General features: G+C 37.4%; 1 protein-coding gene across 1 annotated transcript; it reads right to left on the bottom strand.

Moving 5' to 3' along the window:
• Nucleotides 1-11,498: 11,498 nt before the first annotated feature.
• Nucleotides 11,499-68,459, bottom strand: BMP5 (bone morphogenetic protein 5). The gene is made up of 7 exons (XM_030490855.1): nt 67,271-68,459; nt 42,101-42,293; nt 36,138-36,286; nt 23,694-23,891; nt 17,331-17,407; nt 15,272-15,382; nt 11,499-11,736 (listed from the first exon to the last, which is right to left on the bottom strand). The coding sequence occupies exons 1-7, from the start codon at nt 67,752-67,754 to the stop codon at nt 11,587-11,589; spliced, it is 1,362 nt and encodes a 453-aa protein (XP_030346715.1). The 5' UTR covers nt 67,755-68,459; the 3' UTR covers nt 11,499-11,586.
• Between the last annotated feature and the right edge of the window lie 3,473 nt (nt 68,460-71,932).

Here is a 71,932-nt window from a genome sequence, read left to right as displayed (position 1 = left end):
TGGCACCCAGTAATTAACTCAGGCTATGTTTGTGCATCAGCCTGTTGAACTAGCCAAGGAAACAGGTAGGGATTGCCTGGACTTTGCTGTAAGTTGCCTTTTTCCATCTTTCACCTGTCTTCCAGGGAATTCAGAAAGCTGAAAGCAAAATGAGAGCTTGGGACTATCACGTTGCATTCTAGCCTTTCCAACCAATTTGCTGCCCTCAACAGCACATTGCTTAGTTGAAATGGATTCAGTGAAAAAAAGGTTAACATGCTTTTCAAAGGCCTATCTGTAACCCAACAGAGGCATTTTCTTAATTTCTTTATTTATACATGCAAATAAAGAACACAATAAAAATCACATGGAAAACACACCGATATACAAATACTAAGAACATATGCTAAGGAATAGATATCTGTTGTGTTTTTTTAAAACCATTTTGCAATAATAGCCTGTGAAAAGGAAAAGGAAAGATGGCAGTGTAAATGGTGATTCTAGGAAGGGTAACATCAGTAAAAGGAGAATTATCATGGCTTAAAACTTGTACCAAATCTCATGGCTTAAAGTAACAGAAATACAGAAATAGGCTTTCATAAATGTTCTGGGGTATTTTATGACACTCTGATCTGAAAGAACAGGTGGTACTGCAGTGAAATGAATATCCGCATTGACACTCTGCATATAACAGAGGTGATGTTGCATTTCCTCTTCTCCATCTTGTCTTGAACTTTGTACTGCCCAACCACCACCAGTTTTGCCTTACCTCTTCTCTCTACAAAGGTAAGCTTGAAGAGCAATTTGAAGGAAATGGGGACAGATTTGTGGATCAGGTCATGGAGAACTGTGATTAGAAAAGTTACAGATATTCATAATAAAAGCGGACAATTGAACAAGGTTGCCTGCAAGACTGCCATCTTAATGGCTACCATGAGGAGAGGTGTGCTTAGAAACAAGAAGAGGCTAGTCAGACAAATAAAAGTTCAAATGGTCCTTAGGATGGAAGGTGGTGATTTTTGACCAACAGTTCAGTAAGAAAATGACCTAATGTGTGCTAGTACAACAGACAGAGGCACGGATGGAGACTTTGATGACAGTGGTGGTGGTGTTGCACTTCAAATGCTTAAATATCAAGGGGATATGCACAACAAAATCCTTAATGTATTGAATATACATTACAGTTCGCCAGTATAAACAGGGCAAGAGCATGGAAAGATAAGAAGAAAATTAAGTCAAAAATGTTTCTTGGGGCATTTATGTTCTTTCTTAAGGACTTTTGGTCCATCAAGATGTCCTGAGTCTACCATTTCTTGTGCAGAAGATGAAACAAACATGTATAACTAGAAACCAAAACAAGAACTAAACCCACCTGGGCATACCACCTCACCAGTGTTCTAATTTAATGCACAGTCTTCTTGATCCAAGCAATTTTAAGATAGTTCTTCTCTTTCTCATGACTTTTTAGATGAGGTCTACAGTTACTACAGTTACATCTACTTTTTTTTTTTTTTCCTTCAAAATAGATGGAGAAATTATAGCAGTGAGTATTCTGATCCAGCAAGTTCACCATGATTTTGGAGATATGCTTCCCAAGTGATTGTAGATGGCATTGAGTGTGCATAAGCCTTGAGCCCTTCAGTTTCTAGTGACACTCAACAAATATCCCAAAGGAGCTATACAGTAAAGAATATTACTATAACAACCTGTACTTCTGTCTGGCTTATTCACTCATAGATCAACGTCATCAGGGAAATAAAGATCAACACAACTGCAATGTATAGTTAGGCATTTATTTCAGTTCTCTAATGCCCTGCACCTTGCATTATTCACATGTAAACCCCTGTAAAGAGTTCTACAATGCAATGAATCATTCCACTATGTCACTAATTAGAGAAAATTCCTCTCAGTCCCAGTGAGCCATTAGCTCTGCACATTATGTTTCTCAGACTTTTTCAAAATATGTAGAAAATTCAGAGAACATTAATGTTTCAGAAACTGGAGGAAGTCACCTGAAAGGAAATAATAATAATTAAAAAAAAAAAATAAAATATAATAATAATAATAATAATAAAGATAGGCTGAGCAAATAACCTCCAACCTCCTTTGGTAATGACTAAAGGAGTTCTATAGGATGAGATAAACTATTACCTTGAATTCAAATAAGCATATTAGAAAAAAAATTGGAAAAGAAGAGCCCAAGTGAGTAACAGTTAAAATATCAGACAGCAGTTATATGCAAATAACATATATGTACTTACATGACTATGGACATATCTGAGTACTTCATTATTATTAAAGTATTTATCCTCCTAATCCTCCTGTGATATTGATAAATGTTATTATTGTTTTATATGTATTAAAAATGAGAGCTGAATAAGGTAGATACATATTTGAAAACTTTGGCCTATTGCAAAAAGAAGTGTATGGTAGACTAGTATGCGGAAAAAAAGCAACAACATCTAATACCAAAAATAGCACTGTTTCTGCTCTGCTCAACTGATTTGAATGTCAAAATGCCTCACAAAACCTAATTCATTTCACTTGTCCTTTATAAATACATGCAAAATACATGTAGATATGGAATATTTGTTTTCCAAAGTTTCATGAGTCTGTGACAGAAGCAGGGAAACAATCCAGAGTTTCTAAGCCCTTCGCTTTCTCTCGCACCAATGAATCACACTGCTCTGGTTTTATGTGCTTGAAACTGTACCTTAAGTTTTAATAATTTGTCTGAAATGAACTGGATATGTGACTTCAAATATTAATCCATGGCCTTTCCAAAATTAATTGACTAAATAGTTCTGATAGTCAGTTGCAAATCACTACTGTTTTTTCTTTACTGTCTCGATAAAAATGGGAAGAAAAGACCCATATGTACTAAAGCATAGCCAAGAGTTAAAGTAGATATGATACAAAAATTGTACAAATGGACTCCTCTAGGGAAAAAGCTCCAACCATTTTTGTTGATTTGAATACAGAATCATAGAATAGTTAGGGTTGGAAAGGACCTTAAGATCATCTAGTTCCGACCCCCCTGGCATGGGAAGGGGCACCTTGCACTAAACCATGTCACCCAAGACTCCATCCTACCTGGTCTTGAACACTGAATATCCACATCTTTGTGCATAAACAAAAGGTAAATAAGGTTAAAACTTTACTAGCTGGACTGTATTTACACTGTAGTATACTCTTCAAAACATCGGCATACAATCTTGATCTTGGAAGAGGTTAAGAAGACAAGTGCTGTCAGTGGTTCTTACACAAGGCTGAGCCAGCACCAAAAATGTTAGCAGAACGTTTTCTATTTCCATTTAATTCTCTCAGCTTATTCATTGGAAATGTACCTAAATTTCAATATCAGGCTGCCACAGTTAAGGAATACTAAACTCTACATAGGTGATTGTACTGCTCAGTATCTAGTATGGTTAACCACTTCATTGTGTCTTTGGAGCACTGCATGAAGCAGTGGAACAGCCACATAGGACCCTCAGAGATATAATGAACCAAAGATAAAGATACTCAGAAGTAGTCCTGACCGGACATTAGTCAGAAGATGCTGCTATTATAATAGAACTTCTAAAGCAGCTCTACAGGAGACCAAAGTATACAAGTCAGGCTCAAGAGAAAGTAAACCCCAAGTGTAAATTGCAGGTTGATTTCAACACAAGTTGACGCTCAGCGTTTCACTGAATACACCTTACAGAAATGTACTCACTGAAAGACCCTTTGATTCTACACCTTGTCTTGCTTGCACTGTTCACATCAAAGGAGAAATGCACAGAAAAACATACACTTTAAATTGCCATTCATGAGGCTTTGCAAAGTTGCTTGGATCTTTCCAGCTCACTGATAAGACCCTCTAATGATCAGCATCGTTTTTACATATGTTTACACCATATAGTGTACTTCCATGACAAGATACAGGTTCTGACTAATTTCTGCTGGTATTGCAGATGACCTGGAAATACGCAGTAATACAATTGCACTGCCTCTGGAGCACATTAGTTTAAGTATTTACATAGAACTACTGCTCTGTGTCACATAGAAGCAGTCTTAGAAACACTTCCTTTTTTCTTTCTAAGGGAAAAAAAGGAGGTTGCCCAACTTTTTGTAAACACAATATTAAATTTTCTGCAATGTAAAAACATTAAAGTGTGACTGTGAAGGAGAAAAAGCTGATCTTGAGCAAACAAGAATATAATTACCAATAAGGCCAGATTGGACAGGGCTTTGAGCAACCTGCTTTAGTGGAAGGTGTCCCTGCCCATGGTAAGGGGTTGGAACTAGATGATCTTTAACGTCTCTTCCATCCCAAAGTATTCTGTGATCCTGTGATTCTATGATTCTACAAAACGTCTGAATGCATGAAAATGAGCATGGTAATTACCCACATAGCAAATGGGTGATTAGAGGTGCATGACATTAGAGTAGTCCGCAGGAAAGCTAATTGCAGTAATAGATGTGATGAGTGAGATGGATTCTGCTGGCTTCGGGCAATAGCAGAAACTAGATTATAGAGACAAAGGAGGAACCATTAAGCAGAAAACACCACAGATGGGTTTTATTTTCTGACAGAATTCTGTTCCTTGCTAGAAAAACCATAGTGTCATTTTTAATATTTAGAATTTAAAGAATTACATTTACATAATGAATATCCAGCTGGGTACCAGTGTCCTTGTCATGATCTGGGATGTTAATGGAAGAGGTTACCATTCCTGGCTACACTTCAGTAGCCTTCTGAAGGATGTTACTGTACGGAGTAAACTTCTAGTGGAATAATCGGTTTGAAAAGTTGCAAAGATCATATTCTTGAGCTGAAACATCTTGATTAGCCTGAAATTGCTTAAATGCTCAAGCAGACCACTCTCCTGGAAGTCTGATGTGTCATAGTGCTTGGAGTCAGGGCAGTGCCTTATAACTAATGACTGTAAGGAGAGAGATATAATAGCTGTATTACATTGCTATCTAATTAAAAAAATGAAAATATATGCATGTCACCTGATTCCTGCCCTTAAAATTATTATTTAACTCATTTCTTGCAGCTTTTTCAACAGCAGAGGTCGGTTGAGGGGATGGATTCAGAGGAGTGAAAAGAAAACATTGTAGGAAGCATTTTGCAATGCTGCTTAGTTATTCGAGAGGAAATCCAGAGGAATGCTACTGCTTCTACTGCAGTGTGTATTTACATCATGGGAAAAACTAAAAGAATGGTAAAAGACTTAGAGACAGTCAGTGGAAATGGGGTGTAACATGATTGAAGAGAGGGGTCAAATTTTTTCCTGCCAAAAATGAGCAAGCCTCTGTGAAAATGTCAGTGAAGCTTCACTCAGAAATGTCAGGAGAAATTTTAGCCAGTGTGGGAATTTCACAATAAATACTTTCCTGTTATTGAAATGGAGCCATATCTTTAAGCACTTTTCTGATTAAATGCAGGCATTTTCAGTGGGGTCTGCCATGCACCGTTCCATGAGGCACCTTTACCGTCTCCCTGCCTTAGATACAAAGATGTACGAGACAGCTCAGCAACCAAGAAGATAGTTTTCCTAGCTTTTTTTTGCAATTAGATCAGTTTAGGGAGTTTGATATAAATGCCATATTTCTTCTCTACCATGCCTTGTCCAGCTTCTGGTCTCTGAGCAGTTGAGTAGCTCTGGGTATGAGCCTGGATTTCTCGTTTGTGGAAGAACTTATAAGGGGTAGATATGCCAGAAAGACCCCCTTCCAAATTTTCTCCTCACAGTTTAATTAAAGAGCTTTCTCATTTTTACAAATGTTTCTGCCCACAAGTCAGTTGGAAATTTAGAGGAGATTAAGACAATTTACACTTAGAAGATCCTGCTCCCATATCTCTGCTTCAGTATTATTGTCTGAGAGAGCTGTTCCCTAGAAAATATGTTGGTCTCATATGTCCAGCCAACATCTGCTCTGAGATCCCCTGCTACACAAACTTTAACACAGTCTCAGCCTTAATACATTGCTGAACTTCCCATTGAGCTGGAGGAAAATGTAAGGAAGAAAAGAGCGGGATGCATCACTGCCTTCAACTCCACTGGTGCAGATTTATGATGCTGTTGAAAAGGTGTCAAAGGTCTGCTTCAAGAAGATCTTGGTTGGTTCCCTAGAAGTAGCTTTAAAATATAACCAGCCCCATCTAGGAAAGGTGTGGTCTGCACCCTGCACGTGCCTCAGTTTTATCAGTCACTGCCCAGATTTCCACAAAAAATCATGAAACTAGAAAAGTACTTGGTAAATCCAAAGTATAAGTCCAGGTAACCCCCGAGATTGCCTGTCATCCATTAAAGTTATGAGCTGCAGGGATAGGAGTATCAAGTGCTTACATTGCTCCACAAAGAGTGTGGAACAGGGGTTAGAGCGCTGGGACACTGGAGATCTATACTACCTCTCACTTGCTCTTCTCTTAGTCAAGTCTCTCCACTTTCCTGTAAAATAGCAACATGAATAACACATTTTTTTTGTAAAGCATTAAAATATTCTAAAGTAATGAAAATATCTGTATTAATAACAATAAAAAACCTCAACAACACCAACAAGAATGACAACAATTGCGACAACAATTGCAACAACAACAACAACAAAACCAATAATAATAATAATAGATTGCACCTATCTGAAAGCAAAATGTTCAGGAACAGAACAGAAAGTGTTTAGCTGGAAATATAGCAGACAGAAGATTCTGTGTCATGTGCTGTGAATATGGAAAACAGAATACAAAAGGCCCATTTAACTCACAGGAGATTCCTGACCCCCATGTACCATGTTCAGTGTTGATTTATTTGAATTAAGATGGCAAGAAAACCTCCACTCACTGTTTTTAGTTGGATTTTTAGTTTAGTTTTCTTTTGGTTTTAATCAAGCTCTTGCTCAAGCCATGTGAGTAAGAATTCAGTAACACATTGTAAATCACAGTTTGCAAGTTCTGTGACTGCAGATGAGATGATAGTAAAAGATAATACTGTATAATTCACATGTGGCTGTTTCGTCATTCAGGCACCACATGTCAGATTTTCCCTATGCAGAGCTGAATGTGTGAGCAGAAAAACTGGTAGAGATTGTAAAGAACATAATTTTGAAATTCTGGTTATTAGAATCCTTTGGTTATTACTGGAACAATCCAGAATCTTATGCCTAAACCATTTTTTTAACCATTTTTGAGCAAAGTCAATTTAACCATGAAACTGTTCCAGAAGAGGTGTTGACAAAAAAAAAAAAAACAAAACAAAAAACAACAATAACAAAAAAAACCCACCAAAAACCCCCAAAACCAAAAACAAAACAAAAAAAACCAAAAAAAAAAAACCAAAAAAACAAACAAAAAAACTAAACCAAACCAAAACAGAAAACCCCAGGAGAAATACACAGTCAGCAATCCAACTTTTTCCAAGTAAATGGTAGAGAAAATTATATTCCAAAATGGAAGTGTCTGACATCCCATCATGATAACAAAAGATTTCTCAAAGCTTCACATCCTAATTAAACATCCCAGTAAAACTTTTCTAACAACATAACATTTTAAAGGTGTGAGGGATTGTCACTGACTACAGTTGGTCAGACAAGGTCTATAGCAGATCCATTGTCCTACATACACTTTGTAGCCTTTGGAGACAAACAGATGAATTGCAATCCAAAGAACAATTTCTGTGTTGTCACTAAAAAAATCTATTTGGGATACTATAGTATAGATGTAAGTCATAGCACTCATGTATATGCCATTTATTAAAATGAGGGCCTAAACTGTCTGACAATTGACTCATAATACAAAGACTGTCCTATAGTCCTATAGTCCTACAGGTGCCAGTGTGCAAAATAAACAAATTCTTTCTCCCGTGCAGCTATAAAGGACTGGTTTCTTATTCCTGAAAATACCTGAGCTCCTCATATGGCTCCATTTATATTACCTACCTATTCACTCAACACAAATGCATATTTACCTAAACAGACCACTGCAGGAGGAGTCCTGGAGTTGTAAAGGACATGTCAGTCAGGACAGTCCTTCAGACAGATACACAGCTGAGCAAGGAATGATCATCCTTTTTTGTTTGAAGACATCCACATCAATGTCTGCCCAAGATATCTCTAGCTGAGATTCGTGGTGATCAGATGAATCACTATCTTGTCAGCTACCTGACAGCTTTATATGAATTCAATTTTCAGCTTGATCTTATGTCAAAAAAAAGGTTAGTGCAATCCAAATAAGTACAGTTTTGACTATCAGCAAGCATCTCTCCACCCTGCTCCCTAATTAATGAATTTGAAACCTTTGGCCAAAATCAGAAAAACTTGACCCTATAAATACTTTGTGGAAATGGTCATCCAGATAAAGGAGAGATGCCCATCAAGTAATCTAACTGAAGGAAGACTGTTATACGTGTCACAGCTTAGCACATCAGAGAACTTATAAATGCTTCACACTTCAGTCAGTCAGAGCTCATCTTGCCTTGGACATCAAAATCACAATCAAAGAACAACGTGCTTCTAAAGGGAAATGAAATCACTCTTGCTATACTATTAACCTCTCAGCTCTGACTTACACTGGGTGAACACTCCTTAAGCCATAGAAGTAGCCACTAACAAAATCCTGTAAACATATGATTTTGGCCCAGAAGGCATAACAATGGTGTTAATATTATGAATAAGTTAAAGGTTAAGAAGCTCTGACCCATAATGTAACATTAATTCCTTATGCAGCTTCTTCTATTTTTCCGGTTTTCAGCCCTTTAGACTCTTTCCGGTTGTTAAAGTTGCAGAAAGCTTAAACAACTTTAAAAGAATGAAAGCTGTTGTGTCCTGAATGGTAATGGAATGATCTTCGTAACTATAATATATAGCTAGAGATATGGGTATATATTTAATATAATTACATACACATTTTATTAGATATGTGTGTGTATATTATGTATAAATATATATAAAATAACAGGTATTCAATAAAAGCAAGTAAAAGAATAAGTAGTACTGTGTTAGGTACTACTAAAGAAGGGCTTATCTGAAAAAGTTTACATGAAAACACATATATATACACTTATCTAGAGCATGCAGAAGGTGTGGTGCCACTATCCTTCCTTTCAGAGGAATGACCAGTTAGGAATTTATGGAGAATTTTAAAAATTATTTCTTCTTTCTAGTATATTTGGAGTAGAGTCTTAACATTTGGAGGAATCATTTGAAGGCAAGATTTTTATTAATAATGTAGATGATTCACCACCTGCAGTTTAAGAAGTAACAAAATAAAAGTAATTTTGCAAAATGTCTATACTAAAAAGTGAACTGTAACAAAATCCATCCATAGCCATTGGTGATCTCTTGCTTCTACTTTTAAAAGAATACATGAAGTTAGTCTCATTCTGTCATATGTCTCAGAGGCAAAATCACAGCAGAAGAAAATAGTATTACAGGTTTATTATGTCTCAAAATATAGAAATATATTCCAACAGCATATTTAAAGAATAATATAACAATAATCTTCAGTTCCTTATTCTCAAAATGGTACACCATTATTTAAAAATATATTACTTAATGTACCCAAAATGTAGACTCCATCAAATTCCATTTAGAATAAATTGAGTTCAAAAAGCATATCCACCTACCCAATTTGTACAGAAACCCGGACATTTTTTGAAGACAACCCAGTAACTTAACTGTTCCAAAATGGTAATTCAGCTGAAGACATTGTATTTTGCTATACACCCTTGTGCATGAACTGCAACTGCATGTAGATATTTAGCTAATGTCAGTATAAAATAGAGATGGAAGTATAAAATGGGACTGTTGTATTGAGGGAAAAGAGCTCCAAAGATTGAAATCAGAACTGTTAATTTTTTCAAACTGAGCGTATGCATAAAAGGTATTCATGTATTACTCCACTAGCAAGATAAAATAAATTAGTTTCTGCAAAAAAAGGCAGTTGTACATTCACATGCATACACACAATCACACGCACATGCAGATATTATCAGTCTGTAATAATCCGAGTTTTCTGAAATATGCTTTAAATAACCAGAGAAGTCAGAGTTTATATGCATAAACTGTCTAAGAATAAATTGATATGTCCTATTAATTTTTAACAACTCTCTGAGAACTCTTTAAATGCAGCATTTTTAATCAAGGCAATTTATGACAAAAACATTATAATTAGTCATGTACTAAGAGAAAGCAGAGTTTCTATTTTCTCATTTTCATAACACTAAAACAAAGCTGTGTCCAAAGATATTAAATGTGGTTAATTAAAAATAAGCATATGGGTAGTGGTGATGTAAATTATAATCTATAATTAGTTGTGCAAGTCACAACCACAGGATTTTATTTGAGGCCAAAAATTTAGGGAGATTAAAAATTGTTTGTGTTGATTTAAGAATTATCAAAGTTACAATAGTTAATGCCAAAAAAAAAAGGAAATATATCTTAAGTCTCATGATTTAAGCCAATCTCCACCTGTTAGAAAAGCAGATAAGTCAGAAAGAAGGCTACAAATTACCCAGTAGCTCATTTTGAACAGTTTTTCATCTTTGCCTGAAAATGGCCACCATTAAGGACAAGATTTTTGATTAAATAGTTGAGAACTGCTACATGCCCTGTACCTACTCTTGCATACTCAGAAAACATGTCCAAAAGTGGGATTGAAATGAAGTAAAGCCCTTCCATGCCTTGTGTTTTCTGTATATTTTGTGTACATAGTAACTTGTGCATATAATGGGAAGGCTTGTGTTGTTTTTGTGTTTATTTTTACCTTGTGCTGTTATTATAAAAGTATTTGCCAGAGCAGTGTAGTAGATAATAGACTGATATGATTTGAGGTAAGAATGTTGTAGTTCAATTTTTAGCGTTAACTTAGAAAGTCATAGATGAAGTTGAGAGTCCGTCTCCACAGAATTCCTGAAGCTTTGAGCCTTTTGTAAACTCTGCAGCTCACAAGCCAAGAAGTAACATACTCCTCCACTTACAGTAATTTTTTTAAAGAAAACAGTTATAACAATTATGTGCAATCTTTTCACTTCTATTTTCTATCTATTTATTTACTTAAGCACTGTTCAATATTTCATTTTTTCTAATGGAGCAGAACTTCTAAAAGAAAAAATATGTTCAGCCAAGCAGCTTTGTTTAGTTTGGGTTTTTTTGTGTGCCTTTTTCTAAATAAATACCCCGCCACAGTTTTCACTGGCAAAACATGACCAAATGTATTTTAGTTCCTTTAACAATATGAAGCAGTTACAGAAGTTTGGAGTTTCTAGCTTAAAAAAAAAAAAAAAAAAAAAAAGGCAAAAAAAAAAAAACTATACAAAGTCTTTACTTTAAAATGTTGAAATGGAATGAAACAGATCCCAGTATGATCAACTGAAAAATTAGTTTGTGAAGTTCTACTGCATAGTGAGGTGACCCATAAAATACATGGTTCTGAAATTTTGCTCATACAAAAGAAACTATATACTTCTAAATAAATAAAAGCTACTATATACATTATACTGTACATTTAAATGAGAGATGACATGAAATGGAATAAATTTAGGGCTGTCTTTTCATCCACAAGGTTCATATCTTGACTTTATTACAATTCTGAATAAAACCCTCTGCTTTAGATTATTTCTTATTCTAGTGGCAGCCACATGAACGCACCACCATATTCCTGTATTTTTTTAAAATAACATTGGAACTGTCATCAAAGTAGAGCACGGAGATTGCATTCAGTTTTGTTGGTGCACAGCATGGCTTTGGTACATGATCAGGGAACATCAAGTGAACCTGAAAGACAGATAAATACATAGGTTATATATCAAACAGAGAGGTACAAGGACAACGTCAGTGTAAAATATGTCTTTGCATTTCAGAGTGTGTTGTGATCACAGATTTTCCTTCGTTACCAACTTTTAAGCACAGCTTACCTCCAGAACATTGCTTATTTCAATTGCGTGGGCAGAGTTATACAATAATAGCAGATGGAGAGATAAATGTGGAGGAGCGGCCAAGATAGAAAGCTGGTTTTCAGATTAAATTTAGAAAAGAGTTGGAGTTAGGAGGCTGCTCAGGGAAAAAAAATTTTAAACATACCATCAGTACCATCTCTGCTGAGGACAGTGCTTAACATGAAGCTCAGGCTCAAGTCCTGGGTCTCACCAGGACCCCAGCACATGCTAAAATGCTTTCCTGTGTCAGGGTCTCAGCATGGAGGAAAGTCTGTTGCAGACAGCAAAGACCGTGCAGGCAAAAGCTCGTACTTCAACTGTTTTCAACCTATGAAATGGTAAAATGTGGCTTTTCAGAAAGCATGAGTGCATTTTAAGGTCTTATCTAGATATCGGTGGACCCAATTCTCCTTCAGCTGAAGTCGAATTCACTTCTTAAGGTTGGTGCCAGCTGGACAGAAGGTTTAGGGAAAGGGCTGAATCAGAAAAGACTATGTTCACTAGGCTAAAATATATCAATGGAAGGCTAAAGAGAAGCAAAAGAGTTTTGAACAGCGTCCCAGAACGAACGAGATCTAGTCGAAATATCTGAAAATGGGGGAAATACAAGTTCTTTGTACTTGAAAGAAGGTAATATTCTACACGTGCTAAAGACTTGGAAACTGGGGAGGCCAGAGGAAAGGGAGTTGTAATAGAGAGAGCAAGAGATTATTAAGGCATGAAGGAAGACTTCAGCAGTAATAGGTTTCATTCGTATGTTAAGTCTCTGTAAATCTGTTAGAGCCATCTGTCTTGCAGTGATATAAGCCCAGAGCTCTTGCCAGACAGCAAAGAACAGTCTATCAGGAAACGATTTTTACATAACTGTTACCATGAGAAGGTCTTTTGAAATGAGCAATAATAAATCCTGAAGTAGCAGTTTAGTAACGGTTTAGACATACATTTAAAACAGTTTACTAAATGAATAACAAAACACTGCAGAAGAAGATGATTGTGCCTTGCCTAGGCAGATGCTTGCCCTGCCATGACCCATCAGCCCCTGCGTCCCCAGATGGAAGCTCCATGGCTTTGCTAGCCCCGCATGACAGCAATGCTCACAGCCTTTTCAAGAGTGAGCCTGGTAGTCAGTGCAAGTCAACCTGCTGATCCCCTGGCTTGTATGGCCGGGAGGTCAATGCTACTGCAATTAAACAGTCTCCCTTGTATTTACATGCATTTATATAGTCTCTCTGCTTCAATTCAATCTCAGAAAAAGGATATAGAGGGAGAGGTACTGGCCCAACATTTTTCTTATTTTTGTTACAAAAGAAAAAAAAGTCAGTAAAGTTTGGAGGGGTACCAAGGAACAATCACTTCTCAAACCAAAGAGTGGGCTTTTTTAGAATGGTGTAATCAGTATGGCTGGGAGATGATTACATTTGGATTAGGGTGGGGTGTATGAATAATTGTTTCCCAAGCCATCCCCATATGCACACCTTGTGTAAATCTGAATTTTGTATAATTTAAACCAGAAAGCATTCAACTACTGTTATCTCATCTAATTTATGTGCAGCTAAAATTTAATTAGCCTCATGATTTTTTGGCTGCAAAATTGAATGCATGTACAGTACATGCAGAGGGAGACACACAATTCCAAAAAGGCCATAAAAAAGGGGAAAATTTAAGTATCCAATTTAAAAAATAGGACGAACTGCACAAATTTCTTAACAATGGAAAATTACCCATTTTTGGAAAGCATAGACACAAGAAAAAGTAGCACTGGGCCACTTCTTACTTAACAGTCCATAATTGCAGGAGAGAACTCTAACCTGGGGATCTCACTAATATTGGCAACTTTTCTGGACAATTTTTGCATAATTCTAAACTATTGCTTTACTTCCTTAGTTCTTTTCAGTTCAGAACTGTATATATGCTGTTCTTGTCTCCTAGGCTCATTGCTATATGCCTTGCCAATTGGAATTTGCAGTTTGCTTTCACTTGAACCCCTTACCACACTTCTATTTATTTCCAGCCTCTGACATTTTGCCTTCTTTTTGTAAATCATGCTGACTCAAATTCTGGTATAGAGGAATAGTGTTGCATTGGTGGCTGGACTTGGAGAAGGTGCATAAATGAAAAGCTAAATGGAAAGGAAAAGTTCTCAGCTTAGGTTTTAAAAATATCCCTCTCATGAAGACATAATTGGCAATTCTCACAAGCAGATTTTTTGTTTTCTATCAGGAAGAGATTGAACTTTCTTTGTTTCTGGGGTGTTTCTTTTGGTGTGGGGTTCTGGTCTAGGGGATGGAGGGTAGTAGCTGCACCCATTTCTAAAGGAGGAAAGGTTTTTCAGACCAGATTTTTTATGTCAAAATAAAAGGAAAAAGATCACCATCCATGGACAGAATCATCAGCACAGTCTGATGGTCAGGATACTTTCCTATCATCAGTTTAAAACAGAGGGAGCCTTAAACCCATGTTTCTCTAATTACAGTTGAGTGCCTTGACCTTTCTAGAAACTGATTAAGGATGGCAACCCTTTCATGCTCTGATTTTGTACTCCCACTCCCTCCTTGTGTAGTATCTCTCATTCCTCTGCTTCTTAATCATTCTGCTAATACTGATGCTGTTCAGGGCCAGCTCTTCATCTCGTACAGCTGAAAAATCATGACCAGACATCGGACTCACAAAATTACATTCAACCATAGTTTAAAGGTCTTGATTTCTGTAGATGAATGCTGCTAGGGTAGAGGAGGCCTAGCCAGCTGCTTCAACTAAGATCATCTTGGCTGCTCCAGTTGATGCATAGGACTAACCTAAGAACCAGCAGAGGCAGAAAGCTGGCTGCAAATCCCCTTGTACGTGTACCAGGCAGAGCCACAGATCCAGACACACTTCTTTATAAATTGTATTTGTTAGCCAGGCATGCCTGAACACAATTTCTTACATGCAAATGCATCTGCTTACAAAGCTTCACATTAAGTTACAGTATGAGTATCTCTGCCAACAGCTGACAACAGAGGTCCACAGAATGGCCAAGTGTCAACATTTCTGGAAGGTATAGCATGTAGATGTCAACATGGAGCTTCAATAAACTCTTGGAAGTGGTACTAGGGGGCCTCTTTGGTTCATGTCTACACAATTCTCCAGTAATATGACACATTCTTCTCATGTGTTACTACATTTGAAATGGAAGGGAAACTTACCACACAGGCCACTCTCACAAACTTCATCGTCTCTTCAGCTTAATCATCATAGCATGTCTCTGAAATAGGTTATCATTTACCCAGAAATAATCAAAATCCAATAGTAGTAAACAGAAAGGAAGAGACAGCCCTTGTGCCAAGACACCTAAAACTGCAAAACAGGCAACTACAACATAGGCAGAGGCATACCAGAGTCTGAACAATGGCGTGGTTTGTTGCATTCATGTGAGCATTGAGGGGGAAAGAACACTCTCCATCGCAGTAAAATGCAGCATAACCCTCTGGTGCAATAATCCAATCCTAAAATAAAAACAAATAAGCACACTTTTTTTTTTTTCCCCTGTCACTCAGACATTTAAAACTATATAGAATCATAGAATCATAGAATAGTTAGGGTTAGAAAGGGCTTTAAGATCATCTAGTTCCAGCCCCCCTGCCATGGGCACGGACACCACACACTAAACCATCTCACCCAAGACTCTATATCAAGCTAAGATTTACCCAAGGACAAAATGAACCTCAGACTGTGGCATGTTCACTTAAATTCCTCTTTTTAAAGAAAAAAAAAAAAAAAGAAGAGAAAGAAGTATTTGCTTTGCATGCAAAAATGGGATGAAAATTAAGTTGAAGTTAGAAATCTGTACGGAGTACCAACTAATGAGGCTATAAGGGGAATTAAAGGTCCAAATATTTTTGTTAGAATACTTTTCTTCCCAGACCGAAAATCTTGAGCACTTCTTGATGCAACAAAAGTAATTACAGTGCATCTTATTTCTTCAACATGCTCAATACCATTAACTATACTATTGCATGAGACTGAAGATTGCTAGAGATTACCCATTGGAATGCCACTGAATCATGCATTTTGAGTATTTCTAGCAACACAGCATGGGAAAATATTTTAAAATGTTAATGAAAGTTATGTGTTCAGTTTGCTGAATTCCTCCTTTGCTAGGAAAAGGTAACGTAGATGCTATGGAAAGGAGAGGATAAAGTACCTACTTCTTGGGTTTTGTTTCTTTTAATTTTTATCTCGTTTCATCCTAAGTTTCACTGATCAACTCTTGTACAGTGTAGCTTTGACTTTCCAACTGAAACTTTGAATTCTTCAAGTTGGGGGAGTTTTTTCGAACGTGGGGGGGGAAGTTTTTCTTTCTTCTATGGCCACCTTGAATGACAGATCTGAGATCTTTGCACATCTTGGGGCGTATCAAAATTTACTCTTTCAGAAAATGAACGAACTTGATACCTGGAAAAATCTGTAATCTACAGAGAGACAATGCCTCACTTGTTCAGTAGCCCAAGTTCAAGCCAATAACACAAGCTTGCTCTGTGGCTGTGGACAGGGTGATTATGCTCTGCAGTCTTGGGAAAACAGTCTCTGCCTGCTTCTTCAGGCTGCTGGGAGGATAAATATACTACAAAATATCAGGAAAAGTAATGAGGCCATATGAGAATCTGAGCTAGATATGGAAAAGATGAGCTGTCACTAAGGAGACAGCACACTTGTTCTGCTCCTGGAGAATTGTTTTAAAGTATTCAGAGAAACATGAAATGCACAGACAGCCACCTCTGAGTTCTTACCTACATATGTAATATGTCTAGGTTATAGGTTGCTGATGGCCTTCTTTTCTTTCTTTATAGAGAGATCCTTGCTTTCTGTAAAAAAATCCTAGATTGATCTCTATTTTCTTTTCTCATAATGCCTTGCCTCTGTCTTTACAACCTTTTACTACAAGTACCTTCTCTTTTTGTTACTGTATGGCAGAAAGAGTTTTTCCCAGAAATTATGTAAACTTATCTATCTATGGTGTTATAAAGACCACTGAATAGTAATCCAATTTCTAGTTCCCTACAGGCTCTAGCCTAATGAAATCTCTCTGACCTGCAGTAGACAACACTGAAACAGGGAAAATTCAAGTGCAAATTCCAAAAGTTTCATTTCTCAGTGTGGGGATTTTGCTTTTATTTACTGCAGATCTATTCATAACTTAAGTAATAATTCAGAGTATCTTTATGTGAATGAATCCAGGTCATAAAGCCATTAATGTATGCAAATTCTTTGAGAGAAGAGCTGCTAAAAAAAGCAAAGCAATAGTGATAGGAATTTATTGCAAAATGCATTTAAAGAATTTCTCTCTCATCAGGGAAATCCCAGTTATCATAAAGAAAAGATTGTGAATAACAGGGGACTGTAAAACAGATTGTCCAAATTCAAATTACTAGGAAACAGCATTTATAAACATACCTGCCATCCTAAGTCTCGGAAACTCACATAAAGTTCATGTTTCTTACATGCTTGCTTTTGCTCACTTGTGTTATAATCTACAGCAAGAAAATAATAATAAATTGTTTAGAAGCATAGCTAGAACCAATGAGATTTAGCTATTTTTGAGCTCCTGACCAAACTGTACAAAGGAAAGGAACAAGTATACTGTCATTTATATTCCTAGTGTTGGTCGTAAAGGCAGTGTATACTTGGAAATGCAGAATCAGCAGTGTCATCCTGATGCAGTTTGTGTACACAGACAAAATGGTGCATACAGCATTAAGGGAAGGAGATTTACAAGATGCCTGTTTGCTGTTTAACTAGGTGACAACTCTGATAACATGCACACAGGTAATAAAAGGAGAACAAGCAAGCTCCTGATACAGCATATGGGAAAGTCATCTGTATGTTGGCACAGGTTTAATTGCCAGGTGAAGTAAGCAGCCCAATTCAAAAGATAAATTAAGGAGAAAAAAATGTGCTGAAACAACAGAATTACCAAAAGCCTTCTATTTAAACATTAGCATATTTTGTACTCATTCATTTTTTGCCATATTTTCTAGAAATATTCACCACTTGACTATGTCTAGAATAGAATATATTTAGTTGGTGATACTGAAGTGAATAGTAGACTAACAAATGCTGTTTGAAGCCCTGAATGTTTCTGCATTGTCGGAGACATGTCAGGATAAAAGGGCATGGAGAATCTTCCATACATGCTTCTCCATGACAGTGTGGAGAATATCTAGTTCTTTTTCCTTACTGCCCCTGAATATCAGGAAAGGAAGGGAATAGGGTCATGTCCTCACCATATGAGCACCCCAGCGTTAGTTTATAGTGCTATTTAAGTGATGCCATCAGTGAGACATACGATGGAGCACGGAGGACAGGCTGTCTCCCCTGGTTCCAATTCAAGAATGCTCAAAATGGCTTTTTAGGATTAAAATAAAAAAAAAAAAAAAAGAAAAGCCAACAAAAAAAACCACCAAGAAAACCAACCAACAAAAACCAACCAAACAAAAAAAAACCCCACAACAAAAAACAACAAACCAAAAAAAAACCACAGAAGAGTCTGAAAAATAAATAAAATCTCCATTTTCAGGAATAGATTTCTTTTTTTAGTAACAGTCTTTTAACATTAAAAGACTTAAAGAATTGAGGCTAGGATGGGAGGATCTCTTTTGAAAAATTCCTGGAAAATTAAGAGAGGTCTTTTTCACATAAAATGAATGGAAAGGAATTCTGCAGTCTGTGATAGAATCCATTACACTGCTTCACTGTCCTTGCAGAAAAATCTTTCAAATAGCCAGCCTACAGGAGCTTTCCTGCACATTTATCAACTCCTTCTTGTCAGCTACCCTGATCTGTGCTATCACTGCTTCTCTGAGCTCTCTTCAGTTTCTCTGTGTCTTCCTGAAGATGTGATAGCCAAAACTGAACGCAGTGCCAAATGAAGTAAAATAGTTATTTCTTACGATTTCTGGATGGTTTTCTAGCAGTATATGCCAGAACTCCAGAATTCTGGAGTAAAACCACACTGTCAAATGGTCAGCTTCAGATTTCTTTTTGATATATTCCTGCCTAGTCACCTTAGGATTATGTTGTATTTATGCAAATCAATGAATAAAGAACAGGTTGGTGATGAGCATGTTGATGAGAACTGCAGCATGATGGGGCTGTCGCATCCATGATATGGTGGAATTACAAGGTTCATAGAGATGACCAAGATCAACGACAGCATTGCAACCCTGGACTTCAGGAGATCAGTTTTCATCTTTTCCAGAGATCTTCTTAACATGATCTCATGGCATTGCCCCTGGAGGGCAAAGGAGACCAGGAGAGCTGCCTGATCTCCCAGAACAATCCCTGAGAGAAGCACAAGGTAAGTCCATACTTGTGCAGGTCAAGCAAGAATGGCACTAAGCCACTGTGGCTGAATAGGAAAGTCTTGATTGAGCTCAAATTCAAATAGAAAAAAATGTGGAATTGGGATGAGCTACACAGAAATAACATAAATACATCACCTGAGCGTGCAGGGATGGATGATAGGAAAGCCAAAGTTTAGCTGGAATTGAAACTTCTGAGGGATGTGAAGGTCAACAAGGACTTCTATAGGTACATTCATAGCAAAAATTAAAACTAAGAAAAATATATCTTCAATGTTCAGTGGGGCAGAGGACCTAGTGACTAGGACTCAGACCAGTTTAAGGTACTCAATGACTTATTTGTCTTGTTTTTTACTCTCAAGGGGGGAGAATTTAATACAACAAAAAACCCTTAGTCATGCTTTGTGCTGAGTTGTCTGTAATAATGTATTATGTTCTGCACTCGTGTTAGATGTAAGATGAAGGTATTGGAAAGTAAAGGAACTTAAAAAAAAATGAATTGTTTCACTGATCCTTCTTTACAAGGATTTATATGCTGATTTTATCTAATATCAGTGCTCATAGGAGATAAATGGTGAGCTTTTTGGGTTCAGTTATTAGTGGGAATTTAAAAATCAGTCATATAGAATGCAAGCCGCTTTGCAAAAAAACCTGAAAAATGTGGCAAAAATATGCATAGAAGAAAGTCAGGAAAGTCACAATCTGGTTTTAGATAGCACCCAAGCAGGCAAACTAAAGCTGAAGATTGTGCTTTTGCCAGTTGTCTGTCAGTCATGACATTTTCATATTCAGGACTACATAACAGAAGTTTTAGCATCAGAATGTAGCAGAAGTCCCTAAAGTTAAAGGAGAAAGGCTGAATAATAAATATGTAAGTCATCATGGAGACATCTTCGTTGTCTTGATACTCTGAATTACAACGTAGGAGGATAACCAGTGGTAGACGAGTGGTCACACCACAAGTGTTTCATATGCAGACACACATCTGCAAACCTTCTAACCCATACACCTATGAAGAAAGTGAGACTTGGGCATGTCTGTATTCCTTCTTTGAATTCTATCTTTCATATAAGACAAATGTGTGTAATTTAACATTTCATATAAATATCAAATGTGACATTTATAATAAAATCTGATGCCAAGGATTAAATTTCAAGTACTGTAACTTCAAGGCCCAGATGTTTATTCTGTCAAGAATCAAAACTGTAGGTTATTGTGATTAAGAAAATATTGTTCCTCAACTATTTAGAGGCTGCAGTTGGGGTCCAAACCCCTATGTAGCAGAAAGAGCTGTGGAAGGAGGGCAAGAAAATATACTTAAGAAACTTAATAAGGATTTTATTTATTTGCAAGGGAAATAAGGACATATAGACACCCTATATATATTATCACAACGTACTGTGTTTTTAATTAATTATTGTGAAATCAATCAATAAAATACAGGAAATTCAGAGTTAAATATTGTTTTCTGGGTGGGTTTTTTTTTGTTTGGTTGTTTTGGTTTTTTTTTGGTTTTTTGTTGTTTCACTGCATTAGTAACAAAAATTATGTAGCTTTAGTTTTGAGTTTCCTGGTGTCAGTCACTATTTGGTATTTAAATGTGGATATCTTCTAGTGCCCAATTACACTGTAACTCTTTTTAGATGACATTAAAAAAAAAAAAAAAATTAAAGCCAGCCATTGTTGTAAGGAAGAGTTATGTGATGTACTCTAGAAACACATTGTCTTGGTTTGATTCGTTTTAATTATTTTTTTCCTTTTCATCTACAGCTTGACAAAAATAAAACTAGATAAGTAAAAAACAGTTCAATCTGCTGTGCATAGCATGCAGGTGGAGTCTGAATGCTAAGTTTAATTCAGTCTGTCTTTACACTGCACGGAGGTAATTTTTTCTTGAAGTTTTTAGCAACAGAGGGATGCTGAGGTACAAATCTGTCAACAATCGCCCAGCTGTTATAATAACTTACACATATAGATTTTATTTTCTTCATGTGTTTGCATGTATCTTCATGAATAATTAAAAAATGTCTTGCCTATTGAAAGGGAAGAACTGAGTTGCCCAGTGGGGGTTTCTAATCATTGTAGTCCAAGAACTTAGAGAAGAAGGTGGCAAAAGGAAAAAAAAAGATCATCTAGTTCCAACCCCCCCTACCATGGGCAGGAACACCTCCCATATAAATGGCAGCATACCTGTCTGTGTCTGGCTACATAATCTCTGGCTATGTAGATGAGATTCTTCACTGTCAATGTCTGACTTAGATGCTGTAGATAAAAGATTATGGAAAAGCTTAGAAACAGAGACCTACATCACACAATGACACTTGCTCATTACTGTGTCATTTATGTCAACAGTGTCTTGCATCAGGGAGTGAATGGGTATTGAATATAGTCTATTGACAGTCTGCCATGAAAAAGATGATGAGCAGAATTCTTTGGGTTTTTCTGTAGTTTAAATGTGGAGAAATTAATTTTAAAACACTGCTCATCACTGGAAGGTGTGGAGAGCTAGGAGAATCAGCCTTCTCCCACAAGCCTGCAATACAGTGCAGTTTTCTTGAACTGCAGTCTTTTTTGACAGAGATCTGGCATGCATCAGCATCTATAGTGATGTACCTCTATGCTTATGCAGACAGGGGCTTAAAGAGGTTAGGAGAAAATATGTTTCATAATGTACATTTCACTAGAGATGTTCTGATTTTTCTTCTTTTACAACAGCTCTGGAGCATGACTGGATGTACAGATGAGGCTGATCGGTGTTTTGAGACCTACAGACAGCTCATGACGATGCAACTTGCTGGCGTTTGTTAAGGTTAAGTTTTCCCCAGGTTAAACCATCAGGGAACTTGTGTTCAGTTTTCCTGCTATAATCAAGGAGGCTTAAAAAATCTGATCAATTTGCATTTCCTCATGGACTAGAAACACAGGATTCAACCTGAAAGTATGATATTTACATTTAGATAACTTGTGTGTGCCATGTACTTAGATGATTTTCCTTTCCACCAAAATAATGTGATTCTCAAAATTAGTAGACATTTTTCAGGATTTATGAACATTTTTTACTTTTTTTTTGTTTGGTTTTTGGTGGGGTTTTTCTTTTTTTTTTTTTTTTTTTTTTGCAGAGAGGATATTACTTACTCTTGAGATAAGATATTGCATTTTAGAGTTAATACAGTTGCACAGATCAAGGTTGACTGTGTTAAAAAAAAAAGAGGGGAATAAACAAACAAACAAACAAAACCCTCCAAAAAACACTCAAAAATGCTCATGTTGTATCATGTGTCCAAAGCCCTTTTATGAAAATAGGGAAGTGCATCGTATGGTACCAGTAAAATAGAAGGAACAGTTTCTGCAGAAAAAAAGCTGATCATACTAGAATTACACAAAATGACAAAATGCAGACTCAATTCCTCTACTGAAATAAATGAATTTTGTAAAAAGCAGCAGCAAGCAAATTTAACTGATGTACATGCTTAAACCACATCTGAAAAACAAGATGCTAAATCAATTTTTAATTTGCATTGTTTCAAAAAAATCTGAAGAACTTTAGGCAGTTAATGAAAAGAGAGTGTTTGGTCAATATGACTCCATAAATAATGAATAATTGTAAAAATGCCTTTCTACTATAGATATGTAATTTCTTTTTTTTTTTGCTACTAAAAAGCTAACATTGTCCAGTTTTGGACTTCTTTCATTATTTATTTATAACTGCTCCCCTGCAAAATTGACTCCTAAGGGATTAGACATTAATTGTCTAATTAGATGAGCTTTTGTTGTATAGTCATACAGAATATCAGAAAATTTTATAATACTTAGAAAACCCACAAAAAATAAACAGTTGTAACAAATGTTGCCTTAATGGTGCCTTAACAAATATCAGGGGCTTTTCAAAATCTAGTGCCCTTAAAGGGAACACATGCATCCCTAAGTCACCTAGCTCAGACAGAGCTATGCTCCAGGTCCTTGGTGGAAACTGGGAAATTTTTTTTCTACCTATACATCACACACAAAATTGAGCCCACTACTGAAGCTGAGACACAGTTAAAAAAGAGTCCAAATTCTATCTTCCACTGAGGCTTCCTAGACAAATAGTTGGGGTGCAACCCTTCTCTGTACACCCTCTGCTTTTTTGTTATGCATAGCAAAGATCTTGTCCAGTTGCCTACTACATAGCACTAGTTTCCAGTTCAGATAGCCTTTCCAAATCTACTTGGTCATTTCACCTTCCAGGAGCCCATGATACATGTAAGCGACCTTACTCACAAGAAGGCAGATAATGCTCAGTGCCATTACTGAGCAACCTTAATAAAGAGGTTTAAACAAAGCTAGAAGGGCAGATAAAAATGGAGTTTCTGACAGTTTAGCCAGTGAGCAGTATCTTGTTGAGCTGCTGTGACTCCACTGCATTTGGTGCCTATAACTCCTATAAACAGGCTAGTAAATCATAGCTTCATCTTACCCCCAACACTTGGCATCCTAGAAGACTCCTGATGACTACTGGATTTGTTGCGGTTCTGATTTTTCCTTTTATTGTTGGCTGCTCGAACAGAACGGAAAAGCACCTCACTTGCCTTGAAGAATGCAACCATGAATGGCTGCTTTGACTGAGGCCCATGTCTTCCAATCAGGCCAGCAGATTTAACATTGATACTTCGACCTATAAAGTAATGGAAATTGTAAGTTAAAAGGTGAGTTTCTGCCCCTCCTGAAGCCACAGTGGTAGTTCAACTGCTGACTGACACATCGCAAGGATTTTGTCCATAATCCTGAATTTACATGATTAAGAATCCTAACCACATTTTGTTGAATGGAACTTCAAAGGCAAAAAGTTCAACAATTTACAAAAGTTTCAACGGCTTTACAGGTAGTTTCTCATTGCATAAAATCATGTGCTCTATATATCTTATTGATTACACAGATATTTTAATTCAGCCTCATGTACACATTTATAGGAATGAAAAATAAATGAGCCCCATTAAAGTCTATAGCCTATAGAAAGGATAATGTAATATAGTCATTTAATTTCTGCATCGCTTGAATGTGAAATGTGGAACCTTATATCCCCAAAGCAAATCAGTAGCAAATACAAGTGTAGATAATAAATATACTTTTGCTTTAAAAACAAATGTTATGCAGTGTTACTCAAACTGATGTTCATTCACAAGTAAAGATAGGAAGGCGTTCAGTTGTTCAAGAGAACAGAGTCTGAAATATGTGCATTATTGACTCTGGTTCTGTTCCCAGGGGATATGCATATTTCATTAAAATATTTGGTCAGTCAGGACTGTGTGGTAACCTCACAGTATTATAGGATCTAAACCTCACTAAAAGAAAAGAAAGCAAAACAAGTCACTGAAACAGCATCAGTGACATTTTAGCAAATAAACCCTTGCTCCTAACAGAATTTATTTTGGCAGTATAAACACTTTTGTGCATACGTGTATTATGCAGAGCCCTTCAACCGTCAGAAAATGAGACAGTGTCATGTGAAGCTGTGCAGCTGTGCTGGGTGGGGGACACAGAGGTCCTTTAAACGGGAAGGTACGGGCCTAGGCACCATGTGCACTACACAGCAGTGGGGCACCTGGGGATTCTTCTAAACTGACTGGAAATGTTGGCTATGCGGGCAACATAAAGGAGCATCTGCCTCACAAAAGCATAATACTGGTCACTCAATCACCCTGAAAAAGAACTTGCAAATACGCATAGGAGTAAACATTATAGAAATAAGCATAGAGGTTTCCTTTTCAAATGCAAACTTACAGTGGCTGTAAGCCAGAGTCTATATTTCTTAGAAAAACTCTATCACTGGCGTAAATGAAAGAGGCAGTTTGATTTGTGGTTAAAGTAGTTTCCATTCTACTTCCACTGTAACAAATGTATTAATTCAGCTCAGACTTCCTCCTTCTGGCAGCCCTTTTGCTGTAAAAAGAGAAATTAGAAGTTCCAGCCAAATACCATACCTTGAACTGACCCACTTCAATACATAAACACTTTTACAACATGTTTATTCAGGTGTAGCACTTTAAATTGGTTTAAGATGTTTCCAGTGACAGAGAGCCCAGCAAAGGCAAGCGAAGAACTGAGAAAGTTAGCAGTTATGGAGCAGGGTAATTGGCAACATATTCTGAACTATTTTGATAATTACTTTTTTGACTGCAAGGGAAAAATATATTTGCTGAAGCTTCTGATTTTATTTTAAATACCTTTTTAGTCTTGTATTTCTTTAATTCTTCTATTTATGTGTTTGAGTTACTACTAAATAATTCAGCAATATTAATTTCTATATGTTCCAATCTTCTGTTGCAAGTCAGATATGAAAAACTGTACAGACTATTCTCTATTCATTGCTACATGGACAAACTAGCCTCTTACCACAAAGTTCCAAGTTTCCCCTCATTTCTAGAGGGAATATTTTTACTATTTTTCTTTGTTTTTTGTTCCAATGACTTTCAGAATTTTAATTTTATCTGTAAAAGATTAATACCTTACTGGTGGGCATTTTAAGAATACTATTAGATTTATATACTGAGGGCCGTAAAGATGTGTGGAGGTTTTCTGAATTTAAATCTAGGTTCTCTGAATTTACAATGGTGGATATTGTGTGCGAAGCAAAATATCCTTCAAACCAATGTGAACTCCCTTTAAAATAACTTTTAATATTATTAAGTTTCCTCTGGGTTTCCTTTAGACTTCAGCAATGAGATGGCTATTAAGATTCCACAAGTTCAGGCTTACTTGGTTATTCAGGATATAGAGATATACTATAAAAAAATTAATCCTGTAACCCACAGCCTTTTTACACACAGAAACATCTTATGTGACTTTGTTCCTTGATTTGCTTGATCTTTTAAGCAGCTAGCTTGAGTTTTTAGGATTCATTTGTTCAATTCATCAGTGGTATATGCACCAGATCTGCTTCTAGTGAAGTCAACAAGAAAACTTTTATTGAGTTCTGTGGGTTTATCATTAAATTTTTCTCTCTCGGTTTATCATATACCTTAGCTTAACTGGAACTTTCAGAAAACAAAGCAATGAAAATATACACTGCCCTTGAGACACTATATTTCTTCTGAGGAGGATCTCTAAACTGTTTGGTTTGGAAATTCAGCCACATATGTTGTCTCCATTTTATGTTGCTTCTGTGCAAAGAAAAGTTTGCATTTACAGAACTTCTATTATCCTTTTTTTTAAGAGAAAAAAAAATAAAGGAAGAAAGTGTGCATGTGGGAGATTTACTTCAATCTAAGAACACAAAGCCTTGCCCCTTCCTGAACAGGAGATATTTCAAAGTATCCTGCCTATATATACTATAAGCTTTCTGCCACATCTGTGTGTGCTGGTCTTATTAGGTAGTCTTCACCTTTGTCCGTAACATGGATTTCAGAATTCAGTAAGAAAAAATCTTACCCTACTCTGAACTGGCCTTTGTGGCAAGAAGTATTCATGGGCTTCATTTTTGGTAAGTGGTTTTAGTCTACCGTTTCTTGTAGGCATTTTGAAAACTCTTGGCTTCAATGACAATTGAAAGTCCAGGACTCTTCAGCAGGCAGTTTTTCCAAAGAATCATAGAATTATGCAATGGTTCAGGTTGGAAGAGACCTTAAAGATCATCTAGTTCTGACCCCCCTGCCATGGGCAGGGACACCTTCCACTAGACCAAGTTGCTCAAAGCCCCATCCAACCCAGCCTTGAACACTTCCAGGGATGGGGCAGGCACAACTTCTCTGGGCAACCTGTTCCACTACCTCACCACCCTCACAGTAAAGAATTTCTTCCTAATATCTAATCCAAATCCACCCTCAGTTTAAAGCCATGACTCCTTGTCCTGTCACTGCAGGCCCTTGTAAAAAGTCCCTCTTCAGCTTTTATGCGGACCCCTTTCAGGTACTGGTACACTGTTCGAAGGTATCCCCTGGGCCTTCTCTTCTCCAGGCTGAACAAGCCCGGCTCTCTCTGGCCTGTCTCCATAGGAGAGGTGCTTCAGCCCGCTGATCATCTTTGTGGCCCTCCTCTGGACTTACTCCAACAGGTTGACATCCGTCTTGTGCTGGGGCCCCAGAGCTGGATGAAGTACTCCAGGTGGGGTCTCAGGAGAGCAGAGTAGAGGGGGAGAATCCCCTCCCTCGACCTGCTGCACATGGTCCTTTTGATGCTGCCCAGGGTACATTTGGGTTTCTGGGCTGCGAGCACACGCTGCCAGCTCATGTTGAGCTTCTCATAAAAAACCACCTCCAAGTCCTTCGCCTCAGGGCTGCTCTCAATGCATTCTCTGCCCAGCCTGTAGTTGTGTTTGGGATTGACCCTGACCCAAGTGCAAGACCTTGTACTTGGCCTTCTTGCACTTCATGAGGTCTGAATGGGCCCACCCCTCAAGCTTGTCAAGTTCCCTCTGGATGGCATCCCTTCACTCCAGCATGTCGACCACACCACACAGCTCAATGTTGTTGGCAAACTTGCTGAGGATGCACTCAATATATACTCAATATATATCAATTACTGTGGTATTAGAAGAGTATTTTCTAAAATCAGCTGAATGAGTCAAGGTGACTTGCTTAATTACACCTTTCCTTGGAGCTTTACTCACATGAAACTGGTAAAACCAAAACAGCAGGTGTGTCTCTCTGCTTCTCTTGAACATCTCTGCATAAGAATTGAACCTGGTCAAGCATTCTGAAAAATGGGTTTGGTTTTATCCTTCCATTGTATCTTTAATTCTAAGGATTTCAAAGACTTTTCTTCAGACTTTAGAAGAAGAAACTGCAAGAAACTATCAGTCAACTAGTGCCTGCTCCACTGAACCAACTACTGCAATTGCCCCTACACCTAGAAAAAAAACAAATAAACGTTAACAGATGGACTCATTCTGTGCAAGGACAGTGCAGAGCCTTTGTATTTGTCACATTCTGGCACGTGCGTTTCAATCCTGCTATGATAATTTATTATCTCTTCCCCATATTGACAGGTATATTTGGAGACTAAGGCTTATTCAAAGCATTATGTTCCAAATCTGCTGAACTCTTTAGTCCTTATTCATGTGATTTTGAGTCTTTGGCAAGATGTATTTGTCTAACTTGGCATTTAAACTTATTTTTGGCTTTTATTCTATTTGATAATGAAGCGCCCTTAGCCATTTGCATAAAAGCTTGTATGGAAGTGCTGATTTGACTGACTGAACTGAATATTATTTGCCTTTTCACATGCTGTGCCCTTATAATAAAGGAATTGCCGCTGCAAAAATAACTGTGAAGTTCAGTTTATAAAAAGGTCCTACCTCTATAATCCTGATGATTTTGTTCTTTATTTTTTTCACCCACAAAATAGCAATAGCACTCAGGATCATAACTGCAGAACTATTTGCAGTTCCACTATGTCCACTTTTCTGATGTCACATGCAGTCATATCATATAATTCTTTTAATGAACTGATAAAGTTCCATCTTAAAAGTTCATTTTCTCCTGCAGCTGCTCCAAATAGAAATGCAAGAGTGCTTCAAGATTTCAATAACAATATGTCTCAAAGTCCTGACCTAGAGACATCGCCTTGTTTTTCATGATATTCAGAAAGTCGACTTTTACTGAGATTGCCAGCATGGATGCCAATGACAGGGGTAAGATTTGTGACTTGGCTGCCTCTCTTCAGGCAGTACATATTTTATGTAAGGCTTTGAGCAGACACTAATTTTGCAAGAGCTTTCAGCCATTATGCATCTTGGCTAGATTCACACTGGCAACACATGACAATGAATGATTCCAAGATCCATTATTTTGTCCTGAGTCATTGAACTGCAGCAAGCCACTCATTTTGTTATGAAAAACAAGTTCTTTTTTACTTTCAAAAGTGCTCAAAAAGCCACAAAACATGTTTTACAGATTAACCACTGCTGCCAGGTCACAGTAGTTATTTTAGTAATAATTTTACATGTTTGTAAATAGAAATGAAAACTTTAGCAGTGCTGAGAATTCATTTCTGGTTTGCTGGGAAAAAAAAAATCCAATGTCACACCTATGGTTTTCTCCTTGTGGGGAATGATATCTGAAATGAATAGTGGGAAAGGCCTTTTGGAGAAAGACGTTGAGTATACAAGTTCCAATAACATCTAATTATTGAGCAAAAACTATCCTGAGGCTCTGAGTCTGAAAGCTCGCAAAGTAGTTTTTAAAATTAGAAAGAAAATTGTGTGGTTTCTCACGCCTGAACAGCACTCTTGAGAGCAATGGGACTTCACAAAAACACACAAACTGAGGTAGGGTTTGACTACCAAACCTTAAAGGAGGCTTATTAAAAAAAGAATGAGAAAGCTTAACAACACAAATGTGATGGTCCATATATAAGACATCGTCAACACTCTAAACAGTATTTTATACTGTTTCTATTGTATCATCTACATTTGATCATCTATGTTTGATCATCTACATCATTTGCCATACAAACTTTTCCTTTGGTGGACACATTTGTCTGTATCAAGGTAAAATATGCTTTTGAAACCAGCTTCATGTGTTTTATTAGCTCTTCTTCCTGAAGGCTTTAAGGAATTCCAAAAAATGAGTGGTGTTCGATGGTTTGCTCTGCATTTCCTAGGCTTCACAGCTTTAGTCAAAAATAAAGTTTCAGCTTTTGTTTTTAAAATCTTACATTATGTTACTTTTATTCAATTCAGTTGAAGGACTGTTTTTGTGTTGATTTTGGTATTCATAAAGCTCTTGAAGAAAGCATTTGGGAACATGTTAGGAACCATGGTACGCTGTATGATGTGGCAATACCATGTACACTTACACAAAAAAATCAGATGTAATCGTGCACAAATACACTTCCTTCAGCAAGCTTGCCGACGACACCAAGCTGTGTGGTTCGGTTGGTACACTGGAGGGAAGGGATGCCATCCAGAGGGAACTTGACACGCTCATGAGGTGGGCCAATACCAACTTTATGAAGTTTAACCAAGCCAAGTGTAAGGTCCTACACCTGGGTTGGGGCAATCCCAGGCATAGCTACGAGTTGGGCAGAGAAGAGATTCAGAGCAGCCCTGCGGAGAAGGACTTGGGGGTGTTGGTTGATGAGAAGCTTAACATGAGCTGGCAGTGTGTGCTCACAGCCCAGAAAGCCAACCGTATCCTGGGCTGCATCAAAAGAAGCGTGACCAGCAGGTCAAAGGAGGTGATTCTGCCCCTCTACTCTGCTCTTGTGAGACCTCACTTGGAGTATTGTGTACAGTTCTGGTGTCCTCAACATAAAAAGGACATGGAGCTGCTGGAGCAAGTCCAGAGGAGGGCCACAAGGATGATAAGGGGGCTGGAGCACCTCCTATATGAAGACAGGCTGAGAAAGTTGGGTCTGTTCAGCCTGGAGAAGAGAAGGCTGTGTGCAGACCTCATAGCAGCCTTCCAGTATCTGAAGGGGGCCTATAGGGATGCTTGGGAGGGGCTCTTCCTTAGGGACTGTAGTGGTAGGACAAGGGGTAATGAGTTCAAACTTGAACAGGGGAAGTTTAGATTAGATATAAGGAAGAAGTTCCTTACTGTGAGGGTGGTGAGGCACTGGAATGGGTTGCCCAAGGAAGTTGTGACTGCTCCATCCCTGGCAGTGTTCAAGGCCAGGTTGGACAGAGCCTTGGGCCACATGGTTAAGTGCAAGGTGTCCCTGCTCATGGCAGGGGGGTTGGAGCTAGATGATCTTGAGGTCCTTTCCAACCCCAACTATTCTATGATTCTATGACTCTGTGATTCTATGATTCCTAAGTACCTGATTTATCCTGTCAATTTAATGTATTTAAACTGTGAATGGTTTGTGGGTGTCCCAGAGCTTTTCTGCACAGTTAAAAATGTGTTCAGGAAGGCAATAAAACAGAGAGAGATTACATTAATTGGTCATCCACCAAAGAATAAAATGGATAAAAGCCTTCAGAATTCAATGAAACACAAATGCCAGTATCTCTAAAATACTGGTGCTGAGACATAGATATATCTTTCATCTGTCTGGGGAGCAGGATGGAGGGGAATTACACAGCTGTACAACCAGGACCACTACTCGCCAGCATGCAGTGGTGGCAGGAGAAGTGGCAGGAGCCCATCTCACCTCCCTGAACCTCCTGCTTAAAGTGTGCCGTTATTAATAAAGGATGTGTTCACATCTCTTGCTACAAGCAGACACAAGAAAATGCTGACTGTATTCCTGATCCAGCTGGAAACAGGAGTTACAGCTATCTGGGTAAATTAAAGAGTGCCCGAGAGTGCTCCCAGGCACTGGAGCTGGATCATCTGCTCTGCTCAGGGTGGGAGGGTGCTCCTAGTGCACTTCAGTCCTAAGCCAACTCCACCACAGAGTCTCCAGCACCCCAAGGCAGTGCTGCAGGGACCACTCCCAGCGGGAAAAGGCCATGGGGTCATCCTGTTTTGGACACTGAAGGAGTCACCCCCCCCAGCTTGTTTCACACCACAGTATTCCTGAGCATGCTTAATTTACTAGCGTAACTTTGGCCAAAGTCAGCTATGAACCAGAACTCATGTAAGCTGTACTTAGGTAATGCTTGAGCCCAAGCTAATAAAACCTGCTGAGGGGCAGGATATATTAGCTCAGGTTCAGTGCTGTGTTAACATGGCTATATGGCTTCCAGATGGCTCAGAATTTAGGCAGACCTATTGCCTCCCAAGGTCCATATATATATCAACATAAATCCTATATTTCCCCACTCTAAGGACACTAATGAAGGTGAACTCACTCTTGATACTCTGTCTTGTAAATACCAGATGCACCAAGAGATTTCAATATAACAACCCAGCAGCATCCTCCAGAGCACCTGATGGCTCTGGAGGTCATTAGGTGCCAAGATTGACTGGGGGTAACCTTAAGATGAGATTGATATCATTTAGTGTTGTAAAGGCAAGGCCACGGCAAGTGTAAAGTGTGCAGCCAACTACGTGAAGAAGCCAGGGTGCTTCCACAGATTGCTATGGGTTGAAAACAAGCCAGCCTCCCTCTGCAATGCAGAGAATGTGGCCACGCTGCTTCTCTGAAGGCTTTGTAGGAGAAAGTGACCTTAGAAGGCCGAGGCTGAAAGAAGGAGAGTCTAAAAAAGAGAGGGTGTTTCTTAAGGTCTTCCCCATTATCATTGGAGAAGGACCTCACCAATCTTTTCTGCAGCATGTAGGATTAGGAGTCAAACACCCTTCCAGGTGATACATGCCAGACTGCACCCAAATATGTGCTGGAGAGAGAATTTGCCTTCCCCAGGCTTCACTTGGATCGAGGAACCTATTTCTTTCAAGTTTCCCTTTGCTCTGAGGGAAAAAAGAAATATCTGCAGAGTCTCCAAGAGCAGGAAAACCCAAAGAAACCTTACATAGGACTATTTGGTAACAGAAACCACCTTAATAAGCTTGGACTTCTCAGTTACCGCCAGTTTCTTCCCCTCTGATGTGCAGGTGGGTAGAAAATAACTGAGAGCTGCAGTAATCTAAGAAAAGGCACAAACCTACATGGCTATAGGGGCTACCCAGTATGTTGTATTGAGAGCTGTGTATTTGGAACCTGTTTTATTCTATAGATCAATAATCATCATTACACGTTATCTATCTCCCTTTCCCATTTTCTGTAGACAACACTAGGTTCTCTTCAGCAATGATACAAACAGCAAAAGGAATACTCTTGCAGTTATTCATACTCCTTCAGTAAAAGTGATGTTCAAATCATTGCTAACTTCCAATTATAAAAATATTAAATGTTAATACAAAGGTGCTGATTCACTGGAACATGTTTTAAGTCTTAGGAGACATATGTTGTATATACAGGAAAAGCGTTGCATGGAGTTTTTCAAATTGTTTCTGCATCTGCATTGATTTTATGCTGCAATTCACCTAACACCCGCACTTCCATCAGTCTGAAAATGATCACCTTTCATTTGAAACACTAAGGAGAGTTTTGGTGTCAAAAGGAGGGAATCAGCCAAAAGGGGATACTGCAGAATGTTGAGGAGATATTAAAAAAAGAGAATAAAAAAAACCTGATCTTTAATTTTCCACAGCTCCAGGGAAACAGTGCATTATATGTTGACAGCTTCCATATGTGTCATGCAAACCTTTATTCTTACTGTTCAAAATAAAATGTCCCATTAAGAGAAAAAGTCTACATTTCATGCTAAAATGAGATGTGTGATATCAAATACTGTCTTAAAGAAAAGAGAAAACACATTCCAATGTCATGTGGCTTTTTGTACTTTTGCAGCATTTTCAAAGGGGGGAAAATATGAATTACAACAACCAGACATTCTTCCAAAGTTGTTTTTATCACACTGTTATATTAAATAGTTACAAATTCTTTTATTCCTCATGTAGACATTATTATTATTATTTATGCACCATATTCAGGGATGACCAAAGAAATATATCTACACAAGTAATTGCCTAAAAAATCACTGAAAGATAACTTTAAGAAAGATTACTATTAATGGTGATGATAACAATATAGTAGCACCCTGGAGTCTCAGTAAGTATTGGCAACCCATTTCAAAGGTGTTGTATGAATAAATATAAAAATTAGTATGTATTTACTGCACCTGAATACCTAAAACAGGGATTCTCTGACTTAACAGAATCCCATTTAGTTTAATGATCTGTTGCAATTGAAAGGTTAACAGATCAGGTCTTATCATAAATGTCTCTCCAGTTATGGGGGCATAACTCCTCTACCTCTCATAATCTCAGTGGACAGCTGGAGGCATGAAGAAATGTGCTTCAGACCTGTATGGCCTAAAGTTCATTTGAGCCAAGAGAAGGATTTTCAGCTGATTTGAGTCAGTCTCTGAGCTTTCATTGAGAACTGGTTGGAGGGAAGGTGGGTGGGGTTCTCTGGGTTACAAACTGAGTCCATTACATACTGACTCATGTATAAAAATTCATGTTCCATCTGTCCGCAAACGTGTCATTCAATGGCTGGTGTATCGAATAGCTTCCATAAGTAGCAGCAACCCAATAAAAATAATCAAAGCCTGAAGAGCGAAACTGTAAGAGCGTGAAAGGATGATTTCCCTTATGCTAAGCTGAAGCAGAATAGCACAGGTCTTCCCTATAGTTTTGAAAGTGTTAGTCCCTAGAAAAGCACTCTTCTTGCATGAATAAACTGAAAAGGAAACAGAAAGTTAGGGAAGAGGGGAATTCCCTCCTCACTTGAGCAGCTGTGTTGAGAAATTCAGTGAGGTGCAGAAGGTAAAGCTGCTTGCGGCTTTGGAATTTAAAATAGAAAATTAACTATCACCTTTCTGCTCTTGGGAGTAGGACAGGGGAAATATTTGCATAAACTATTCTTTTACAATTTCTTCAGCGTATTAACCTAAAAGTTTCCTTTTACTCATACAAACTTTCCTGTTGTTTACTGAATGAATATAATTTTGAGGCTAGAACCAACAAATTGCTGGTTCCAAGGTTTCTTAATGAATGCCTTTCATGGATATTTAATTTTCAAGAATTTCTGTATTTGAGTCTCCTGGAAAAAAACTCAAGGATGAAGTTTATTCCGGAGCAGGAAAGCTGGCCAGAAGCCAGTCCACCTAATTTGGATGCCTGACGGAGGTGTCACCTCTCCAGAATTTGAAGGGCTTAAAAATGGCCTCACAAAACCAGGCTATCAGAGCTGCTCCCCACACAGCCCAAGCTCAGGTGTGGTGCTTTTGAAGGCTGGTTGAATCCAGCAGCAATGTGGTCTACTTTGCATTGCTGCCTCCCTTTCCCACTGACTGTAGTCTGAGCATCTAGGCAATATTAGGTGAAATGGTCATCTGCTCTGGTTCAAGCTTGCCAACTCCCTCTTTAAGCATCACGCCTAAAGGAGGGTAGTTTTTGCATAACTCTCCAGCAACCAGGGCACTTGCTGAAAAAGTATGAGAGGATTTGTTCACAGCCCAGCTGAGCCTGAGGGAGAATTCAGATCAAAAACAATGAGAAAATTCAGCCAGAACAAAGAAGAAAAAAATATTAATCCTTACGCCAGGATTTCTTCTGCTACTCATTAACATTATGTCAGCTAAGGTTTAAATTAACTAGCATCATAGATTCCTTGACCTCTGACATAAAAAGCTTTTTGACAAGAAAGAGCTAAATCTGAAAGTTTGCTTGTAAAGTAGTATGGATTAAGTGAACCATCACAGAAAAAACAGTATATAAGTCTCTTTTTATTAGTTTCTAAAGAAGTCTAAGTAAAGAACATTTCTTCTAAAAATATTATTTTGCATTGAGATGCATTTTCCCTTTTTAGTGAGGAGCACACCTGTGAATAATGCAGTAGCCCAGCAAATTTGTACTAAAAACCCCATAGCTGACTTCAGTTCTGACAGTGCTCTTTCTGATTTTCAGCCAATTAAAATTTTCAAGATTTCTAACTTTTAACCCGTATCAAGATAAAAAATTTAGAATTTTTTTTTTTTCCCAGATTATAGATAACCAGTTCCCACATTACCCCATTGTTTGTTAATCTTTCTCCAACAACAGTGCCACTGGCTGTGAGATCCCTCCTGAACTGTCCTGAGGTTTTTTTATAGCTTTGTCCATAATACAGCCCAGAAAGTTGTTTGAAACTGTCTAAAACAAAAATTCTGCAAATCTACTTTAATTTCCTGAATCGTCAGTGGAAGAACATTAAAATGGAACTTCATTTTTTATGTAGAAGCTATTATCCAAAACTTCATTTAATTCAATTTGATTCAGTTAGCTTTATAATTGCCACACTCTACAAAATTAAGAATAACAGAAAGTTTGCACACTACAGCTAAGTCAGGATAAGACTTGTGCTCTTTGCCTATAAATTCTCAGTAAATTGTTACCCAGACAAGTTAAAAAACACCCATCCATAAGAGATTTCTAGGAAGACATGACAAGAGCACATACGGCTTTATGATCTACAGTTATGATCTTACCGTCCCCAGTTTCAGCGCAGAGTTGTAAGCCCAGATTGTTCTGTGGGTTAATCACCCAGTGATTGCTGGTCACAGTAATGTCAAACACAAACCAGCCCACATCAGAAGCTTGAGCCTTTCTTGTGTCTAACAGGAACAAGTCTGCATCCCTAAGTTAAAAAAAATAGAGTTCAGGTTTTCAAATACTATTATTTTTCGTCCTTAATTTCCTTGCTGACAATAACTTCCTGGAGTTCAAATGAATAATCCTTCGACATATTCAGTAAGCTTGAAGGTCTTTTCCAACCTAAAAGATTCTATGGTTCTAAGATTCTATACATATCCTCACAACACAGTATAGCATGTGCTGTAGCTAACTTGTAATTGTTAAGTATAATACAGGTATTTCCCGTGAGATGCCTTTCTGAAATGAGTCTCATCATGTGAAAACTACAGCTCTGGAAAATCTGAAAAATCCAGCTTCCTGATACAAATACAAAAAAAAAAAAAGAATTGAGGCTGTATATAAAACATTGATCTTTCAGTACTAGAATGTCTCAGGAAGATTAACTTTTATAAACCATTCAGTGTAAAAGACAAAAAATGTCAAAATCATGTTCCATTTTCAACTAAAATTCAAAGGCATAGTGTTGCTAAAAAAAAAATCTGTTATTAATAACATATGACAGCAGCTATATCATATGACAAAACATGAATAGATTACAGCTCAGACAGTTTCATGTTAGTACAGATGTTTAGAAAATAAGTCTCTGTATCAAAGTAGAAATTTTATATCTATTCAATAATGCAATTATTACCTTTTAACTCTCAGTTCCCCAGTATATTCTCAAATTTGTTCCCATGAAATATTCCAGTAATTCAGAAGGACTGCTCAGGGGAGTTAGTATAATTGTGTTACTAAATGTTTAGCATGGATCGTTTGTTTGTTCTGTTTTTACATATCTCCTGACACAATTGGTTCCAGAACCACATCTGTAGTACAAATAATTTACTACAATGACCACACTAAACCCAAGATATTTAACTCAGCAGTTTCAGTTTACATATTTCTACAAAGCAACATGCATTATTAAAAACTGTTTTCAACATTTAGCCTTTTAAATCTAAATCTAGTTATAGAAACCTATTCCTTTTCTGCCATAAATAGTAATCAAAACAATAATATACAAGAAAAAATACTATATTCAAAATTCTGACTATCCAAGTCAACTAAAGACAGACTTGGCTTACACAGACCTCGGAATAGCATTGTTACCTTATAGAGAGAATGAATGTATGCTTAAAGAGGTAAGACAGAAATAATAGGTTTTGCATATAAAAATTGGATTTTAATTTACGATCGTCCTGTCACTGCGTTTTTATGTTGCTTAATCACAACAACATTGTAGGAAGTTACTGTCTTAGCTAGACTAAACACTGTAAATGCACCTAGAAGGTCTGACACTGAAAAAAAGGTCTCATGTAGCTCTTAAAACTGTGGTTGTTCAACACGCAGGAATATAAGACCAAATGAGCTACGACAAGCATATGTTTACTTACATGTGAGAAATAGCTGCAGAATTGGGTTAAGGAGCTCAGAAATTATAAAAGAGTTGGGTTTTATTTTGTTTGGGTTTTTTAATAAAGTTGAAAGGGCTTTCTTTCAAGTTGCCTTTTTTCCTTCTGTTAAAGGGTAATCTTTTGGTGGGCTTTTACCACTTCCATTCTAGTAGAACTGTGCTAATGACCACACAAGGAGAAAACATACATTCTCCCTCTGGAGCTAACATGAAAACAGTCTTACAATTCAAAGGAGCCTGACCTGCTATGCTAGCACTGAACAAATTAACAACGTACCACAAGCTCATAAATAGTACTCTCTGGAGTCTTAAATGCCAACTTTTTTCTCTAATAAGCAGTTTTAGCAGAACTTTAAAGCTGAAAAGTTGAATTCTGAGTGTGACACTTTTTAAAATGCTGATTTATAAGCATCTTATGTATATTATGTACATATTATGTATGTATTTTATTTATATGCATCTTTCAGTAGATTTAATAAAAAACAGCAAAATTGTTTAGAATATAAAATAGTACAATATCACAGTGTTGTAATTTCACATTTTTCTTGTCTCCTCCTAGGATACATAATTGTTTTCCCATACAGATTCTTTCCAGTCCAGACTTTACTGGGATGGATACGAAGCATAGTGACCTAGCTAAGGTAACAGATGCAAAGAGGCAGATAGTTCTTACCTATTAACTCAGCAAATGAAACAAAAATTAGTTGTGGGTACCTAAAGAAAACTAGAACTGATTCTTGAGAACACATAATAGAATAAAGAAAATTTCTCCAGCGTTAATGATTAACATAACAGCAATTTACCAGAGAAATTCAGAGTATTTGTCACGAAAAGAAAAAAAGAATTCACAATTGATACAAACATGGGGTGAAAACCTGACCCCTGAGGTCAGGATTCCCTGATTGGCTGGTGTTATTCACTCAAATTTTACATCACATTTTGTGATGTTTTTAATTTTAAAATTCTCCTTTATTCTGTGAAAAGAAAAGAAAATGATCACACTTAAAATGAAAAACAGCTGCAAATTTTGGCTCTAATTTTAAAAAATATTTCTATTTTACAACACATATTTCTATATTACAACACATAATAAAAAAGTAAGGCATTATGTCGTAAATAGCCTGAAATGCAACAGTGAACACATTCAGGCAGAATACAGCTGATTGGCTTTACCTTTATGGAGGCTGTTTAACTTTAGTGATCTCAGTCTGGTCCCAAATGGCCAGTTGTCTACAGCAGAAATGCTACCACAGTCAAGAATTCCAACATAGAGGCTGTGGGCAGAATGTCTAAGAAGCTCCACATCTCCTGGGTCACTTAAGAAAGTAAAGGTGGAATAAACCGTCTATATGTTCTTTGAAACCCAGTGAAGTTTTTGACCAGATCAAATCACAATTACCATGTAATAGGCCATCCCCATAATGCTGCTTCACCTCTCGCCTCATTCCAGAAAGCTGCTTTAGTATCTTAATGTCACTTGAGGATTCCCTAGTGTGGGAAGAATCCTTGGGGTTTAGTTAAATTAGTGGCTAGCTGCCACCAGATCATGAACGAGGATTTGGCCTGTTGGACCACATTACTTTCGTCATGAGAAAAGATCTGGGTAGGAGTACATTGGCAGGGCTGCATAGGAAAGTTTGTCTTGCCATGAGCTGTGCTTTACATATTTCCTCAGAACAAATAGAAAATCCCAAAGACTGTATTTTCAACTTCAACTAAATCCAATACACACATTCTTTAGTGGCCATGCTATCACAGAAACAGAAAAATGTCCAAGACTACAACATATTCCTTCGTCTGCAACTCAGAAACACTAAACCCTGACCACTCCTTGCCTGAAAGCATAGCAGAATCCTGTCAGACACTCATGTTTCCAGTTCAAAGCAAGGCAGCTGGATGAGCAGGGTCAAACCTAGTAGTTTTGCTGTGGTATGGCACTAGTAAGGAGTGTGGCACATTACAGAATCACAGAATGGTTTGAGTTGGAAGCGACCTTAAAGATCATCTAGTTCCAACCCCCCCTGCCATGGGCAGGGACACCTTCCACTAGAACAGGTTGCTCAAAGCCCCATCCAACCTAGCCTTTGACACTGCCAGGGGTGGGGCAGCCACAACTTCTCTGGGCAATCACCTCTGGCCTCACCACCCTCACAGTTCTCTTACCCTCACATTCTGCAGTTTCAGCTTCTGAAAATTTTGTGCCTAATATCTCATGTATGTCTGTAAGACAAACCTGAGGTGGAAAAGTCAAGAATAACACTAAGAAGTCTGGGCTCTGAAGAAAAAGCTGTAGCTTTATTAAAACAAAAAAACAAAAAAAAAAAAAAAAAAAAAAAAAAAAAAAAAAGAAAAGAAAAGAAAAAGAAAAAAGAAAAAAGAAAATGATAAAACATTCTTGGGAGCTCTTCTGTCTGGAGGTATCAAGAAGCTTGTGGGAAAAGCTCTTTGTTTCTAATTTGAACAGTGAAGAGCTTGTGGTCTTCTCCTGTCCTGTCTCACTAAGACTTTTGCCTCTATATACTCCATATATGAGAGAGACTGGCAAACTCAACAACAAGAGGGAAACACTTTGTTTATATCTGAAGTTTCTGTAGTTCTACTGATGAAATCAAATAGGTGGCATGTCCCCCTATCTAGCATCATGCTTCCACTAGAGGACACAGATCTTTTATGTTTATAAATGGAAATATAAAACATTTATAAATTTATGTTTATGTACTGAAAGAAATCAAGAGGATTCTTTAATGTCTTCACAGGGACAGTTTGTCATTTTAACAAGTGAGGTAATATTAAAGTGTGATCTTGCTTCAGAGTAGTAAGCAGTTATGCTTTCTCTGACAGATAATAGAAACTACCTACTTGGAAACATTAAAGAAAAAAGGAAAAAGATACATCAAATGGGTTCAAAAAGCTAACTTTTCTACCAGTTCTTTAAAAAAATCTGACAAGTTTTCAGGTGAAGAGCTTTCATCACTCTAGCCTTGGCCTGTGTTCTTTAAAAAGGTGTTTTATTCCTTCTTGCTTCATTCCTTCCTCCAAGAAGTTTCTTTTAGAACTTATATCAAAAGAATTTTTGCAAGCTGAAGACAGAGATTAAAATACCCCACAGTTATCTTCATCCCTAAATTTACTAAGAATACAGAAAGTATTCTGGAAGGATGAGTGTTTTCCCTCCTGTTGATTCTGCTCCACTGATATAAAATGACTCCCTGTTTATAGACATAAATATTTTAATACTTGATGTTCAGAGGTCTCACCTGGAAGATACAAGCTCAAGTTTCTGTGGGAAGAAAAGACATTTGAACTCTGGCCCAGCCTTCAAGCTGACTGATGATGGGACTTTTTTTTTTTTCTCCAGAATACTCTGCAAGTTTAGGCTGCCATTTCCTTTGCTTTTGCTAAACATGCCCAGGATAGAAATGTTTTATCTGTTCCAACATGAGGGAGAGTTTTTGTTTATCTCAAAACAAAACTTTTCCCCCCACTTTTCTGAGAAAAAACATAAGGTAATCTTATTTCAAAACACAAATTTTGGATGTATGTAGATTCTTTTTTTTCAGAAGCATCTTGGAATTGCTACCAGTTTTCAATGGAAATTTCCAGGTATTTTGTTATTTTGCATGGCGAAATCTAGTCATTTACTCAGGTCTTGTAGAGTCTTGGAAATATGTCACACACAGAGCTTTGCAAACTCAGATTCAGAGATTTGCTCATGTGTAACATTGTATGTGGCTCTTAGTGTCATGGTTTAGTGGTGGACTTGGCAGTGTTAGGTTTATGGCTGGACTCAATGATGTTAAATGTCTTTTCCAACCTAAACAATTCTATAATTCATTTCAATTTTCAGCTAAGGTGAGCAGCATGTGTTAAGTACACATATTTCATCTTAAAGTTAGTGCATGACTTTATCTTTTAATTACATTCTTTGAAATATTATAACACATACAAAAAAGACATACTCCTCCAAAAGTAAACAAAGTTGAATAATCTATCTGCCTTTAAGGAGCTACATGAATCTTGGCTAATAGTACCTTATAGTACAAATGCACTATTTGCTCACTGTTAGCAAATAGTGCATTTCCCAAATTCAAACACTTAGACTGTGCATACGACTCCACTATTTTCTCACTGAGAACACGAACCCTCACCCTCCCTATTCCTGGGCAGATTATTTGGTGAAATTGGACTGTAACTCTCCATAAACTTGGAATAAATTACATTGAAGATAAGTTTTATTCTTGCTCAGTATTTATTGTCGTTGCCTAGGAATTAATGCTGCACAAGCCACAGCGATAACAATGATGCATTGTTGAGGGTATACCTATGGTCAGTTATTGTCTTCCTACTTAAGATAGAAACATGAGATATTATTCAACATGTGATATGTTCATGCCAACAGGGTACCTGTTTGGATACTCTTTGATGATCTGATATATGCTAATCTGAATGGTTTCATTCTCAAAGCGGCTGTTGCTTCGATCTTTGTATATCCGGAATTCAGCTGCTGTCACTGCCTCTCCTTGCGGGATCTGAGTAAGGTCAAAGCGAAACTCTTTGTAGTGCCTTCGCTGGTGGGAGAAGTCCTTGTCCCTTTCAACTGTGAGAAACAGAGTTGAATGTAAATTGAAGAGGTGAAACAAATGCCCATTTCCCATGATTAATGGAGAGTTCCCTGTGCTTCAGAGTAAACAAACAGGACAATATAAAACCTGTGCAAATAATAAAACCACAAGCCCAGACATACTTCCAGTTAAAGGAAATTCCACCAGCCCAGTTTCTTCAGTTCAGAAGAAAAAAACCCTCAGTGGTTTTTATACAAATTCCAGAAGCTGGAGTGGAAAGAATATCAAAAAAAGCAGAAAGGAGACGCTGAAAAACAACTAGAAATATGGACAAGCTAAAAGCCGTGAAAGGATTTAGGAATTCAGTGTAGTCATAAGCACAGCAGTTGTAATGTCAGAGCCATGGATGACTTTGGAAAGTGCTAATTGCTGCTAATAACCAGACAGATGAGAGGAATGTTGCTCATTTCCACTTACTGTAATAAATTTTGAAGTGATACTAAATTGCAGTAGGACAATTATATATTTAAGAAACAGTTACATCATATAAATTGACACATTTTACTCTAATAGCATTAGCATCATCTTGCCAGTGGTCAGAAGAAGGAGCCGTGAGTCACGGCTGAGTGTTTCCAGCACCCAGCAGCAAACGGAGCACACTCCTGCCTTGAGAAGCCCCCTCAAACCTGCTGTGGGTGGGCAAATGTAGCTCCCACTGCTTCTGACACTGCCACAATTTAAAATAAAAGAGTTGACCTCGTCATTGTTTAGTTCAGGGTTGCACAGAAGGAAAAATAAACAGGAGATTTTAGTTTATTTAGTTTATTAAACTTAAATAAATTATTTAAGTTTACAACTGATTTGGGGCTAATTCCACAGTCTGCTGCAGTTCTGACCCTGAATTGGGAGACTTGTGCAAGTGAATATGTGTTTTGATGTGGCAAGGGAAACTAGAGACCACAGTGCTGTTTGATTAGTAATCTCCTTTTATGGGATTAATACTTCAGATTTTACAGATGTGGGAACGCAAATGGTCAATGGTTTCCACAGCCACAGAGTGTAGCGTATCACTGACCTGTGACGAAGCTGTGCTCTGTGAGAAGAAAGAAATTCTCACTTCTGGAGAAGTTCTTCCTGCCTTGTGTGACAGGTGCTTTATTTTACTAATGGTGGACAAAGCCTAAAACACTCCTAGCTGGGATTCATTTTGGATAACCAGCTGCACATTTATGACTGCACCCACCTCCCCTAAATGCTCCCTCCTATAAGCCCTGCTCATTTTATTGCATTAACAGTCCTCAGATCTGAGGGAAGAACAATGTCAATTCTGAGAAAGTGTATATTCAAATTACTGTTACATGTATAAATAAAAAACTGTGCATGTTATTACAATATATGTGTATATTTGTACTTATATGTTCATGTATATGTATACACCCAAGCAATTTTGTCTACATACACAGTGTGTATGTTTGTCTATATACACAATATGTATGTTTGTCTATATACACAATATGTATGTGTATGTATGACTATAGATATGTATTTATATACATATATACTTGCACATGTGTATTATTATAATGTATATGTGGTCTTACAAAATATAAATTCACTAAAAGAAAAAAAAGTAGATTTTGAGCTTGCCATATAAGGATACAGTTACAAACATAATAAAGTGAAAGCTATTGAAGGAAAAGTATTTACATTATTTTCAGAGCAGTAGTTACTGGTTAAGTAAGTAAGTCACCTGTGGCCATGTAGCTAGTCTGCTACAGCGTACTTCCCTTTCACCCTTTCAAAAATGTAAACTATCCTTGTTTTCACTAGCATACATTTTTAAAAATTTATGTACCTATGTTGCCTTTAAGAACCACCAAAAATAAAATATATAGGAAATAAGAACACTTTATCTTCAATGAAAATGAACTTTCTCCCAGCTGACAAAAGGAAAATTGTCTGCTAACTATGAGGTTCACTTGGCTCAAGTGTGTATTTAGCTTACATGGGTTTGCCATCCTACACTATGTAGAAAAAGTATAACAGAAAAGAGGCAGAAGCATGAAAACTGGCTGCTCTGTACCTGAAGATGAATGGGCTGCTACTGAAGAGAAACAGGATACAGTCTATTTAGCAGGTCCACTGCCTGGTTCTAAACTGTGACGCATATACGGAGATCTGTCTTGAGGTTTGGGGGTTGTTTGCTTTTTTTTTTTAATGTCCATGTAAAGCCTTTCATTTTGGAGAGAACTTGGCAGAGATTAGCATATGCAAATGCAGTGAACTAGGGAGGATTTTTTCTAGTACAAAGAGACTGCTGCAAGTTTCTAAGGTTATAACTGAGCATTTTAAAGCTGAGGTAGAACAGATAGGTCAATAACATTCAAATGAAAAAATCTATTAAAGGCAGACCTTTAAAAGCAACCCCTTCTGACATCTCTTGTTAGTATTTATTCAACAAGTATTTACCAACATGCTTGGTTAACTAAGCACTGCACACTAAGTAAGCTTTGGAGAATTAGACACTGAATAAAAGGTTTAAATGTCAGTACTCCCAGCCTGTTTAATTTTTATTTGGGTTTGAGGTTTTCTTTTGTCTAGTTTCTTACAAGTACATTCTAATTAGTAACATTAGTCTGGAACCAGCAGTTCTCTCCATATCTGTTATGGTTTGGACAGAAATCTCTACAATACCTTGCAATAGCATTGCTGCGGTTCTCTCAGGACCACTCACAACTGCTGAAAGACTACTGATAGCTGCTTCCTGATGGGCCCAAAATTAATTATTACAGCTCAAACAGATAGTACTTTTCTGTGTTTCCATGTATATCCAAGGAAGAGACAGCACTGCCATCTGAAAGGGACGCAAGTTCAAAATATCCTCGGGCAAGACAGCATTTACAGGCAGGCTAGGACTTGGGAGGAGCAACAGTGTGCAGAAATGAAGGGTTGTAGGAAACAGGCACTAAACACCACAAAAAACTCTGAACATGGAGGTCCCACTCTCCACAGTGAAGCCAGAATCTCTGACTGCAAATTTCTGTTTGCCGATGTAAAAAACATAAAATCAATTTTTATAAATGTAGACAAGTTAAGATCTTACATTATAAAGTAGACTGTAAAAAAAGCAGCGATGATGATGTTGCAATAATGACTAACGGCTAGAATGATAGCCAAGTTATAAAAGAGAAATGTTATTTAATGATATTGAGTATTTTCATGCACAAACACTACACAAGTCTTGATCACTTCTGCATGTAATAAATGCCTTGTCAGGGAAAATACTGAATGCTCAGCAGGGTATGTCTCAGGCCCTTTGTCCTGCTGAAAGGGTATGAAGTGCAGGGGACACCATGTCTCAAATATTTTTATTTCCCATATGAGAGCTTTTCAACACTGGCAGCCAAAAGACTACAGGTTAAGATTTTTAAGGATTCAGTTCTTCCAGAGTGTTCTCATGTCATTCTAGCTCTGCTCAGTTCATCTGCCAAAATGCATCTCCGTAGGACCAATCACAGCATCTAAAAACTGGTTGACCAGAAAAATCAGGAAGTCCTTTTTCAACCATTGGAGGAATATAATTTTTCTAGGTAAAAAAGGAATACTCTTCATTTGCTCTCTTTGATCAGGATTCTTAGCATCATCTTTCTAAAATGTTATATTTAGACCACTTGAAACTAATATATGCAGCATTATGGTTACATTAGAGAAATCATGGTTCAGGGGAATATCACAAACACCTGTGTGTAAGATGGGAAAGAGTTATGTTTTCCACCAATGTAGCAAACTGATGAAATATAATTTTGTATTAACACTAAGCCCAACTCTAAGAAGAATGAAGACAAATCTATCTCAAAAACATGTTTTGGAAAAGGAGCCATCTTTTACACCAAGAAAAGATATCATGCACTATTTTTTATTAATGAAAGTGCTTGTCTTCTGGAAAAAAATAGAAAGCACGTGTGTGGATGGACAGTATACTTAGTAATCAGTATTGTACCAATTCAGCTATAAATTTCTGATTAACTGTTGACTGAGCTTAAAAAATTTACAAAGTGCTGGCAATAAGTTTAAGTCATAGTGCATGAGGGACTATCAGTCATGCTCTTTCATTAGTGATTAGCTCTCTACTGACATGTGCTTTGCTTTTCCTAGAGAGGTTGGTATGTGGTGACACGTAGGGAAAGTGAAAGCTTCTTTGGCAAACCAGGGAACAAACTAAAGATATGTTGTATTAAGCTGATTTTACAGTGTAAGATCCCAGAATCCAAATGGATTCACTGACAGTGAAGCCTCACTAATCAACTTAATGTCATCATTTAACCACTAAACAGTTTGCCAAGGCAAAACAGAGGGTCTTAACAGACCACACATAACTATCAGGGGCCATTTATACTAATCTCACTGAATTTCACTGTTTGACTCTGAATTCTTTGTATAAGCACTAAGTAAACCAGTCAGTTTTAATCACTTCAAGGCGATAAGGGTTACAGTAAGCTGATACACTACAAACGACACTCATTTACATCTTGAATATAATGAAATGATAGTTTATCTACAGTGAACACTTGTGGTTATCTGACAAAAACAGGTCAAAGGTTCCAGGCGTTTTCTTCTGAAATTACTCAGTGCTGCCTCTAATGACTGATAATTGAAAGCAGAGCCAGGAAATATCAAATGTGGCAGGTGACAGATAAGCAACAGGTTAATGCAAGTACTATGTTACAGGACACTAAAAGGTCAGAGGCCCTAGGAATTAGCTATTGCGCTACTGTGAAAAGACAGACATCAAATAGCTGTTTGTTTACCCCATTCTTGCTCTTGTCTCCAACATTCAAATTCTAGAAACATGTTCTCTTCCGCTATTAAATGATTGAATATAACTCATTTTTTTACAAAATAAGGCAGCAAATGTTTGGTAGGGCATGTGGATAGTAGAAAATATGTGACCCTAGGCCAGAATTAAGGATTTTTTTCTTAACAGCTGTTTGGGGTACAAATATTTTAATGAAGTGCATCAGAGAGAAGTTAAGCAGCACATACATCAGAACATCATTTTCAGTTGAGGAGACCAGATAACCGATTTTTAAAAATGTGTTTTAAAGCTTTGTAACTTTGTTTAGGCTTTTACACTGTAGAAAATGAACATTAGCTTTAGCAACTTAGCTTAAGCTCATCTCTGCAAGTATCTCTTTCATCTCTTTAGTCTGAAAGTCCTAAATATGCAAAATCTAATTCAAAGTTTTTTGAAGTAAATGGCAACCTTTTCATTCTGCCCATTTTCCTTTGAATGAGAACTACAATCTCCTTAAAAAGGTTTTAAATTGAGTGGATTTTTAAAATCCAGGTGTGATGAAAAACACTTTGCCAAAGTCATTATTAATAAAAAAAAAAAGCAGACAATGTAAATACTTGGCTAAGCACTACTGCTTTGGTAGGTTTAATCTAGTTCGCAGAATGGTAAGAATCCTGATCTGGACTCAGGAAATCTATTTTGAGTTAGTCATTGAAATTGATAAAAATAGTCACATGTCCTTAAAGGATTGTTTTAGACACCAGAGATGACTGCCTGATACAGTCAGCGGAGAGACACTTCTGTTTGTTAAAGGTCAACTGTCTTGCACTATACAGTAAGAAGAACAGAGGAGTTTATCTACATTTCCCCTTTACTCCTCTGCAGCTGCAGAGAACAGGACTAAGAGATAGCCTTTGCTTGGTCAAAGGACATTTCAAACCTTATCATCTGCTCTCAATGACCATATCCTAAATGCCAGGATGCTGAGTAGCCCAGCAGTGGGACATCCTGGGCCACTGCACAGAAGAAATACAGGGGTTGGGGGTCAAAATGAAATTAAATGAGCTGCTGTTCCCATATCTCTTTTTTTTTTTTTTTTAATTCATTTAACATTAGGCATTTACTAGATAATAATTTAGCTGTTTTAATTACAAAGCTTCAGAGTCATATACTCGCTTGTTCTCCTTTTAGTACCAAGTCTTCTGCATTTCTTTTTACCCACTTTCATCATCAGTGGGGGGGGGGGGGATGGTGCCCCCCTGCGTATTCTGTAGCCAGTAATAAGGGGAAGTAGGAGATTTACTCTTAGCAACCCCCCCTTCCCTACCCATCTCCCCCCCCCAGGTTGAGGGGGGGGGTTGCACAAGCTTACATTGCACAAGCTTCAGTCATGTCTGCCCATGTGTCTTGGGGATATTCAGAATTCACCTTCTGAACCAAGATCTTTTGGGAACTCACCTCTGATCAAAATGGATCAGCCTGTAATCAAAGCCCAAGAGCAGGCATATAAGGACCCAACAGAAAGTCCTGGCCTTTCTGAGCTCTGCACCCACCATGATGGATGGAGCTGCCCAGGCAGAGCTCCAATGGGAACACGCTGCCACCCAGGAGCCGGATGCCAGCTATGCCCCACTCTTACACTGGTATTGCATGACAACACTAAGCAGACCTGTGGGAGGTGTGTCCAGGTAGAGGAGCTCCTCTGCTTGGTGACAGAGCATGGGTTGATCTACATGACACCAAGTCTGCTGGTGACAGATGGGGAAGGTGGGGTTCACCTGACTCAAAGTGGGAAAAGTATGTTTGCACAGGAGTTCACAGGGTTCACTGAAAGAGCTTTAAACTAGACTTGAAGTGGGGAAAGGGCTAAAACTGGGCTCACTAAAGATAAGCCTGGGGCAGCATGCCAGTGTTTGAGGAATGGTGCACTAGTGTTCATGTGTTAGAAACAGTGAAGCACCTGAGAATAGTCATGAAAGAACTGGGGCTTGTCCCCCCAAAAGGTGGCATGATCAATAGACCAACTGAAGTGCATCTATACCAATGCATGCAGCACCAGCAGCAAAAAGGAGGAGCTGGAAGCCATTGTGCAGCAGGAAAGCCATGACATGTTTGCTATCACAGAAACCTGGTGAGATGATGTGCACAACTGGAGTGCTGCAATGGCTACAAACTCTTCAGAAGGGATAGACAAGGAAGGAGAGGCGGTGGAGTATCCCTGTATGTTACGGGGTATTTTGATTGTCTAGAGCTTAATGATGGTGACAATATGGTTGAGTGTTTATGGGTAAGAATCAGGGGGAAGGCCAACAAGGCTTGACTAACCTGATCTCCTTCTTTGATAAGGTGACTTGCTTAGTGGATGAGGGAAAGGCTGAGTATGTTGTCTACCTAGACTTCCGTAAAGCTTTGACACCATTTCCCAAAGCATTCTCCTGGAGAAACTGGCTACTCACAGCTTGGACAGGCACACTCTTTGCTGGCTAAAAAACTGGTGGCATGGCCAAGCCCAAACAGTGGTGGTGAATGGAGTTAAATCCAGTTGGCGGCTGGTCACAAATGGTGTTCCCCAGGGCTCAGTACTGGGGCCAGTTCTGTTTAGTATCTTTATCAATGATCTGGATGAGAGGATCGAGTGCACCGTCAGTCAGTTTGCAGATGACACCAAAATGGGCAGGAGCATTGATCTGTTGGAGAGTAGGAAGGCTCTGCAGAGGCATCTGCACAGGCTGGATCGATGGGCCAAGGCCAAGTGTGTGAGGTTTAACAAGGCAAAGTACTGGGTCACATTTGGGTGACCTGCATTTGGGTCACAACCACCCCATGCAACACTACAGGCCTGGGGAAGAGTGGCTGGAAAGCTGCCTGGTGGAAAAGGACCTGGGGATGTTGGTCAACAGCGGGCTCAACATGAGCCAGCTTGTGCACAGGTAGACAAGAAGGCCAAGAGCTTCCTGGACTGCATCAGAAATAGTGTTGCCAGAAGAACCAGGGCAGTGATCATCGCCCTGTACTTGGCACTGGTGAGGCTGCATCTTGAATCCTGTGTTCAGTTCTGGGCCCCTCACTACAAGACAGACATTGAGTTGTTGGGATGAGTCCAGAGAAGGGCAATGAAGCTGGTGAATGGTCTGGAAAACAAGTCTTGTGAGAAACAGCTGAGAGAACTGGGGTTGTTTAGTCTGGAGAAGGCTCAAGGGAGACCTTATTGCTCTCTACAACTACCTGAAAGAAGGTTGTAGTGAGGTGGGTGTTGGTTTCCTCTCCCAAGTAAACAAGTGATAGGAAGAGAGGAAATGGCCTCAAGTTGCACCAGGGGAGGTTTAGATTGTATATTAGGAAAAATTTTTTCATTGAAAGGTTTGTCAGGCATTGGGACATAGAATCATATGCATTGGGAATCATAGAATCCTAAATGATTCTATGATCCCTTAAGTAAATCTGTAGGCACGGGTTGAAAATAGATGTCCCCAAAATTACATTCCACACATATCCTATCTAAACACAAAAGACCTTGTCAGAAACAATCCAAATTCTGATCCCCTTCCAACTGGGGCAAAACTATTTCCTTAATCAGTGAGAATTTTGCTTAATTAGGGAGGGTAAGTCCACAGAAACTTTACTTATTTTCATTTCAACAATTCTGTTTCTTAAAAACTGCTTTATTGCAGTACTGTGCATTTGAGTTTCTCTGTATTTATTATTATTAAACTGGTTGTATTTAAAGTAATTATAGATTTACAGATGTGCTTTTGAAAGAATGATATAAATTTCTTTTACATAAAATATACTTTCTTATTAAATCACAAAGCAGAAGGCTTGATCGGTCATATTCTGAAGCAAGTTACACTTCTGTAAATTTATAGTTATTTCACTAAATTCTCTATTATCAGGTCAGCTAATGACATCAATGAGCAACATTTGGCTATTTTGCTTAACTAAACTAGGGACGGTTTGAAAATTTAAATACTGGGCAGGTAGTGGCAGTTTCAATTAAAGAAAAATCATCTATTGTTTATTGAATATAGACTTTTAATGGTAGAATATCCTCTCTGTAATTGCACAGAATTACTGAAATGTATGAATTCCAAAGTAATTCAAGTCCAGATAAAGTCAATGAAGAAAACCTTCAGCAACTGTAATGGAATCTAAAACAAGAATGAAAACGAAAACCATAGTTAAATTACTTTTTCAAGCGCATATTGATTTCCTTTCTTAATGCCCCATAGAAGAAATGTATTTCAATATCCCATCCTTATATATAAAAAAAAAGTTGAAATATTCATAAATCTTACCCACTCTTTTAGTATTATGTCTTCTGAGGATGACCAGGAAAGTACTGTTCTATTATTAAAATCTTAAGTTCTTAATACTGTTGTTGTCAATGGGATCTGATAGATTCTTACCAATTAACAAAACACACACTTGAAAAAGTCAAAATAGTTTGAAACACTAAATTATTATTAAGGTAGACTTTGAAATTATGAGATTTCTGCTTTCTAATCCCCTCAGAATGTACAGGCAATGTATTTAACTTTACTAAGTGGTAGGCAGCAACTAGGCAAATAATGGAAATTACATAAACATGGTAGAATATAAGTGAACATGTAAAAGGATAATTATTTGGCTTTTTAGTAATTATTTTAACAATTGGAGCTCAGTTAATAATTAAAAGCTTTCAGCACTGACCCTGAGCAGGAAAGAATTCCCAGGAACTGTATAACAGTGCCTGCCAGCAACTTTTAGAAACACAGACGTAAAGAAATGCCTCAACCAAAGAGGCATACTGTGCTTGACTTTTTCATGCATAATCTTCCAGGAGTTCTGTACAGTGTGAGATTACCTCTGATGCCTTCTTATTACTAAAATATGGGATAAAATAAATGTTTTAATGAAATTGCTGGTCTTCATTCAGTAGCCAATGTTTTGTTGAAAAATTCATTGGTAAACGTGTTATTAATTCAATTTACTCTTCTTCCAAGCAAAATGCACTCGCTCAACAAGTCAAAACAAGCACTATGCTGCAGCTGCTCCAATAATAATAATTAAATGCTGGAAGGCTTTCAGTTGTCGATACAGAATATGTGGAAAAGCAACACCCTGCTTTTCTTATGTTAGTATGATCCTGGCTAATACAAGAGTAGGAGTAAGTAACCAGAAAAAAGAGACTGAGTTTTGGAAGTGAAAAGAATTACGGTAGTCTAAGTCTGGGTATTATCAAGATCCTAATATAAAAGATATTTGACAAAGTGCCTCCTCAAAATCTGTTTTTGCTTCTGCTTTCAACAGTATAATGCACTATATCCTTCAACCTCCCAAATGCAAAACTTTCACTCCAGTTGTTCAGCTGTAGCATAAAGCACAACAAAAGATACACTGCGTATATGTGGGTTTTTTGAATTCTACTAACAGTGGTAGAACGAATCTCAGATGAATGTTCTTTCATAAATTTTAAAGTTGAAATACCAGCTGGTCACAGCTTCTAGGATTAACAGTAACAGGTCATATTTGGAGCTATTTTGTGTTTTCAGTAGTAACATGTCTCAAAAGAGGGAAACATCACAAACAAGGGTCTGGCAGGAGGCAGTGAAGAAAAAAATCACATGCAGTTTGGTATTTTAGATGTAATAAGTAAGAAACCTATGATTTCTTAATTGGTTTAGGTCAATACAATGCTGTATTGAAAAGGCACTCCAGTCACAAACACCTATGTTAAAAATACATACCTACTAGATTTTGGTTGTGTTCATTTTCATCTCTGATAAATAAATCTTTACTTGAAAGAATCAAACAGACCAGAAAAAAGATCACTCTGTTAAGTAGTTCTGAGATAAAGCATAGACAAATTAGCCAGTCCTGACACCACCATACCTGACATCATTGTCAGATATTATCAGGAATTTTGTCTGCATTTTCAATTATGTCTATTTTTCCTGGTCTTTGGCAAATCCAGTACATTTTGGTAGCATCTGTCAATAGACTTCCATTTTTTCTCATATTTAATTTTGTTTTTCTCTAATCACAGGTTGTCACAAAGAAAACTAACAATTATTCCCAGGTTTCTGACTGTGTGTGAAAGTCACGATGTCAGATCAACACAACCTCAAGGTTAACAAATGACAGAAAAAAAGATCTCTCTTGGGTTCAGCTGCAACTGAATAGGAACAAAAGTTATACCTCTGGGACCCGATGGTCAGAAAATAGGTGTAAGTTATAACTGTTTTGACACTGTAAAAGTATACAGATGGAACATAACTTCTAAGGAGGGTGAAAGGGCATATATCGTCATAGGACAAGTGGCAGGGCAGTAAAAGCTAAACATTAAAGCCCACTCTGTTTTCTCACATCTCCTTGGTTCCTGCTCATGTTAACCCTCTGCTCACTTCCACCCAGAGGTGGCAAGTCACTCCACTATTTACCATTCACATATGTCATCTAATAAACTTCCATTTCACACTTTGCAATTTGTTGGAAAAGCTTCCATGGAAGTTTTGTCTGCATGCCAAACTGGGTAGGCACTATTTTCTACTTACCCTATCCTCACATCTGAGTATTTTAATATTACCCAGACCCATTAACACTGACCAAACAATCCAGCTGTAACATCAATGAGGAAGGAAACCATCAAGAACATCTCACTTAGAGAATAGAAGAGTATAAACTTAAAAATATTTTTATATGTTATATTATAGGTAGGATATTAAATACATGAGCAGAAAAATAGCTAATCACAGACCATGTGCTTAGTTAGAATGCCAGCATGGCTCAAATGAACTCAGCATTCATCAGACTTGTGGGCACAAGTGTATACCAGGGTAATTGCAGTACTTAGTCATCACCTTAAAAATGTAAAGAGATTGAAATTTAATCTTTTATGAATTATTAGATCTCATTTTGAAGGTGTGTCCTGTGCATGCTCACTACTGACCAACACCAAGGCCCCACCTAGGAGAACTGAAGCAGTCCTGCTGAGAAAAAGAGTTATGGGGCCAGAAGTACAGCAGCCTTCACAGGAATTACACCTAGAGGCAAATAGGAGGAAGATGAGAAGGAAGAGCAGTCAGCATACTGGGCAGCAGTGGTGAGGAGTGGCATTTTTAGACAGCAGACTTTAACAGCCAGTTTGAGAGCTCTATGTGATTTTAACAGTTTTTTATACTGATTCAAACTGCATCTTCTCCTCTGCAGCTCTGATCATGATTTATTCTTGCAAAGAGATAATTTCACCCACATATAGGCCCCTATATGGAATAAGTCCCCTCAGCAAGAAGGAAAAAACACCTGGACTTTTTTTTTTTTCCCTGAAAGAAACTTGAATCTTACCAAAGTTGATGAACATTTCAGACCCTCTTTCAGCGCAGAAACTCACTGACTCTTAGTGAATTAAAAGATCTCTGGATTGGCCATCCAGCATTGCACTACCTGCAGTGCCAGAGGAAAGGAAAACCAATATTCACAAAAAAGTATTTGTATCATGAAAGAGTTCAGATTAACTCCACAAAACATGACAACAGGTGCTGATCCCTCACATGGCTTTGGACAGACTGGGAAGAGAGGCATGGGAGTCTCAAAATTGACATAAAAAGCAAGAAAATAATTTCCAAAGTAGAAAGAAAAAGCACGACACTTTGAGCACACAGAACTGTTCATCCAACAATTGTCTGTGCAAGATTATAACTCCACTCAAAAAAAAAAGAAAAAGGTATGAATGATTGGTGTCAATGCATAAGACAAAAGTAAGATCCACCTTCTCTATAACCACTATCACAGAGTTGCAGAACAGCTGAGGCTGGAAGGGACCTCAGGAGGTCATCTGCTCCAATCATCCTCCTCAGGCAAGGACACCTAGAGCTGGTTCCCCAGGACCATGGACATGCTTTTATCATCCCTGCATTTTCACTATTATTCCACCTGGGACTGTATTTTTCATATTCCTCACCAAGTTACTTACAAGCTCAATACCCAGTCTGATTTGTAGAGGTACTTATAGGTGTTACACATCTCTGGAACAGCAGAGATGATCTCCTATAGCTCATATTATGTGTTATAACATTGATTTAACTCTTAGTAGTTGACCTGATGTATCTCAGACAAAATGTGTGTATCTTTCTGAGCAAAGGGTAAAAGAATGAGCAGGGAGTAGGAACCTGACCACTAACGTAGTGCTTTTATCTCAGATGCAATATTTTTCTAACACCACCATTAAGAATATTTGGCAAGCATTTTATATCATCTGATCAGCCTTTGCCTTTGCAGATGTTTGTGCTAAACCTTTGTTTCTACTAGGGCTAGAAGTGACTACTGCTCTAATCTTTGGTCATAGGCCTGGTTTTCTTTTTCAAGTAATTTAGAACCATCCATTGACCATCTCCAAAACTGGAAGCATCACAGTCTTCTTTTGGGCGCTTGCTTTCATTCCCATTTTGATGGGAGCACACTCCCTACCTGTGGACAAGCTGAAGCAGCATGGTTTAATGGAGTCCATTGTAAATCTCATTGACCCAAGGTGATATAAGATTAATAAATGAAGCTTAATTCCTATACAGCAGTAGATGGTAACATAAACGCAGGATGAACAAGCCGTAACTTATTCAGGAGCTGTGCCCATGGAGCCAAGTTTTAAGTTCATGCATGTGCTTGTTCTTGTGCTTCAAGTTCTGTAATGATCCCATTTTACGTTAAGTGTCTCCTGTACACACACACATACTAGTTAGCACATCTTTTGCATTTTTCCATTTCTAAGGAATAAGTAAAAATATAGGGAAAGAAAACCACAACTGCTTAGAAACCAAAATGGTGGCAATATGTCCTTAATCTTAATGAAATTACTCCCTTACTCCCTCCATTCTGACCCAGTGAATTGCAACATGAACTCAATCTACTTAGTATTCACTTCATAGCATAAATTGCCTCTGGGTTTCCATTACTATATATATATAAGCATATATATATGAAATACGTACATACATTTTATAAATTATTATGTAAAATATATTTACTTAAATAAAAAAATTATATATAAAAGTCACCTCCTTTAAATGTGATCTCATTATGATATACAGCCCCAGTAAGCATGATTATTGATCCAATAGTTTAAGAAGTGATGAAAAAAAATTTTACTTTTTGAAGACACATAGTTGACAGCTAGAAGATGACATTAATAAAGGAGCACACCAAGGAATCAAAGAAAAGAAAGAACTTTATTCTAAAATAATACCTAATTTTAAACTACTTCGATAAACCATACTATATTGTGTCATATTACATGCTCCTCTAAAAATTCTGAAAAATAAACCAGCCCTCCCTCAAAGTCATCATATTTAATTGTGTGATTTCAGTTATACTTACTATTGCTTAACATGAAAGAGAATTGAAACACTGTGATCTTCTGAATAACTTAACTTACTATGATATTTAGCAAATTTTATGTTTAATCATGTAAGCTTGTAAATTAAATCAACATTCAAAAAACATTTAACTATGTAAGTGCAACTGTGTGTAGTTGAACTGTAGGTTTAATCCTTGCTACCTGACAGACTTTGTACAGATTTTTAGCTTTCACAGCAATACTGTTCAGATCATGGTGATAATCAAGGGAAGCAGCGTGTCAGCCTAGTCTCACAGCACAGCACTAACTTGTCTTTTTTATCTAGAATATGACTCATGCCGGATGATAAACCTCTTGCAGTAATGCCATAATTATGTGTCGTTTACTACCATAATTTTGTGTAGTTTACTACTACACACAATTCATTCTTCATGGCACTTCATTCTCCAATAAGTTTAATTATCAGTGCTTTATTAAAATAAAATTGAAGGTTTATGCTTTTGCTTTATGATCCTTAAAGTCTTGGAACTAGATTTTTACTTGGTATTAATCATTTTATAGCTTCTATTCCTTTTTGTCTCCATTCATTTTAGGAACTCAAGTTTACTATAATCTTATAAATCAAGCTTGTGGAAAGTGAGCTATGGAACAACAACAGCAGAGGAAGCATATATATATATATAAAAATATATGTATATTTTCTTTAGTGACAAGAGAAGGAATATGGTTAACCCCATGTGTTTCAAAAGCCATCAGCTATATGAAAAGCATTATAAAATAAGAAGTGTTTGAAGTTGTTTTCTGAGTCTTCAGAGTGCCCATTTTCAAGAACTGCGTCTGTTTCTGGATGTTGATTTGTTTTCACTTTTATTTTTCTGCAACTACAGGGGATAATTGCATCTCTTTAATGAAACCTTAGATGTGCCCATAAATCATCAATGTACAGACAATCTCATAGCAAATATTATAGAAGTCTCAAAAAGTTCATGGGAATTGGGAATTCTAGGAAAGCAGAAGGAACACTGAAGCTTTGGAAAACCACAGAGACATCACTTGTAGCGACAGACGCTTGTCTCTTTATATCGACATACGTGAACCTCAGCCTTTGCAGTACTCTTACTTCTTCCTTGATCTAGTTTGGAGAAAGCTCCAAGCTGAGAATCAGAGCAAAGCCCTTCTCAGAACAAAGAAAATTGTGTTATTTTATTCCTAAATGGAAAAGGAATGGTTTAAGGATCCAGTTTTGCAATCAGCTGGACAAAGCACAGTTTTTATTGACCTGACTGTGAGATTACTCAGCACCTCATACCACTGAATTCTGATGCCATTTTAGTCTTCAGCTCTTTGGAACAGATCCATAAACTCTCCTCCTTATTTCAGAATGTTACAACAGGAGGTAATCAAGTATAGAGGTCAAATGGTCATCTGATAAACACTGGCCCAAACAGGCAGCTTGAAAGGTCAGGGCTGCTAAAGCCACATAGTATTGATGGGAAAGAATATTATGATTTAAGGCAGAAAAAATCCCAGTGACTAAAACTGAAGAGATTTACATGCGTTCTATATTACATATCCAAAGCCATGCACGAAGACTGATAGTGCATGCACACATGCCTCAGAGAGGCACAAACCTATATTCTGAGAACAAGAGCTAGACTAGCCACACATCCTTTTTCCATTGCACCAGATCATAAATCTCAGTTTTAGTGCTTTAATTCCAGTGTTTCTTTTTCATTATTTTGTAAGACTGTCTGGTTTAAGAACAATAAATGGACTTGTTGCCCTTATAGAAGGGCTTTTTTTAGCCCTTTCTGATATAACTCTTGAGATCACCATGAGGACACGGAAGGTGTTATAAGACTCTTAGGAGTGAAGTATTTTAAAGAGCACATAGCCAGAGTAAAAAGATGCTTCACAAGAAGAAAGCTATTCCAGTACTCTGCAAGGTCAAAGAACGAGAGTGCACAGAAGTGAAAATTAACACAGAGTTATTTGCCCATCCTCATTTTCTGGACTGGAGAACAGAGGCATGCTGTTTCCATTCTCTGTCTATCTGAGATTACTCAGGATTTTCCTATTTGGCTGCTCAGACATTTCACTCTCTGACTTTCAGGTTAGGCTAGGCTGGAGCCAGGACAGACGCACTGCAAAAGATTTTCACACATTTCATATATGAGGCAGCAAGGTAACCTGGTCAGGAGTAGCAAATTAACCTTTGGGATCGCTAGCATGTTATAACTTGTAGTTATTGACAGATACCCCAGCAAAGGTAACCTTGGGAACAACCTTCCCAAACTATGCTCCTGCTGGATCTCGGCTGTCATAAATCACCACAAAGAACACAGCTGTCATGGGGTTTTATGCTGGGCTTGCTCCCATGGCTTTATCATCCACACTACTGTTTTCTCACTCTTGATTTCTCAGCCAATGTTTTTGCGAACCATACCACTAGAATCCCATGGCTCAGGCATCAGGTGCCATCAGGTGCTATCTGGCCCCCTGCTCCAAAGTCAGACTCACAAATCAGTTGGTGTCCCTGCTTTTTCCTCTTCTGCAGCCTGTGTTTGTCAGGTGAGAATTTAACATCTACCTCCAAAACTGATGCCATCCATAGCATAAAAGTCATACTGGACTTTTAAAACTTGTAAAAGTATCTCTTTGAAATTATTTTGGAGTGCGTTATAGTTGGAATACCCCACCTGTATTTCCCCCTCACTTTAAAAAGGGGATGTTTTAAATGGATATGCCTAGACAAATTGCTATTAATTTATAATGATTAGTCTGTAGTAGGGATAGAGCTTTTCCAGATAATATGAATATGTATATAGTTTCATTAATTTGACTACAGTCAAATACATGAGAATTAGAACAACAATCATTTAATTTAATAGACACAGTCTACAAAGGGATAGAATCACAGAATCATGGAGGTTGGAAAAAACCCTTAGGTTGTGCTGGGATCTGAATGGGTAATATTGCTAAGTCAGATAAAGATAATCCTAACAGAAATTTCAGCTATTCAAATTCCTACCTCCTCTGGACTCTGTTCCTAAAAGAGAATTAGATGGAATTTTGCTTCTGCAAAGCCACTGGTTGTCAATTATGGATATATATTATGTACCAGCACTAGCTGTCCTTAGTTTTCTAGGCTCTGACTCATTATTAATTGTTGTCTCAGTTTGCCCTGAATTACAGTGGGGAAAAAAAAGCAAAGCCACATTCTGGCAAGGTACCATGCATGCTGTTGAGTTGTATAATAGTGGTCAATGAAGCCAAATTCTCAATCTGTTGCACTGGAGCAGTTGCTCAAAAAAAGCTGTGAACTAATTTAGATTCACCTTTTGGAGCATCTCAGTAATAATGTGAAGTTTCTGAGTGGAGAGCTGAGCTGTAAACCCTCTCCTTGTCTACTTGTTTTACAGTAATTTTCATATAGAAACAAATTCAGAATTCAGTACAAAACATAAGCCAGCTCCCGCTTCGTGTACCCCACCCACAAACTTAAATAAAGTAGTTGTCAGGGTTGACAAGTTCTGCTTGCTGTAGCATTTCTGTGTTTTATAGGAAATTTTAACCAGGGGTGTTATTTTAAGAGATGAGCAAATGGGGAAACCCCATGGCCTAGCCAATAAATATGAACTTTAGGTGCAATGGAGCACTCATAAATATGACTCAGAACAAGGGGATTCATTGTTTCTCCTGACCCTTTTAGCTGCTCCTCTGATCTCAACCTCTCTGTGTGCGTCATGGCAGCCCTCATCCTTTAACCTGCGGTTTTTAAAAGCTAGCTTCTACGTTATTTATGGCTGCAAATGTTAGTAGCCCATCTGTGTGCTCCATGCACACACATACTGAAGGGTGAGGGAGCTGCATTTTATTTTGCAACGACAAAAAGTTTTGCCCAGGGAGCCTAGTACCTGAGGAGGTTGAGGTAGCTGCTTTGACATGAACAATCAAGAAGAAAACTGCTCCCTTCATCTGCAAAGCTTACTAGGAGAATAAACCTATGCGTGGATTCATTTTCTCTTTCCTTTGCACATCATCTATCTTAATCATGTTCTTTGCCCTTTCTCTGCCTGCACACACGTTCTTCTCCCTACCATGACAAACTTCCCTGCACTGTTGTAACTCCACTGGTGTGGGAAACGCTCTCAGTGCTACAACATCACACTCCACGTGAGGCACAGAGGAGTAGGACTAGCTCTCCCATTAATACCAGTTCCTGCAGAGCCTGTTTCTCTTTTGCGAACCTTTCCCATGCCCAACAGGTCTGTGTCCAGACCCGCACATTAGCTGCTGCCCACTGAGAAGAAGAGGGCTGTCCTCCATGTAAAGCTTGGCCTGTGCTTTGCCATTTTTCTCTTATGCCTGCTCTCATTCCTTCCCTCTCCATCTCCCGCGCTGTCACCTAGTCTCACCACTTCTCGGCCTTTAATCCCTTCTGCAGCCAAATGCCACTGACATAAAACTAAAGTTCAGTGACCCTGCCTAGATGGCAGGGGTTAGAGACAAGGGGAAGGACAAGAAGGAGTGGATGGGGAAAAGTGTGGGAAATAATTATAAAGTCTGGTAGCAGCCAGAGCTCTCCTGAAGCCCTGGGGAGCCTTTCTTTAGCTGGAGGCTGCAATTGGCACTTCATAAACTGTTCATTCTCAGCTATGTGGAAACACCAGACGACACCTAGAATGATCAGACTGTAATCAATCAATTTGCTGCAAAACCGTATTAGTTTGCAGTCCCATGAAAGCAAGCTGAAAGGAACTGCCCTGGCTAAAAAGAGAAGAAAAAGGAACTGCCCATGTCATAATTACCTCCATAACTCAGGCAGTAAGTAGGCAGGTAGCCATGGTAAAATTATTTGCATAATTTAACATTGGGAGAAAATAGTAACTGGAACAGTAAGTGTGGGAGATCCCATATGTGCTAAAGTTGTCCCCTATTATCTAAGCAAACAAGCCAGGGTTTAGGAAGACAACTAAGAGGCTCTCCATCCATTCCAAGGCAGGCCGATTCCTCCCTTAATACCCTCCACACAGAGGCATCTCCACGCACCTCCTTCTTTCTCTTTCATGGCTAGCCAGAGTCACTCCAAGATTGTGTTTTCCTGGGAAAATATGTACTGTACAATACATACAATCCCCACAACCCCACCCAAAGTCTGTGTTTAGTCTGGAAAGGAGCACATTCTAAAGAAGAAACGGAACTGGGTCAGCCGTTCTTCCCAATGGGAAAAATATTAATAATAATATATATTTATATATATCCATACATATATATAGCTTTTCACCATGCACGTCTAACCATCTGCTAAATCAGTTTCTCTTCAGTTATCTGCAATTTCTTTCAAATCTGTCGGCAAGGAAAGTCAGACAGTTTTATACCCCAGTTAATGGAGAGCTTGACATTTTTTTGGCTGGGTAGGTACAATAATTTACTTGGATTTAAAGTGTTAACTTTGGCAAAAAAATTAATTGACAGTTATAAAAATATTATTTTGTTAGATGATATTTATGGATCACACACAAACCTATTTTGAGGCAGAGCTGTATAGTTTATAAGGTTCATGTAACATGAGAGATTTCAAAGGAAATATAAAATATTTCAATATAAAACAACAAATGTAGTGTAATTCCAAAAACGAATACGGCGAATATTTCTTGCTCAAAATCAAAACCAATTCCTAATAACCTGCTCTGTCATCACACAAGAATTGTTTAAAACTGCCTAATGAATTGTAAGGTTAGGGTGAGGATTTTTAGGGAATGTCATACTGTGGGCAAAGTCCTTTTGTTCTAGAAATAAAGAAACCTATTTCGCAAAAAGCTGGTTTAATATTAAATTTTATCATAGAATTTTATTTCATAATTAATAGTTATTTCTGATGCATACTCAGGTCACAAAAAATTAGTTCAGCTCGCTGATTCAGCTAACTAAATTTTATGAAGGGAAAAAATTCTCAGGATTTCAAGATGCCAAGTGAGGTATACTTTGGGTGAAGATTAAATCAGACCTCTTGATCTAATTTACTTTAAATTTTACATAAAAGAGTGAAAAATGTCATCTTACTGACTTTGGGTTGCTATTCAAAAAAACTTCACAAATGTTTTCTCATTTTTACTCAGTATTGATCCACTTCCACAATTGAAGACATGGGATCTATTTGTTATTTAACAAGTTTTATCTCTGTAATAGCATCCCCCTGTTCAAGGCAAGATAATAGCACTATTTCTGTCACCTCAGTTAAGGCTGTGTCAATATTTTCACTAGCAGCCTGCATTTTACGCACTAGAACTGTACCACAGCCAAGGAAATTCACGTAAGGTTAAAATTAAGACAGCAACATCTGAAATCCAGTGGAAAGAAAGAAAGTGTGCTCATTCCGAAACTTTGAGGAGAGAAGTTAATGATTCTGAGGCCTTTTTGAGTGTATCCTTCAAACCCAGCTGCCTTACCACAGCTCCTGACATTTTAAAGCTTAGTACTCCATATCCCTCGCTGATGATATGTTAGCTGTGAGTGGAAGGTTGTAGAAACTGAATTAGTTTAATGTAAGAAACTAGCTACTATATATGCTCAAGATTTGATTGCAGTTACGAATACTTTCTTTTTCGTGTGTAATGAAAATATATTTGTAAAGGTATTTGAGGTGGACTGATACACTGTAGATTTCTCAAAGTAATTGTTTAAAAGTTGTCTGTCATGTTAACATTCTCTGATGAACACAAAGGGCTGTATATCTTGTAAATTTATGTATTTGCTTGGTTTTAAAGAAGAACATAGTCTTCAAGACTGTGTACAAACTTTGGGTAGAGAAGCTGGAGAAATATGAACAGTCCTCTCTCAAACGGGCAACATTTCCTTTGATTTCAGCATCTTTCAGCATCTGATCTAAGAACTGATCACAGCACATGTGGTTTAAGGATTATTACATTAAGATTGTGGAATCACATTGTTTATGAAGTAAAAAATATTGTCTTTCAGGAGTGTATCAGTTACTTTAAAAATCTCCATGATATTGTTTCCTTCTTTAAATAACCACGTATATAGGTCAGGGTAATAAATTTTATAGTGATCTTCACATTTAAGTTTTTGAAATTTATTTTATATGCTGAGAAAGAAAATATAGCATAAAACCGCAAAACTCATATATATTTATTGCCTATGTTACAAAAAGTTCATATCAATTCATAGGAAAATATGAAGAAAGAGAACAGAGTTGTTTAGCAAATGCCTCTCTGTTTAGAGAAAAATTTACAGATGTGTTGTAAACAAATGAAAATAGAAACCATTTGAATTCCATTATAAGGAACTCTTAAGTGCAGTGAATTTAATGATCACTTTAATGCTGATGGAAAATTCAGTCCTTGAGGTGTTTAAATATAGTTTATAAAGAGTGCTTCTGTTTCTCCAAGCCTCAGTCACGTACATATTTTTTTATTCAATCCTCCTCTTTTGGTGAGAGGTGAAGAGTGGGAACACTAACATTTATCTTAAAAAAGTCCTTCCTTAACTAAATTTCGAGTGAGCAGAAAAGTGAGTAGGACTACATGAGTATTTTTTGTCTGTTCTCTGAGGAAGAGGGTATCCTATATATGTCATTTTGGGAGACCAGCCAAAAAGAAGATGCCAGAACTCGAAACAGTCAGGGCTTTGCAACAATATAATAAAATATAACAACAGGATAAAAAAACACCCGGTGAGGAAAACAAAGTCCTGAACCTGTAGGTGATATAATCAGATCTCTGAAAACCCCAGTGTGTTTAGTGGAGGATTTATTCTTTAACTGCTGGACCAACCCCAGTTAGCTCTTCTGTTATGCTCATCAATATTTATGGAGAGCTGCCAACGCACACAGTCTTATACAAAATACAGGACAAGACACAGACTCTGTCATGCCGTATCTTTCAAGAAAGAAAGAAGATGATAGAAATTCTGGTATAAATTCCAGTATAAAGAGCAGGTGTTTACAATTTTAACTTCAGGAGAAGTAAATGCTGTTTGTCTTGTTTTTCTCCCTGGTTGCTTGACAGAATTATAATTGCATTTCCCCGGTGATTATTTTTTAAATTTGTTATGGAAAGTGAGGCATTTGCAACTCTGACAGGGTGATTTTAATCAAAATTAGCATATAATTTTCATTTTTAATTCTTTAATATAAAATAATTAGTCCTTGCCTATATTTTACTTTATCTTTTTAATCTTATTCAGCCTTTTCAATCTTAGACTTAATAATTCTAACCTAACATCTCAGCTACATGTTTCTTGTTTTAGTATATGTCTTAAATTATTATATCTGGCTATAACTAGATACAAAAGTTTCAATTTAAAATATCATGACGATTAATAAAGTTTTATAATTACACCTTATGTAATTAATGGTGTGCAAGTAGGAACAAGGTGAGTACTATTTCCAGAGCAGATTAATTTGATGCAGGTTGACTGAGGCTTCAAATCTAAAACCAGTTGAATTATTACTGTGCTGCATCAGCATTTATTGATTTTAAGGTACAGTGTTAGCATTCACTTATCACTGCATATTTTTCCCCATTATACATTAAAAGAGCTTGCCCTCATCTGTCACGATATTATAGTGCATAAATCATACAGAATGGTTACCTGTTTCCATTATTTATTTCATTTTTATGTTAATTATGCTGAAACATAGGATTGTTTAATAAAAATGTTGAAGCTAATCTATATTGGTCATCAATATTTCTTATGCACATTACATGGTGGAATGTGTGATAAACCACAATATCCAACATCTGTGGAAGGGCATTTAAATTGACAAGGACATTTAGGATTTAGACTCACTTAGAGCTGCGACACATTTTAATTTTACAGAGGCCAAAGAAACCCTGGTATTTACACAGTATTTTTTTTTTTATAAGTTAATGGTGCCTATTAATCATAATCACTAGAAAACCAAAGCATCTCTCCCCCAGTTTTCACAGTTTAGAAACATAAGATATGCTCAGAATTACTTTCTTAAGGCAACACCGGCTTCCCAACAAAATGAGACAAATATTAGAAACTTCTAAGTCAAAGTAAGATACTCAGTGGAAACTTGCGCTCTTCCAAGAGAGGGTTTTTGTCTGGGGAAGTGCAGCAAGATCAGGCTAGGATATATCTGACACTGAGCCTTCAAAGACTTCTACTTATACGCTGTAAGAAGTCCTCTTGAAATCAAAGACATTTCACGAAATCAAAACCTAGATCACATGTAAATAGTCCTCAGGGCCACTGACGAAATGGTCTGCAGCATATTTACTGAAGGTATTTCTCAGGACACATGAGGAAAATTGTTGTAGGATCAGAGCCTTGACTAATGCTTAGGAGATCAGAGCATTTCCTATTTTCCTTTATTGCTATTTCAAATTCAGCTGACTCCAAATATTCTGGGTAAATCGAAACATACAATGATAACTTAAAAGTAACACACAGATAATATGTAACTCTTTCTTAAGGATTCAAAAAACAAAGATTTAATTTTTCTGTAGTCTGTTATTTCAGGAGCAAGAGCAACAAGCAAATGTATTTAGAGTTGTGGACATATGTTACTCTTAAGAAAAAAGATCTCAGAATTGAACACCTCCTTATCTGCCAAATAATTAATGAAAAGTAATTATATCATTACGACAAATAAACTCTAGAAACACTAGGATATCATTTTCCTAGAAATTCTAGTTTTCAAGGATTTTAGTGTTTGGAAACATTTTTAATCCTGCAGCAAAGGATTGAATACCTGGTAGACATGAAAGGTACAAAATGTGTGATAATCTGAAAGTGTTTCAGAATATGTGCAGTTCTTTAAAAAGTTTGTGCAGAAAGTATTATCCTGGAAAACAAGAGTTCATCAGATTTTGTACCAGCTTATTGAGAAACTCCAAGTTTTCAATTAAATCTCTTGCTTTTCAGGTCAAACAAGAAGGCGGGTTTTAGCTGACTTTATGAGTCCTGCAGAATTTAAAATACTTATAAAAATAATGAATACATTTCATAAATTATTTGCAGCTTTCTTAATGAGATTTAAGTTGCCTTCTATTAAAGAAATCTGTTACTGCTTTTTTAACCACAATGTAACTGGTAAGCATGTTTATTATACTCAGAAGCCAATATAATCTAGTTTTATCAGGTTTTGTGTCTGAATTGATATAATTTTCAAAAGCATTCTTTGCTTGCATGTTTCTGGTGTTTAATACTCTACTTGTTATTTAATTTATTTATGACACAGAAAATAAGAACCATTGCAGACTCTGAGCACCATAGCAGTATAATAAAACACAGTCTGTGGTTATTAAATAGAAATAACAAAGAAGCAGCAACAGATTATTTAAAATCCAGCTATCCAGCTGAAAAGATAAATAAAATCTGACTCTTGCCAACAGAAAAAAACCCCAACAATTAAATAACCTAAGAAATCTTTTTTTTTTTTTAATGGTTTAACTTTTCCCTTTTCATAACTTTCTAGGCTTTAAAATATTAACAACCGACTTTTGTTCGTGTCTGAGCTTTAAGCAAACCAGTGAGGGAAGTAACCAAGCAATAGGCATAAGTGTTTGATTTCTTGAGATTTAAAAAAAAAAAAAAGGAGTTAGTTGGCCTAGGGCTAGAATTTTCATTACATCAATGAAAGAAAGAAAACAGAAGCCAGCAGAGGGGAGTTATAGAAACTGACTTTATATAAACAGTGAGAAAAATCTTTTTCCATGGCCACCTACAAAGTAGCTACTTTACCATCAGTACTTTTCTTTTACCAGTGGCAAAGCAGCCGGAGCCCAATCCTGACATTTTACAGCAGGTTATGGTCTGGCCAAGCAGTTTGCCCCTAGCAGGACCAGGGTAATAGTTTGTCAGAGAGAACAGAAACAAAAAAATTTTCCACATACCTAAATTGACAAAGCTCATGACCATGTCAGCATCATTCAGAAAGTTGGTGTCGTGCAGGCTGGCTAAGGGAGGATTCTGTGTGGTCAGGGGGGTCATGCGAGATAATTGTATTCTCCGCGAATATCCATTTGGAGAGGCAGGGTATCCTTTCCGTATCCCTCTGCTCTCCCCTGCCATTGATCTCTTTAGTGAATACTCCAGCTCCTCAGTATCCTCTTCGTTTGTCATGGCATTATACAGGTCCAGCATAAAGAGGGGTGCAGAAGAAGCCTGCTTTCCTGGTGAAAATGGTCTGGGTCTGTGAGGTAAACCCAGGATAGAGAGAATCTCTCTCTGAATCTCCCTTCTCTCATGGTTCCGCAGCCTCCTGTAAATAAAACTCGAATGGACATGATTGTCTCCTAAACCTCCCTGTACGTGACCCACCAGAACCCAGCAATTCCAGAGCAAGCCCACGAAAGCTTTGAGCGCAGTTAGGTTCATCTTTGAAAAGAAAAAGAACGAGGGAAAAAAAAAAATAAAAAAAAAAATCTTTTCTCCTACTTGTTCTGAGTTCCTATGAGGTCTGCTTTCCCAGTGGCTGAAAAACAAAATTTACCTATTCTTCATGTCAATGTCATCTCTAAACATAACATCTTTGGTGATTTCTCTCCCCCCACCCTGTTTAAATATCATGGAATGTGTCAGGTTGCAGTTATTTCTAAGAAAGCTGAAATTCAGACTTCCAATTTTCCACTGTTGTTATCGTTTTTTCTGCATTTATGGAGCAGAAGACCAGTATTTTGTCAGCTGACCTAGGCATTCCTATATAAGCCTTAGATAACCAGGTCTTTGATGGGGAGCTGTATTAGCAAGAGCTGTTCTTCTGACACATTGTAGTTCCCAGAGTTATCGTCCCTCGTTATTCTGAGTTCTTCGTACACCTTGCGCTCTTCCCAAGATAAAATCCTGAGTCACAGATTTGTCTTGATCTGTACCTTGGTGATGTAATACATATTTGTCCAGCAGCCTGGTGATAACTTTAACATCTTTTGAATCTCTTGAGTGTAAAGTAATTCTAAAGCATTTACTAGTCAAATTAATGTGTTGCCATGAATTTACTTGCAAAAAATAACCTTCTGTAAATCCATTCAACCCTTTTCAGCTTCTGAACTGTTATTTCCAACTCTAGCAGGCACAAATATAACAGCTCTCTTCAAGAGAGATCTAAAGACTAATGTAAGCACAACCCTGCTGGGAAAGAAGAGGCTTCTCATTGTAATTTGAAACGGGTATAGCAAAAAAGTCTTTAACCCTTCTCTTGCCAGACAGAGGCTTAAAAACCTCTCCCACTGCAATTCACAGTAATATACTTAGTTTTGGCTATCAGCTGTTTTTTTCCTAGCAGCTTGCAGAATTAATTTTAACTCTAACAGTTTTAGAATATATAGGTAGCTAAAGGCATTGCATAATGTTGAAGCCTTTTTGAGTCTCCTTATGAGCCTATGGTTTAGTAAACTTGAATAGGAAACTCTCATAACGGACTAAAATAGCATCTCACTAATTCAAGAAATGTTTGTATTTTAGGTAAGTTTAGCAAACAAAGCTGACCTTTTTAATAAACTCTGCAGGAAATTTTGTCAGCGAGGCTTGATTCACTCTTTTCTAAAAATGTCGGGAATGCAATCTGAATGAAAACAAATTTATTCAGCAAGTGAGATTTCAAGTTGTGCATAGCCGATGGTGTAATTATGGTTACAGTCACAACTTTCATAAACTGTACTTTGCAATGATAATTTATTCAAAGTACATTTTGACTCATAAATCTCTACAACATTTCCCAGTAAATAGCAAAAGCTAAGATTTAATCCCACAGCCTATTATTAACTGGAGAAAGAAACTGCTTAGCTGAAGAAATAAGAAGTGTTAAATAGATTTTAAAGCTGTTGCCCATAAAGTTAAAGTTCAGTTTAGAATTTCTGACAGCCAGCAACTGGTGTTTTCCTCGAACTAAAAAAAAACCAAAACACAGTGTTAAATTTCATATTGCTCATATTATTGGTAGTCATTTTCCCCACTACTATGAGTTGCCTTTGGTCTTGAGGACATTTTATTTTGATGAAGGGCAGAATAAAAGGACAAAAAAGGTTTTTTTTGTTTTGTCAACATGACATTGAGGAAAAAAACAGGTATATAAAATGCATGCCCTCCGGTTTTCCTTTACATGACTAGCACCTACGCAGCAAATCATGCAGTTCTTGAGTAAACTTGGGAGTGTGACAGCAAGTATAGTCACACCCTACAAAGCCAGGGACAATTTATCTACTATATTAAGAGCAAATGAGCTTTTCTTATATATTGTGAGTCCAAGTCTATAGCTACAGTCTAGTCCAGCTATCATTAAAATGTAGCTGATACTGTCTCATAAATCAGCACATGTAATGGACAATGCTTCTCCCAAGGAAGGATTTATCTCATACTAGACCTGCTGAATTAACACTAAAATTAGTTCTGAAGGCATTAAGCAAAAGTCCTATTCTGAGCAGAACAGTAAGAATATGAATATGTTTTCTCTCCTTATTTAGGCTTTCCCTCAAAATCCATTTGTTATAAGAAAAATATTATTTCCTGGTTTTGTTTTGCTTTACTTGTCCTGCTCAGACAGTTGCAATGATACACGAGACTTTACCATACATATGTCTTTTTTTTAATTTGGCCATCCCATATCCTGCAACAAGGTTTATTTCCCTTTTCCAGCAATATATTTCTTTTTTTTCCTAAACATTCATAAAAGCCATTGGATTGATTGCTCAGAGGATTTAAGTCCTCAGCCCATCAGTATGTCCAGCAATAGAAACTTCCTGTATTATCCCACTAGAGTGTCTGGAGTTCCAGATTTAGTTAATCTTTTCCCATTTAAAAAACAAAAATGCCCTCAAGTTTGAGGTTGCTTTTATGTAGTAAACATTTTTCTAGACAGAAACTGAGTAAGAAAACATATAAACTAGCAATCATACATTTGACGAAAACAGCTCCTGTTATTTTCAGATGGAGCCACAACCAAACATATAACCTAACTACAAAGGATTTATTTTACATTAACCTACCCTACACTGAGCCACCAAGCATCCTTGACCAGAACACAAAAATAAAAACAAAAATAAAAATATTTTTTGTTAAAATAAGCATGATGACCTTTTGTAATAAATCTGTGTTCCATAAACGATCACTGTTAACACGGATGTCTCATACATGGGAGAGACAGCTCTAAAAATGAAAGCCTTTGCTAAAGAAATGAAAGAGATCTGTAATAGCTGATAGGTCCCATTTAATATTTCCAATAAAAATCAATCTACTTCTAAAGAAAAAAAAGAAAGAAACACACGATTTCAGCATGTCAAGATATTTTATTTGATAATATATAAAAATAGATTGGCACAGATATCTGGATGTAGTTTAGGTTAGGGTTCAGTTTCATTGTCACCTGAGATCCAAGTTTCAAGTTTTACAACACGAAATTATTCTGAGCTGGTTGCATAATATTGAAACTTAAGAGAAATGCCATATTCACACCATTCTTAGATGCACTTAAATATAAATAACGGTTGACATCAATATAAAGTATTGACCAAAGTTCAAAACCAGGGATTTGAACAAGATGCCTCATAGATTCCAGTTTTACCCTACATCTAAAACCGAAATTTTGAGGTATAAAACCTGCACACAGATAGACCTTTCTTCCCTAGATGCTCAAAACCTGGAAGCAAGACAAGAAATCACCTGACCCGCCCTTATTCGGTCCTTTAAAAATAAAAGGAAATCTAAAATTACTCCAGAAGTAAGCTCCCATTAGGGATAGATGTCTGACAGAAACACATGCACACTGGAGCACTGAGAGAGCAAGGTCTCAGAGGCAGGAGAACAACAGAGAGCACCCCTGGCAGTGCAAGGTAGGAAGCAGTTGCACTAATTTGTTACACAATGTGGCATATATTTACATGATGAGTTAATTCAGAGCTCATTACGTTTGTACTAACCTAAACAATGTTAGAGCAAATATCATAAAGGAAGTAATGAAATCTATTAATCCAGATCTCAGATTCCAACGAATTGTTAACACTGCAACAGTGAAAACAATTATTACTACCCAGCAGGTCACTGCAACCATCAAGGGTGCAATTGGTTTTATTGGCAATGCCTACTACTCAAAACCACGTAAAATCAGTGGATCGCTACTGCATGCAGAATCCCTCTGTGTTCTCAATATCACATTAATTGAGAGTCATTTCCCACAGCAATGGTTCCCGGTAACTGACAAAATAGACCAAAATGCAGACCCTCTACAAGACATTTACAGTCTAAATCTGAAACCTATGCATGCATGCTGAATTATTCTGCTGGCTTTTTCCCTCTTAATGACCAGTTAATTCAGCATTCAGACCGATATTATGCAGAAACAGATGAGACAGCATTAATGCTTAATGCTTCAATGTTTAAGTATGTCCTTGTTATTTCTCTGTAAGGCTATTGCTGCAAAAGGTATGGAGGAAAGACTTTAATTAAAAGGTTTCATAACAGCAGGAAAATCATTACAGGTTTAAACTACAGATTCCCCAGCAAAAAAAAAGTAAGTTGTCTGGACTCTTCCCAGGACAGAAACATTCTACAGACACCATAGTTTG

This window comes from Strigops habroptila, chromosome 6 (genome assembly GCF_004027225.2).
Source record: "Strigops habroptila isolate Jane chromosome 6, bStrHab1.2.pri, whole genome shotgun sequence".
Classification (NCBI taxonomy): Eukaryota; Metazoa; Chordata; class Aves; order Psittaciformes; family Psittacidae; genus Strigops; species Strigops habroptila.
Note: the sequence above shows the minus strand (reverse complement) of the source record. Positions and strands in the feature narration are given on the sequence as shown.

Bases quoted from the DNA above. Each gene is read 5' to 3' on its own strand.
- BMP5 (XM_030490855.1), bottom strand. From the start codon at position 67,754: ATGAACCTAACTGCGCTCAAAGCTTTCGTGGGCTTGCTCTGGAATTGC. The intron at 36,287-42,100 runs GTACCCTGTTGG...TTTTTAACTTAG, and splicing joins ATCAAAGAGTATCCAAACAG to GGATGCAGACTTGTTCCTGT. The intron at 15,383-17,330 runs GTATGTTTATAA...TTTTTATTTTAG, and splicing joins TCCGAGACTTAGGATGGCAG to GATTGGATTATTGCACCAGA.